This window comes from Phalacrocorax aristotelis, chromosome 1 (genome assembly GCF_949628215.1).
Source record: "Phalacrocorax aristotelis chromosome 1, bGulAri2.1, whole genome shotgun sequence".
Classification (NCBI taxonomy): domain Eukaryota; kingdom Metazoa; phylum Chordata; class Aves; order Suliformes; family Phalacrocoracidae; genus Phalacrocorax; species Phalacrocorax aristotelis.
Genome location: NC_134276.1, coordinates 121,717,767 through 121,789,855, shown reverse-complemented (window position 1 = coordinate 121,789,855; position 72,089 = coordinate 121,717,767). Strand labels below are relative to the sequence as shown.

The following is a 72,089-nucleotide window of genomic DNA, read 5'->3' as shown; positions in this document are numbered from 1 at the left end:
CATTTTAGTCCCAGGGTTGCCATGTGGAATTTGGATGCCAAGGAAGTTGTCTGTTTTTCCTAGTTAAATCAGTTAGAAACTACATCCATACAATGCAAGAGTATGAGTAACAACTGGCAGCTTTCTTCTGAAAAACTCTGAGACTATAGGAGGCAGGATGATTTTAAAAAACCTACATTTTGAAACATTAATGTCCTGGTTTCACGTGGGATAGAGTTAATTTTCTTCACATCAGCTAGTATGGGGCTATGTTTTGGATTTGTGCTAAAACCAGTGTTGAAAATGCAGAGATGTTTTAGTTGTTGCTAAGCAGTGCTTACACTAGTCAAGGGCTTTTTCAGCTTCCCATGCAATGCCAGGGGCACAAGAGGGAGGGGGCACAGCCGGGACAGCTGACCCCAAGTGACTCAAGGGATATCCCACACCATATGGTGTCATGCTCAGCATATAAAGCTGGGGGAAGAAGGAGGAAGGGGGGGGACATTCAGAGTGATGGCGTTTGTCTTCCCAAGTAACCGTTACACGTGAAGGAGCCCTGCTTTCCTGGAGGTGGCTGAGCACCTGCCTGCCCATGGGAAGAGTGAATGAATTCCTTGTTTTGCTTTGCTTGAGTGCACAGCTTTTGCTTTCCCTCTTAAACTGTCTTTATCTCGACCCACGAGTTTTCTCACTTTTACTCTTCCGATTTTCTCCCCCATCCCACTGAGGGGGAGTGAGTGAGTGGCTGTGGTGCTTACTTGCTGACTGGGGTAAAACCACATCAATTCCTTAGAGATAAGCAGAAATAACTATTCCAGAACTTCATCTCCATTGTTAGAAACAACTGTAATCTAAACAGTGAGTTAGATTACTCATTAGCTTTTAACTACTCATGGTCATATAACCTTATTATGCCTGGTTTCTAGAACTTGTTGTTAAATGAACCAGTATTTAAAATCAACCAGAAACAATTGATTATAGGCCTATGATTTAAAAGCAAACCCTTGGACTTCATCTGTTGTCAGCATCTAATCATCTTGAAGCCTCAAGTGCATTTAGAAAACCTTCCTGAATAAATGAAATAATTTGCTTCCTCTGAAACACAAGCAGGCTTTTCATTTACTGAATTGTGCCTGTAAGGTATTCATCAGATAATACCCTGAGTTGTGCAAAATACAGTTTCAAAAACATACAGTATTTTTCTTTGTGCTATTATCATTCACAGTACTTCAGAACAAAGCAGTTATCAGAGCTCAAGTGTGTATTATTATCTGTTCAGCTTGATAGGCATATAACACATTTTCCCCCTGCTCAGCAAACTCGGTACAGCTAACACATGCACACCTCTCCCTGCCCTGAAACTGGCAGAAGCTGGGGACTAATTTCAAAGAGCCAAACTCCAATGGCCTGATCCACTCGCTACTCGCATCAAAGTATAAATGTTAAGCTTTATTTACAACTTAGCTGATATTTGCATCAGATTTGATACAATGCACTGGATACTTCAGGAGCATGAATATTTTGATCTTCAGTAGGCAGAAGAGGTAAGGGCAGTTTACCATTTCTAACATACGGAGAAAGACCATTAATGGCAAGTGGCTTCTGATAACTGGGAGCAGTCAGCCTACTGGCCACATCAGACACCAGACTGTGATTCGCTGCCTCATCGCAAAATGCTACTACTGCAAGAAAGCACACTCCGTGGATGCTGTTTTTTAACTACAGAGTCAGCAGGAATGGTAGGTACTGATATCTGCTGTAGGTAACAAAGAGCTCCATTTCCCAGGAAAATCCACATGCCCATTGTCTTTCAAAGACTTTAATATGAAGAGCTGGCTTGCAAGAATACCTGGCCACCCCATTTTGGGAACTGCTTATTTTCAGCCTGCGTCAAACTTAAAGGTACCAGGACTTCGCATTATCTACTTGGCAGTGACATGAAACAACTGAGATATCAAATGACGAAGACAACTTTTTGATTACAAACCTATTTGGTTACTAAAAAAAGGTCACATGCTGTCTTAAAATTAAGTCAATAATTAAAGACACAGCAAAAGAAAACCAGAAAACACTTTTTAGACAGCTAAGGACTCCCCATTAAGACAGCTTGTAGCTCCTTCCCCGGAGAGGAATGAGCTGTGAACGAGACATTGTCATACCAGAACATTTCAATGCTATCCATATGTTAACTTGCAAAACACAACAGCAAAAATTGTGCACATTTTTTACCAGAGTCTCCAAACCAATGAAAGTTACCACTATGGCAGTCATTTGTAGGAAAGAAGTTTTAGGAAACTGTCTGTGTGGGACCATGCAGAAAAATATAGTATGCAACAATGTGAGCTTATGTTGACTCTTTTCTCACAAGCAGACGGCATTGATTTGAGTTTTCTTTCAACTATTGGATATCGAGGATAAATAGCCTTGTCCAGATAACTAACCTTCAATGGTTATTCTTTCCCTGGCTTAAGCACAATAGAGGGACTGGAAATTCAGGTGCCAGCCACACCTCAGTAATAAATGCTGCACATCAATTAATGCTTAAATCATGTTTTAATTACAGTTCTGCATATTTTAAGAAAATGAGTGAGTATCCCTTGCAAGCTTCTTCCCTCATTAGCTTCAAAGCAAAAGGTCATATACACTCACCTGTGTTACTTTTATTCTTGATCCTCTAACTGCATTGCTGTAGGTCAGCTTTCCATAGCACTAACTGTGCTACACAAGGGACTTGGAGAATTCAGAGCAAAAAGTGCTCTCTAGTGCTCTTTTGATTTCTCAGTTTGACTATCTATCTGAGAGAGCATGAGAGGCCCAGACTTAACTCTTACACGCGTGGTATTTAAAGGAAAAAGCAGTTTTTCAGGACATCAGTAAGACAGTGATTCTTTCTGCTAGATTTTCACCTCACTTCTTCTGCCAGAGGGTCCCAACATGCACTGATAAACCTAAAGGACAAGGCAAGTAATGAAATATCAATTTCGGAGAGAGGGCAATGCAGCAGTCAGAGAGGACTCTGTTACTTTGCACAATTTAGGCATGGTATAAGAAATGCCCTAAAACTAAACAAAAATGGAAGGAGAATTGTAGGAAGGGTATTTAGCTGGGAAATGAATCTGACTTGCAAACTGTGAGTAATCTCCTGCTTTTATAGAATTATCAAAAACTGCTGCATATTTTCCTTAAAGCAGGTTCTACTGAGTTTTTTTTTAATTAGTGAATTAAGAGCTAATACTGTTCTTTGGAACTCTGGCTGCTTCCTGACATGTGGTGGTGCTACTGCTTAAAGCAAATCAGATAGGCTTCTCTAAAGATCAATTTCACGCTTTATTTCTCTAAGAAATGCACAGTCATCTTAGAAACAATAAAAAGCAAACCCCCCAATGCTCATAATATTTTTTTTCTTCTCATAATGTACAAATGTCCTTTATTGTTCTAGGCATATTTTTCCTTTTATAATAAATGAGTCTATATGTACAGTATTCCATTAGTTTAAAGCAAATTCCCTGTAACCATGCAGTTCAGCACTTATATAACTATCTTACTTGGGGTCATGCCACATCCATTGTCCAAAAAGCATAGTAGAAATTTTCCTTTTAGCTCCACCTGCTGGAAAAAAAATGAACGTGTTTGGAAATTAATAGTCTTGGTTATAAGTTTTCCTTCACCCCCACATAAGAGAGCTGATAAAATATTCTGATATGCTATTCTAACTGCAGGTTTTTGCCATTTACTGCAGTTGTGTTCTACATATGGACACACTTCATTTTGTTCCAAGCTGTGCAGAAAGGAAACTTGTCATGGCATCTCTTTCAAAACCTGATGAGAGCTATGCAAATGCTGGCCTTCATTCAAGGCTGCATCTGATGCTCCTGGCAGCAAGAAAAGCAAATAACACACATGGAGGAAGAAGGGAGGAGCACAAGTGGTAGCTAGCTTCTGAGACATCACAGCATTATAAAACGATTTATTTTAGAAGTCTCCTGTGTAATAATAGATATGGTTGGATCTTTATTGTTGGATGCAGGTACTGTTAGGGGAATTAGGCCAGCTCAAGTCCAGCTCCTAGCAAGATCAACTGCCAGAATAAATTTGAGAAGGCTCAGCATGGGGCAGCAGATATTCCTCTTCTATCAATGACCGAGAATGGAAAGGTCAGTTGAAAACAGCTCACCTGGAAAAACAAAAACCCTTTTCTGCAAGGAAGCTGAACTGCCAGTACATTAACACGCTTACTGATGTCAGTAATGCCAAGAAATAGGCTTTTGCATCCAAATACAAAACACAGATTTGCATGCCTTCTATTTGAAGCATAAAGACAGGTTGGGGGGGGGGGGGGGGGGGGCAGGGGGAAGAAGGAAAAAAAAAACTTCCAAAAAGGCAAGATCCATTTGACTGTGGGATAATTTTCAAAGGGAAATGAAAATGTCATCACCTGACATTTCCAAAGCTGAGCTTCCGACTTCCGAGACAGTGTGCAGGCAGGAGTGTAAATAGAAGAACTGGTCACAGACCGGTACACTCCCTGGGGCAATTAGCGTCACTTCCCCTATCAAGGGGCTCACTGTGCTTACCAGTGAATACGTCAAGACTGGTTGTTCATGAGTCTTTGAAAATAAACGCTACAAAGCCACTGACAGAGCCTTTACGTTGAAAAATGAATCCTTCTAAGTAATACAGTCTCAAAAAAGAAAGTTTAATTGAACAGCCTTTTGAAGAGAGGACTCTACGCTGCCTTGTGACATTCCCAGAGAAGAGATGCAGAACATATGCAGCCAAAACCTGTCTCAAGCCAGCTTTTGGGCTGCTTTAATCTAGTTTTTCTCTCCCCTCCTTTCCTGTTGCACTGCCAGACTCATGCCACAGGGGCAGAAGCTCTCCCCTTCCTGCAAATGCATGGGCACCATGCCATAGAGGCCCACTCTGAGGAATCTGGAAACACCAATCCAATGCTGAGATGCCCCAAGCCAGAAGGATGCCAGGAACATGCCCTTTCCTCACTGCAGCCCCCAGAGTGCCTGAGGACCGCCTCAGGCTGCTTGGAGGAGCTGTTATCTAGTGCTGCAACAGATAAACACACTGGTATATGACCTCAAAGGTCTTAAAACTCTCAGCAATCCACAGAACTACTTTAAAATTTTTATTTAGAAATCCCTTTCTGACTTATGAAAAGCATCACCTCTGAGGAGTTGTGTAGACAGCAATACTGAAAAAAACATGTTAGCAAGGGGAGTCAGAGCTGAAGGCCTTTCCCACACGCAATCACAACAACCTTCCCCTCCCCTTCTCTCCCTCCTCCTGACATGCAAACAGTGGGGAAAAGAATGTTATTTCTTCCTTTGTAGCCCAATACTGATGACCGGGTCTCTCCCCTTTGAGGAAAAGGGAGGCAGCAGCAGAGACAGGTTGGGCTTCCCTCCAAGCGTGCCATCCTGGACCTGCCCTCAGTAAACTGATGGCACCGCTTATAGAAGTGGGGACTGGCCAAGCTTTGCCCAAGGGCAATGGCAGGAGGAAGCAGACTGAGCCTCAGCATGCACAGGACTATCTGGCACATCAAACCACCCGGGGAGGTGGTGCTGGCCCTATGGCACGGCACTGCCAACACCTGGTGGCTGCGGTCAGGGGCCAGCGTTGCCAGCCCACCCTGTGGCTGACTCTTGCAGTGGGGAAGGGATTCCTGAATAAAGGTCTTGGTTAAAAGAAGAAAAGTAAAAAGACAGAACAAAATAAAAAGGCAAAGTGCTTCAGTTTTCACTTTAGGAAGTTGTCTGCAGGAACAGAATAAATCCACTCTATGGAAGAGATGTAATTTAGATTTCAAAGACATTTGTACCCCTCTGTGGCAAGCTCAGCAATACTGACCACCCCACAGCAAATGTGAGTGACCAAGAGCAGTGAGACCTGTGTGTCCTTCACAAGCTTTATAGAATTAGTTGTCTTTCAGGCAATAGTTTGCTAGTCTTTCTTCTTTTTTTTTTTTTTTTAACTCTGGGTAGCAAGGTCTTAATGCAATATCTGTTTACTAAAATTCTCCAAGAGGCAAGATGTTCCTTGGCTTTTATCCAAACCATTTAGTTCACATACATATTGGAAAAAGCTGTCATGTCAGCAGCTAAGGTTGATATCAAGAGAGACAATAAGAGGATTAAGAGGTGGAAAGTTTTAGAAGGCAAGCTACTGAATATTTCAGAAGAAATGAAGCTGAGAGTGCTACTGATACAAGGGGAAGGTCAGAAAGCTTAAATGCCTCAGGGACAGTTAAGCAATAATAAAATAGCCATTAGGCATTCTAGATGTTTATATGCAGCTTTTAGGATCCTGGTATTTCAATCTGATTTTCATACCAAGGTGAGTGCTTTACTGAATATGTGTCAGTAACATACAGCACTTGCCAAGGCAATTTGCTGGGACACATCTACAGCATCCCAGGAATGATCTGACATTTGAGAGTGCCTCCAAGGGCTGATACTTTGTTGTTTTATTGCTCAGTTTTATTAACACCTGAATGCTACTGATGTGGACGGAGTTCTGCATCTCCAACTGTGAGGGTCTGGTGAGATCCAAACTGGTGAGAGATTTCACAAAGACCGACTCCTTGTCACAGTTATCCCTTACCTGATCCCGTAATGACATGGTTGAACAGATCTCTGTTATAACTCACCACCATCAAGACCATGTAGTCTGGGGTAAAAAGCAAACAGTAGAAGAATTTTACAAGACATTAGAAATATTTGGCAGCAAAGGGACCAGGCAGAGGTAAGCCCAGGCGTTTTCTGTAGCCTTGTCAATGACAAGAGGCAAGGCACAGCAGGAACCTCTCTGTAATTGCTTCATTCTACACTACGATAATCTCACCTATAAACTTCAAGATACAGCCTGCCAATGGGAAACTCAAAGAACATCAGTTTTTTGCAAAGTAGAGAGGGACTTAAGTATTACATGACCTTACATTACCCTTTAACTCACAAGGTACATCTGAAGTGACCCTTCCTTCCCTCCCCTGTCTCTAGCCTACCAGGAAGGCATTAAGAAACTTGAACAACATATTTTAATCTTTTTATCTTTGAGCTTATGGAGCACACTAATGAATTAACACCTTGTCAATATACTGTTTCTGTTATACCATGTTTTTGTGGCACGTTTTACTTAATGACTTTCTGGAAATACACAGACATAAGAAATTTCTCTCCCACCTCCTGTTTAATTACAGATATTCTACTGTGAAAGTTGAAAAATGCTCACCATTTCCTTTTATCCTGACATGCTATTTCAGTCTGGCATCCAGGAACCTTGCACTTTAAAAATACTTGAATTATAAAGAGTAATTTTCTAGCCCTTATGGCCTTACAAAAAATTGTTTTTCTTGGAAAAGGTAACAGCTTTTGATTAAAAAGAAAATTTCTAGAATTAAATTGGGAACAAGTTTTTGTTCATTTTTTACTTACATTAAAAATTATTACATTTAAAAATTACTATTTCCCCATGTACTACTTCTGAGCTATTATGTTTTCACATTATGAAGTAATTTTTGCTAGCAACTTGCCCACTGTGTGGTTTCTTTTTTATTCTTGGTGGTTATTTTGAAGTATTCATCCCATTAAATAACAAAATGGAAGACAATAAATCTGCATGCACAATAAAGGAATTTTAGAGGTGTATACTATTTGGTCATTAGAGATGGTAAATACACAGTCAACCACAACTCATTCTTTGAGGAACTGCGCTAAAAGGACAAGTTAAGTTAATATTAACTAGCAACTGAAAACTGGGTCTTCAGTACACTAGCTGAAATGACTGGTGGGAATTTTTTTGTGAATCAATTAATTGCAACAGATTAAAGATAATATGTCATTTTTTTTCCCAAAGTAACACACCAGTTTCACCCCAAGTTTTTGCACTTAGAAGTGTGAAGTGTTATCTAGACTAGATAACATGGTACATTGTTAACATGAGAAAGAAACCATAATTACTTACAATAAACAGGAACATGGAAATCAAGACACAAGTCTCAGAGATGTCAACCTATGTCTCCATTGTGCCAACACAGGTTTAGATAGCTTACCGGATTTAGTGCTGATAAAGTAAGGTATTTCTTTCAAGCAATCGGACAAGTCATCATAACATTGCAGCAGTTCCTTTTCCAAGGTCTGTTTTTCTATGAAATACAGTGAATGTCTCCAGTATTTTCTCGAGATGGAGTAGCCCCAGTCATCAACAATAGCAAAGAAAATGCAATCATGTAGGTTTGGCTCAATAAAATACTGTTTCCCATTAGCAAACAATGAAAAAAAAAACAAAACCCAAACCCCAAAACATTTGAATTGCATTACTTCATTCAGTCGAAGTGTCATTTGCCATTTTCTGTACCACTTTTGTAGAGCATGGCTGATTTTGTTGAAGCTTTTATCAACTAGCTGACAGAGAATACCTTCCTCACTCAGTCACTGATGATTCCACAAAAATGAAAAATATTTCATCCTTAAAAACATAATATTTGCTGGGCATTATCAAACATCTCTGCAGTCACTCTAAAAAGGAAGTAATGAGTAGAGCTAAAATAAGTAAATCTGAATGTTTTAAAGAATTAGAAGTAATCAGCAGTAATAAATAAGCAGTGCTAATGATCAGGAGCAGTACCCTCAGTTTCAGGCATAGAGAGTCAGGTAAAAGCAGCTTTGTCTGGTGATTCAAATACATGATTGTGAAGGGTTCTGTTAAGGATTTCTAAACAGCAAAGTGCTGACCAAGACATCTAACCCTCTTTCTCAAATATGTTTTAATCTTTTTTCGAGATTGTATTCTGTACATTCATTTACAACATTTTAAGTGGTGATGCAATTACCAGGGCTGTTCTCTACTGAGTTACAAGGCAAATATATAATTTTTAATCTAGTAGAAAAAAAAAATACCCTTTTGTGTTAGTGTGACAGAAATACCTATGAAGAGCTGGAGCTAATCAGACATGTATTTTTGTAATTAGAGAGATCAAACCTGGTTTCATACCTGTGAAGCTCCATTCCTAGTGCATCTATCCCTGTTTTACCACTATAAGGAGATTTAAAACCAGGCCTTATCTTCCAAGTGCACAGAAGGATCAGTTCATCCCACATTCAACAACAGCAGGTGTCAGGAGGATCGAAGCCAGATTAACAGACGGACTTCACAGAACAAGGATTTAACTTGACTGTGTTAAATACACCTGTGGCATAAGTCACACCAATAGCAGTTGATTCCCACTGCAGTCTGTGACAGCACTGAAAATACTCCTCATATTGCTCTAGTAGTAGAATTTTTCATATTTCGCACTGGGACACTAATTTTCCCAGTTTTATGACAAGACTAGAAGAACACAGGCTATGGTTTGATGCTCAGTCCTATACATCAAAGTCAATTCTTTTGGCTGTATGTTATTCAGCTTGTAAAAAGAAGTAATAAAAATTGACTTTACAACAAGCTAAAACATTTGTTTGTTTATAGATGTTAGAAATTGCTGCTTTACGTAAGTAAAAAGGGGGTGACAGCACAAGAGTCTCCCAACAGCTTTATTGTTTTAGCTGAGAAATGGCATCCACGTGCCCTCCCTCCAAGGGCTCATGTTAGAGGGAGCAGAATCATCAGGTCCTGCCCTGGATAGATCAGCCTGACTTCATAGACACTGCCCATAACTGTGCAGGGTCAGCAATATATAATAATTTCCAGAAGACAAGGGACTGAAGGAATTCTGCATTTAAAATTGCTTCGAGTTGCACTTACCACAGTTCCTACATCACTGCTGGCAGAAAGGCAACGAAAACATACAGAAGATTCTGGATGTGGCCTTATACTGCATCAAGAGGAACACAGTGTGGTTTTTTTTTCTCTGCAACCACAGTTGCTCTATAGTGGATCAGGAGTGATGGATTAGAACAGCTCCAAGAGCTGTCAGCTAGTATCTACACCGCAGCAAGATCAGACAGCAGCAACCTGTCTGGAATGCCGTGACAATTTCTGGCTGCCACCATGAGAATGGCAGGTCATGCTACCATAAGAGATTTTAAAGTAGAAACCTGAAGTTAAAAAAAAAAAAAAAAAAAAAAGAGCACTGAGACTGCATAATCTTCTACAGAATAGGAAGTAGCATTCAGAAGATACAGCACTGACAGACTCCTGGAGACTCTTCACATTGCTCCAGCTTCTTCTGCAGTCTGATGCCACCATATTTTCTCATTACACTGGGGCAGCTGCATTCAGGTGAATGGAGAACAAGGCCAGTGTCAGAGTTATCAGTGGGGCTGACTGAGCTGGCTTCTCAGTTACACCCTTGGACCCATACTTGAGCACAATGATTTAAAAAAGAAAAAAAACAAATCTAGACAATCCAGGTTCTTGTAGCTCCTCTAACTTCACTCTGCATTGAAGACACCCATTATCCCATGAAAACAGGATGGACACTCAATAGGTACAACATCAGACATAATATAAAGCACAATGAAGTTGATGAAAATGAAAAAAAAAACCACTGTACACACCATAGTAAATGCTCTGTGAAGGATGGTAGAAGTTTATTTATTTCAGTCTCAGCAACAAGAGATGTATTTCTTAGACATTACAGTCATGTATGAAGGTCATGACTTTGCAAACAAGATGACTATTCAAAGCAATGCTTGTCTAACTTTCTAGGCCATTTACCTGAACGTTGGCATCCTTTCTTAAACCCTGTACTGGTAAAAAGGAAGGAAACCACAGTCACTGGTTGTGCTGGTCACTCGCCACATGTTAAGAAAAGGACTACGAGATTTGAGCCTGTGGGTGGTGATTGTAGGGGACTTGAGGAGAATGGCTGGAGGCATGGAAGGAACAAACCTGCTGACTACTATCTACATGCCAGAAACCCAGCCAGAGGGAGGCAAACCAGGGTGGTGATTTTGCCCAAGACATGGCCAAGCTGCCCAAATATCAGGATGCAGGTGTCCACCCTGGTAGCATGCCAGTGCGGGTGCTCCCACTGCACCCAAACAGCAACAGAACTCTCACAGTACATGGCAAGGTGCCCTGACCACCAAAGGGAAATGGATGCCACGAGATTCTCTCAGACCCTGGCCCCAAGTCACTCACAAATTGAGAAGCTAAAACAGGTGGCTCCTGTCCCTGTTCCCAGCTGTTCCTCTTGCCCTGCAGGAGCTTCCCTGGAGAAACTCCCACTGCAGACAACAGCCCTGGGGTGCTGAGGGTGAGCTGAGGGCCACTTCCAGCCCCTGCTCCTGGAACTGGCAAACAGGAGTACATGTCATTGAAAGGTGGGAGTTTTACACAGTGCAATTCCAGGAAAACATGGTGAGTGAAAGCATTCATGCTGTCTCCTCCCATGAAGAGAGAGTTACTCATGCCCTTAGGAGTCATAAAAGTGAAGAGAACAAAAGTGCTCGAGCGCAAGAGCAGCAGGATGGGACAGGTGGTGTTGTTTGGCATGGGCAAACGTGGGCCTATCAAGAGCTGTAGCTGGTTGGAATAAAAAAAACTGACCTAAAGCATACCTCCAAGGCAGAAGGTGTAAAATGCACCATCCTGCTGTGCTAAATACTTCACTGTATGCCAATAAGCTTACTTCAAAACACAGTAGACATTTGAAGTAGTCGTCAATAAAAGACCTGTTAACTTGCTCACCTTAGACCTCCGTGTAGGTCTTAGCTCAATTCCACTGCATGCAGATTTACACAAATTGCCTTTACACCATCACCTTGGAAAAGAAGGGGATAACGAACTTCTATAAGGGGGAAAATAAAGGCAGGTTAGTCAACAGAATACACTTAACCACCCTAGGGTGCTGGTGGCGACTTTGGAGAGGCATCCTGTCCTGCACTGCTTTCAGCGGCTGGAACCAAAGTGCTGCCCCTAGGTCATGTGTGAATACACACCCTCAGTGCCAGGCTGATGGCAGGTGACTTCCAAGACTTGCACTACTTGGAGGCAGTGAGGCAGAATATAGAAATTAGTAACTGGAATCAATGACTGACCCAAACCATTGAAAATCCCCCAGTACTTTCCCAAAACTCCTGCCAAGGATCATCTTTTCTACTGAACTGCACTCACTGAACCCACATTGTGACCAGTCCCAACTTTAGCCTTCCTACCTTTCCACCAGGCAAGAAACAGCATGCAGAAATATGCGGCCAGGCTCCCACTATGATACAAATGTAACAGAAGAAATTTTGCTCAAATAATTGTCAGGTGCAGGGTTCAACACAGCACATACTTCAGCTATGGATTTTAAAACCGGTTACAAAACCAAGGTATTGAGAATCTATCAGGAAATCTTAAACACTAAGCTACTGCCTCTGACCTCAAGTCCTTAGCCACAACGTTCTGGTCGTACAGAAGGTATGCTGGTGGAAACAGCAATGGTCGCTGTTTTCTTAGCCCCCTCCCTAGACCTCTGCAGCTGGCCACAGCCAGGCATGGGACGCCAGGCTTCCAGTTTAACCCAGTACAACATGTCTTATGCTGTGCTCCTAAGGCATAACTGCTGGAAGAGGTGTGCTTCACTTGGGTGGCTTAAGTCTGCCTTTGCACTGCCTCCTTGCTCAGTTTAACTAGACTAAATCAGGCAGAGAATACCGAACATAACAAGACAAGGTAAAAGAAGCTCATGGACTCTTTATGCTGCTAATACACATCCTGTTTTGAGTCCTTATTGAATTCAACATAGCAGATTGTCCCCCTTGTACAGACTTTTGTGCATGTGCATGTTTTCTCTGTTTTGAGAGAGGTTTTCCACACCCCGCATATGTTTTATGTTCCTTTAAATATTACCTTGCACCTTCTCATCTCTACTCCAGAAAGATACCACAGTCACACACAAAGGCATTTTCAGACACACAAAAAAAAAGTTCAACACTGGTGTAGGCACATCTACTTAAGTCAAAGATGTCTTAGAGATGAACAAACAGAACTGGTAAATGTTAGAGAAGCTGAAACAAATGAGGAATTTGATATTAAATACACCAAAAGAAGATGACATTTTTCAACAGTTACATAGTGGTTTGCAAAGTCTGCGAGATTAGCGTTATACTTAGATGGCAAAATTGGACCAAAAGAATCAAGCTTCCTGCTGTGAGACATACGTGCAGGTGTGAAGCGGATGCCAAGGAAGAAAAAAAGTGGATTTCCAGCTCAAATTGTGCAACTTCGTTTTTCTTTTTGTTCCCTAACCCAGGCTACGTATATGATTTTCTACCTGTTTGCTCCTTCCCAATAACTTTATATATTAGCTGATTTCAGTGAACTTGAAGCAACAAGCAATCTCAAGGATATTCAGCTCCCCTACATCTCAGATATTTTACAAACTAGCTGTTTTATAACTACTTCACCAGTGAAAAATACATTGTCAAATTATTCAAGAAGACAGAGGCTTCACTGTATAGCCAGTGGTCATCATCTTTCCCAGGATGTTTTTAAGATGAGCCCAACCTCTTTTTTTCCTTTTCTCCCTAAAACTGTTTCAGCCATAATCAACCACAGTTTTGGGTTTTCCTGAAAGGGAAAAAAAAGAATTGATGCTAGTAGGGGAAGAACATAGATCTTTCCCCTGAAATGGTGATTTATTCTCTAAGATTATGAAATGCAGAAGAATGTTCTGATCTTTCCCTAACTTAGAGTTCTGCTGTTTGAAGCCTACTTTACACCTTATTGATAAGGCCGGTACAATTGAAGATTGCCTGAAATGTCCCTTCAAATAATCCTACTTTCACTTGCCTGTAACTCAGTTAAACTTTTATCATTTGGTCTGATTTTTTTTTTTACATGTCAGGTGTCTGCCTCAGGCTGAATTTTTTTTGAAGCATTTCAGCCAATATCTCAGCTATTTCTGCAAATGAGACAAGGATGTGCGGGGGGAAGTTTAACTTGCACTGAGTATTCTGATGACAACTCCTTTGAATAAGCTTTCCGTGCTTTAAAGTAGGGAATAGAAATTTGACAGGAGAGGGAGGGCATCATATGAAAATGATACAATGATTCACTCTTCCATATGAAAATTTGAGCCATTGGGCCAAGTTATAAATCTTCCAGAAAATTTCAGCCTGCATATCTGTTAGTGATTAACAGCTGAAATTCTACATTCAATGAACATATTCATGCTTTTCTTGGGTTTTTAGTGATATCCAGATTGCCTATATAATGCCCTCAAAGAACAGCTAAGAACACATCTGTCTCCTAAAAGTTTTTGTATGTGAGCCAGCTGGGCATATGCAGCTCCCAGGCTAAATATACATTACAGGGCTTCAGTAAGAACACTGGCTATTCTGAGTAGAGGTGAGACTGGGCAATAGCAGGACTGGGGTAGGAGGCAGGGAGGGGGTGAAGTGACAGCTACACACCCATGTGGATATAGGAAGCAGGACACGAGAGGAGGAAAGGGAAATTGCTCTGGGAAGCCATGCTCCTTGTAAGAGACTTATAAATTCTTCACATTAAAGAAGTTGGGTTTTATGGACATAGCATCGCTTTATGCGAAATTGCAGAGCATGCAACAAAAGGGAAGGCAAACCTTGGGGGAAGAAGGCAGAGTTGGGCAGGCTAGACAAGAAAGAGCAGGGCCAGGACCAAGACCAAAATCAGACAAAGAAGTGAGGGTGGCAGGATAGGGGATGAAACAAAGAAAATCAGGATGAGTGTTCAGGTGTCATGGATCTATAGGCCCAAAAGGACGTGCTGTCTAAAATTTACCTGCTTCCCAGGTTTTATATTGTCACCTAAGTTGGCTGATCACTGTCTCACTCTATAGCAGAATAAGCCATGCAGTCTCCTGAACTCATAGCCTAAGTGCAGGCATTGCAAGATCCCCACTGTGTTTTGTGACCCCACTAGAAGACTTTTTGTGCCTCTCTGTGAGGACTTTCCCTATGACAAAGTCAAGGCTTCAACAGTTAAGGGCAAGTCATATTATCCAGCATGTGACAGGTTTTATTTGGAAATTGCAGGAGCAAGGATGAGTTCTTAGGTTCTGGGAGCCCAGTCTTAGGATACTCATGGTCAGTTGGGATCTGTGGCCTCTGTTTTATAATTTTTTCAACTCCTGTTCCTAAGAAAAACTTTCTCATCTCATTCTCTTGCTTCCTAAGTTGAGATAGGAGGAGTAGGTGCCTTGGGTCTGTGTTGCCAGTCCAGCCTAACTCCCTGTGATCTGCTCCCAGGTAGCAGTGAAGTCTTACCGGCTGCTATAATCTCTTTTGGCCTAGGCCATATCACTAGCACTTTTCTTTATGAGCAGACTGCACATTAACGACAAGATAATAGCAATAAATATAAAATGACATGCCAACATGTACTTCCATACATTATACTAGCTGGGAGGAAAAACCTGTGGGAGGGAAACTGCAATAGAAAGGCAGGTCCATGTAAGCGGAAAGTGTGGAAGAGGCTGGAGAAGATGGCCCAGAAAAATTTGTGAGATAAAAGGATAACTTGCTTTCCTGGAACATGCTTTCCTGGAATTTATTTCTGGGGTATCTACGGTTCTTGAGAGCTTGTCTGTCACAGCCATATGTGTTACCCATTGGCAAATGCCCCAGGCCTTACACCTTTTATGCTAGCGCACAAAAATACTGGCATCTAACATTTAATTTAGTAGCTCAGAGATGGGGGAAACTGATTGTAAGTTTGGATAATTAATATCTGTTGTTAACATGGCACCAGAGTGCAGAGCACCTGCTTCCATGCATGACTTCCTAGGTGGGGTTGATTGATTCTTTCTTTTTTTTTTTTTTTAGAACAATGTTAAAATAATATTAAAGTTGTGAAGCAACCTACTGCAAGGTTAAGGATTCCACTGTTAGACCTGCTGTTCAGTAGTCTCCCCTCCCGCCCACTGAAGTGTAATGACAAAAACTATAAGGCTCTGTAATTACACAACCAAATGCTCTTTTACTTCCCAAAAATCCTTTGCTCCATCCACTGTCTAGACTGGATGGTTCTCACCGTGAAAGTAAGTGTGAAGTTCAACTGCCCATCAGCATGGAGTCTGGTCCCTGACCTGTAACATCAGCAAGGTCTAATTCACTGACGTAAAGACCTCTGAGTACACGCAAGCCTGTGCTGGTGAACTGCAGATCAACTCACCTTAATGTGTGATAAAGCGCAGCTTTTCTGTGGTCCGTTGTCATCAGAGTAGGTGAGCTTAAGAAGATAAACTGGTCTGCAGTAAGACAACTGTTACTGACAGTAAGCTCTATATAAAAAGGCAACATCTAACTGAAGAGGTGGGAAAGGTGACACAGTATGAACTCATAGAGTCACACACTACAGAGTCCTGACACCTGCAGAAGACAGTGAGAGACCCTGTCACCTATGCCTGGTTCAGGGCAGGAACCCAACTCCCTCCCTCCTTCCATGCCTTAGTGCTATCTTGGTCATTTTTATCATAGGGATGCTTTCTGCAACCCAAGCATTATACAGCTAAAATATACTGTATACTTAGGCACTGGTCTCAGAGCAGGTGCATTCAAACACTGTTTCCCACCATTCATATTTGCATCAGACTATAAACTGTTCATGCCCATTACCACAATGAGGGGAAAACAATCATGCAGAAGACTGACTTGCAGACACTTGCCTCTTCAGCACACTCAGAACAAGCCCAATGTGCTATTTTGCATTATAAACCTTATGGGGAAGTTAATATATCCACACAATAATGAGCCATTAGGGCTCATTAGAAGCTCAGCTTGCAAAGTCCAAAGTGTACAACCAAAGGTATATAGGACAAATCTGAACTAAGCACTGTACCCTGCCCTCTGCCTGCACGAACAATTTACAGGTATCTGGTAAATGATTTATAAACCTTAAGATAATAAAGTATAAAACCATATGATTGCCTCTGCTTTACAAAGGAAACACTTTCCGGACAATTTGCCCTGTCTCTGAAAATGTTTCAAATTTTGGTGTCTGCTCTGCTGTTTACAGGTAAGTGCCTGGCACCCTGTCTCATGTCGTTCCCTTCTGGCTTGTTAAATAGTGAGCTGGCAAAAAACCCCATGTTACCACTGGAACAGCACTGACGGAAGAGAATTAACTGGAAATCAGTGCAGCAGGGACATATGGGAGAGTGGGTGAGCACAAGACTGCATAGCAAATTCTGTGAAATACAGTCTCAGTTCTGCTCCCTGTGACTACTTTCGAACCTCTTACTGCTCAACCCCTCAAGTATGAGGAGCAAGGGTGCATTCCTGACCAAAAGGGGTTCTCACAGCCTGATTTTCTGAACTGTTAAAATTGCAGAAAGAGCTTAATGCTGTCATTTTGGAATCTTCCCTAAACATTATTTGGATCTCAACATTTACGTTTTGTAAGAAACAATTTTGCATGCATTTATAAGGACCTAAAATGATCTATTTCACAATTGATTTCTGAGATGTCAGATTTGAAAAGCTTAAGGAGACTAATTTTTAAGGCTCTCAGGCTGTCTGATCATCAAATCTTCACCGCACCCTACAACCAGGACATGTAAAAATCAAGACACACCCTGTAAAACTTGGACCAAAGTGAAAATGGATGGGGCAGGGCTGGAGCATCAGCAGGATGAAAGAATGCTCTTCCCAAAGGAGCACAGACTGGTACAGTCAATGGTCAGTGATGCACACACTGTGAGATTAATTTATTCCTCACTAAATTAGAACAAACCAGTCAGGTAGTGTCTGTTGACTTCTCAGGTGATTGCTTGCATCATAGAAAGATGCATCATCCACATGTGTGCATTAAAAACATTTCTTAGATCTGAGTGCTCTAACACTCATGCAGTAAATACATGATGTGAAGAGCTAAGGCAAAATGAAAAAGACAATTAGCCACTGCTTAATCATGAATTAATAAAGAAAGGTGCTTTGTGAATTGGGACCACAGTCAGGTGTACTCACTGTTATGGGCCAAATTCTCTTCCTTGTTTTATGACCATAAGCTTTAGCTGCAGTGAGGCTTCACAGGGAGGAAGAAGATAGAAAGGGCCTTTCTCTCTTCTGCAAGTTAGAGCTCACCTAGAAACTTTTCTTTCCCCTGATTTGCACTTCCTGATCTGCTCTGCACCTGACCTTGGACTATTCCTGGGTACTTGTCTGTCTTCCTGAACCTCACCTACTTTCCATTGAAGGCCATCATGACAGAAGCAGTGTCACCTGAAGCCAAGCTGCAAGCACAGCAGTCTGCTGCCCCTCCTTTACCTTTGCTTTCATCTCCCTATGTCTCTGTCTTTTCCTAACAGCCTGTTTGCCCTCTTTCCCAGGTTCCTTTCTTCAAAAGGCAGGAACAACTATATATTACTGATTTTTAATGAGCTCTTAAAAGTTTAATTGATCACAAACAGTTCAGTTTTTCATTAATTAATTTCATTAATTGTGAATCCTTTCAGCAGTGATTAAGGTGATGGTGAATTAAAACAGAGGCTGTAAGACTCACTAACGAGAACCTGACTCTTCATCACATCCTCAACTCAGCTGCTATAAATCACTCCCCATAATAAACCATCTTCACATCTCTGGAAATAGGCTTTTTAGGCTGTTTGCTGGACCTTTTCTTTAGCCTCTGCAGAGTGCAGTAGCAAGGAATGGGGTAAAAGAATGTGGTGTCCTGTTACTGGATTTAGGAAGGAAATTTTGCCAGGACCAATGCTTATTACTTTGCTGCAGGGGAAGCAGTTCCTTCCCTAGGATTATCTGGGATTTTTGCCAAATTGTCTTGCTATTTACCCATACCTGACAACTTTCCTGACCCCTGGCATCACACCGGCAATATGTTCAATAGCTAATTCTGCATTAAGTGTCTGTAACTTGTCTGCCTTTGCTGATGAGGGAATGAGGCTGATGCTGTAGCTTTAACAAGTGTTAATGGCTGAGCTCTCATCTCTTCAGTCAGACAGCTCTTGTGTCTTGTGCTGTAAAATTAAGAATTGTCAAAGACTAGAGACTACTGTACTTCAAGCTTTAAAAATAAACAGATGAGACCAAAATTTTGAAGCCTGGGTGATATAAATGGTGTTGAAGCACTTAAAAATCAGTGAGTTTAAATTTTGCTGTTGACAGGTATTAGCAAATCTAGAGCAATTTAAGTTGATTTTAAGCCTGTTATCATCCAAACACTTTGGGGTACATGGCCAATGTGCATATGCACATTTCTTTTTCACCATTTAAAAAAAGCAATGTGGAGGTGTTTGAATTTAATGTAATTGTACTTTTCAACCGAGAAAAGGTGACACGTGGCCCACAGAATCCAAAAGTCTATCCCTGCCACAATCCACCTGTGTACACAAAGTACTGACAGATAACCACATGTTGATTTCCATGGAGTGCCACGTAACCTAGATAAATACTTCAGCGATGAGAAAACCAGCTTCTTCCACAATTTTCTTTCAGCTCTTGCACTGTTGTGCTGTGGTATTCTGAATCCACAGATCAAGTCCTGGTGTCTGGCTTTGTAAATCTTTTCTGGATTTAGAAAGTTAGATAGCTGAAGCATGGGAGGGTACATTCTGGCTCATTTCTAACCTTAAGAAACACACCTCAGCTACAGCATTTGATTTACTTTTTCAAAGTTCCCAACACGTCAGCACCCACCACCTCAGCAAGGTTAGTGTCCAAGGCTGAAGTTTAGCTGTCCAAGTTTATCCTCTGTCCAAGCTCTGGCCTAAAGTCCTGATAAGACTGGCAGCCTTACCCCTGTGAGCTGACATTTTGACCAGATGGTCACCAAAGCTGATAATAAGAAGAGTTATTAGACTAAAAGGAAAGGAGCCAGAGCAATTGCCAACTTTTGACATTTAAATTCCACTATATAAATAACTTCAACAATAGGTTTTCAGGTTGTCAGAAACTTGCAATAGTCTTCAGAAACTAGGGAGAAAACCAAATAGCTCCAGTTTATAGGACAATATGTGCAGAGAGTGACTGAAGTGTTGCTAAGTGATTGTCAAATTTTTTGTAAATATCACAGCAAATCAGACATAAATGACTTTTCCCTGTGGTAGATGCACACCAGGGATAAATTCTGGTCCCGAGCCTTGAGATTGACTCTCACCACTTACACTGCTGATCTAGATAAAAAAGGCTCCAGGGGGAAGCATATCCTATATTATAGCAAGTTTAAAGTTTTGTCTTCTTATCACTTAACTCTGTCATTAGACAGGCAAATGGTGGCTTGCCTGCTTTCCCCAAAGACTGCTTAGAAACATACTGCTTAGCTTTTTTAAAAAAGAAAAAGCATATACATTAAATGGGTGGCTAAGCAGACAAAGGTGTCAAAATTTAATCCTATACTCACCTTTTTGACTGTGTGATGAAGTGGATCCTTGTACATTCAGCTGACAGAAAAAGATGTCTTCTGGGGAAGATTTTTCAATTGTACCCAGCTACATATCTTGCTTTCTAGAAATCTATCCTTGCACAGTAGAGTTAAGCTTCTATTTGAGACTAGTATGATGAGATTTTAATGAACAATAATTTAGGATCTATTCAGGTTGATTTTATATTTTAAGCACAGTTTTCTTGCTATACTGTAATACTTTTCTATTATTACCTTGACAGTCCAAGCTATTTGATGTGCCTTTTTCATAATCAGGGTGGTGGATTTTTTCGTTTGTTCAGTTTTGGTTGTTTGGTGGATTTTTTTATTATTTTTTTTTTATAGTCATTGCTGAATTAAGTACACATTTGCTATTTTGACCAAGATGACAAGGTTCTACCACCATCTCCCCTCTCTCAAATTTAGTCTTACACCAGTTCACACTAATCCAAAATTAGATGCTCAGGAGGCACCATAGCAGTAATGATTACTAATAGTTTTCCCTCTGGATAATCTGTTTAGGTGTACAAGATAGACAAAACTACCTGCTGAAAGTAATAATTACATGAGCTGAGCATCTGCTTGCTGAAACCAGCCAATTTTTTCTATAATTTGATTTTTATATGAGAACACTGACTGACTCTTCAAGAGATGATGAAGGGAAAAACTCTTAACTGGTAACAGCTGATACAGCCCCTGCAACAGTTCACTCCCACAAACATTCCTCCTCTTTTCCCTTTGGACCATTAATCCCTAAGTGTGCTTTTCAAATAACAAATGTATCTAAGAGAAAAGGGGTAAACCAGTATTGAATATAAACATCAATGTCCAATAGGTCTGACTGCTCTTCACAGTGAGTTAACTTTGTTTCACTACAATTTGAAATTCTTCATCTTTTTTTTGGCTCGACTTTATGCACCGAGAGCTATTTCATTAACATTAGTCACCTGCTCCTAACTCCCTCCAGCCTCATGCCCGAGTGCTCCGAAATGCCATTCTCCTCGTTTCACTGCTGGACTTCTGCAAGATGGAGAGCTGCAGTTCTCCAGGAATAGTCTGTGTTTATAAAGCACCTACCCAAGCAACAAACTCTTCCACAATCTTTTACTAAGCCATTCAAAAGGTGGGGAAAAATTACACCCAGTCTGAGAAAGTTAAATTGAGGCAAGATGTAGGTTATTTGCTGAACACTATACACTGTATTCAGGGGGGCTACTCAGATAGAGACATCTGGTCTGATGCCTCCAGCTCTATGTCAGAGCTTTAAGACCTTGCTTTCTCTGAACTCTGCCAAAGCACAAGCTCCTTCACCTGGATGTTCACAAGTCCATGGGGCCAGATGGGATCCACCTGAGGGTACTGAGGCAGCTGGCAGAGGAGCTTGCCAAGGCACTCTCCATCATTTATCAGCAGTCCTGGTCAACTGGGGAGGTCCCAGATGACTGGAAACTAGCAAATGTGTTGCCCCTCTACAAGAAGGGTTGGAAGGAGGATCAGGGGAACTACAGGCCTCTCAGCCTGACCTTGGTGCTGGGAAAGGTCATGGAGCAGATCATCTTGAATGCCATTACACGGCACGTGTGGGACAACCAGGGGATTGGGCTCAGCCAGCATGGGTTTAAGAAAGGGAGGTCCTGCTTCACTAACCTGGTCTCCTTCTACGATAAGGTGACCCGCTTAGTGGATGAGGGGAAGGCTGTGTATGGTGTCTACTTGGACTTTAGTAAGGCCTCTGACACTGTCTCCCACAGCATTCTCCTGGAGAAGCTGGCAGCTCACGGCTTGGACAAGTGCACTCTGCGCTGGGTTAACAACTGGCTGGATGGCCGAGCCCAGAGAGTGGTGGTGAATGGAGTCAGAGCCAGCTGGCGGCTGGTCACGAGTGGTGCTCCCCAGGGTTCAGTGTTGGGGCCGGTCCTGTTCAGTATCTTCATTGATGATCTGGATGAGGGGACTGAGTGCACCCTCAGTAAGTTTGCAGATGACACCAAGCTGGGTGGAAGTGTCAATCTGCTGGAGGGCAGGAAGGCCCTGCAGAGGGACCTGGACAGGCTGGATCATTGGGCCAGAGCCAACAGTATGAGATTCAACAAGGCTAAGCGCCGGGTCCTGCACTTGGGTCACAACAGCCCCATGCAACGCTACAGGCTTGGGGAGGAGTGGCTGGAGAGCTGCCTGGAGGAAACGACCTGGGGGTGCTGGCTGACAGCCGGCTGAACATGAGCCAGCGGTGTGCTCAGGTGGCCAAGAAGGCCAACGGCATCCCAGCTTCTATCAGGAATAGTGTGACCAGCAGGAGCAGGGAGGTGATTGTGCCCCAGTACTCGACACTGGTAGGCCGCACCTCGAGCACTGTGTTCAGTTTTGGGTCCCTCACTACAAGAAGGACATTGAGGTGCTGGAGCGTGTCCAGAGAAGGGCAACGAAGCTGGTGAAGGGTCTGGAGAACAAGTCTTATGAGGAGCGGCTGAGGGAGCTGGGGCTGTTTAGTCTGGAGAAGAGGAGGCTGAGGGGGGAGACCTTATTGCTCTCTACAACTACCTGAAAGGAGGTTGTAGTGAGGTGGGGGTTGGACCCTTCTCCCTAGTAACAAGCAATAGGATGAGAGGAAATGGCCTTAAGCTGCGCCAGGGGAAGTTTAGGTTGGATATTAGGAAAAACTTCTTCACCAAAAGAGTTGTCAAACATTGGAACAGGCTGCCCAGGGAGCTGGTGGAGTCTCCATCCCTGGAGGTATTTAAAAGAAGGGTAGAGGTGGTGCTTGAGGATATGGCTTAGTGGTGGATTGGGCAGTGGTAGGTTAGCGGTCGGACTCGATGATCTTAAGGGTCTTTTCCAACCTTAACGATTCTATGAATCTATGATTCTATCATGCAACCCTGCTTGTCTGTGTAGTCCCAGTGAGAGACCAACAGGACTATTTCTGTTTTCACTAGAAATGGTCTCACTAGAGTTCTTCTGGAAGTGAATGAAGTTTGCCCCATTCAGAGACGTATAGTGATCCTTACAGTATGATGAAGGGAAAATGAGCCTGAAGGATTTGTTTGAATATAAAGGCACTTACCTGATTTTCTTCTGCTACTTATACATCTTTGGAGTGTCCCAGCAGCCAGGGACAAGCCCTGTAGAGATGGTTTCCAGGTGCTAAAGGTGGTGGTGGAAGGATTTGAGGTAGCACCTAGAAAAGAACAAGAATTGGATGTCAACAATGACAGAAACAGCCAAGATTAGAGCTGACACCCCTGTCTCCCCTCAGAGCAGGCAAGTATACTTTAATCAAAATGAATATTCAGTATGGTTAGGGATGGCATTTCTCATTGGATACAGGTGCAGCCAGACCAGACTGTATATTAGAAATTGAAAGTTAATCCCCTTAAGGTGCTGCACTCTGCACCACAGTAGCCTAGACAACACCTCACCATCCCACCAGCAGAACATGCAGCTCATTTTTTGAAGATGCTGGCAGCAGGGAAAAGAAACACAAAAAGCAGAGCTGCTTAATGATCTTTTTTTCTAGCTTACCCTGAAGCTGGAAGGCCAGAGCACATATTGGTGATAAAATTTAATGTTTAATGGCCCTTACTAACTATATATACATGTTTAAACAAAAGTGAAGGCTGTTACTGAGCCAATTTCTGATCCCAGTTCAGTTATCTCAGTCCATAAATGTAATCATGAGCTTACAAAATATTTAATAAAAAAAAAAACCCCAAATTCACTAAAGAGAAGTTAACAGCTCATAGATTTTTTACCGGATAACAGTAAATTGCCAGAAAATAACAAAATTTGGCACGAGCTTAGTTTTATCTTGTGCAGTTCTGGAACAGAAGTGTAGAAGCTTAATAGACAAATACAATAAATATATTTTTTTCTTCCCCAGGCCAAAATCTTACTTGTTTTCTGAAGTACAGAAATAGCTGTTCCTCAGTTCCCTAAGGGAGAGAGCAGTTTACGCAAGAGTCTTCTCACCAAATGTCTGAAATTAGGTTTTTCCATGGAGTTGTTAATGTTTTTAAAGATGCATTCCTTGAAAACTCCCTACCCCAAGATTTCTGCCTCCAGTTTCTGATTATAGTAACTTGGAGCCTGAAGAGACTGAAGTAGGAAGGAACTACTGGGACTGTCATTGCTTGCTAAGTAAATTTTCTAAAGCACTATTTCATGTCTTTGTTAAGAGTGAAGATGACAACAACCTTCATTTTTTTGTTTGTTTTTTACTATATAATCAAGCATTTTTTCACCTTCTTTTTGAGCATTTTTTGGCTTTGAAAAGAAACAGAGTGAAAAGGAGCAGCACATAGTCCAGCTCACATATCTACTACCTATACATATTCAGTGTATGGTTTTTTTTCTATTTAAAAAACTGAAGAGCGACCATAATGCAGATGATCAGCAAAGCTAGTAATAATAGCAAAAGAACTTGATTCAGACGAGCATTGTGCATGAAAGCAAACATTTGACATTCTCAGATTTTCCCTCTAGAAATTCAAGAATAGGGGCACTGGAGTGCTATCAGTGAGGTGATAGCTTGCCCTGGTGAGCTCCCATTCTAGGACACAATAGACAAGCGTTCAAATTCTTGGCCCATCTGTACTAAATATGTGCAGGTCACCTTCATGTGTCCTTTAAACCCACTTCACTATATTGGAGCATGGCTGTTTACAGACACTGGCCTCGGCTTGGATGATGTATCTGAGTTTCAACTTAATCAGTGGTTCATTAAAAATTGTACAATTCAGACATGCTATTTCAGACCAGTTGAGCCCCAAATGAATTTATGTCTCAAACACTGGAGCCTGAAAGACTTTTGCTGTACCAGGGCCTTTCATATGAAGTTAATGAGGAATACAGCTCTGTTTTCTTGGGTGGAATGGTTATTTCAAGAAGATCTGCAAGAAGTACTTCTGCATCTGGCATGACCTCAAAAGCTGTCTAAAGCAATGTTACAAACAGATGAGAAAAGAAGATTAGAAGTGCAATATCTTTGGCTCATAGAGTAATTTCCATGCATGCAATTTCTATGCTGCTACTAATGAGAATGAATACTACATCTAAACTAGAAGGTTTAGAAAGTATAATTAAATTCATAGGTAGGTTTAGGGTTTTTTTAAAAAAACTTTTGGCTTCTCAGTATATCTGAGAGTAGTGCAATTCCAGTCTCAGTTTTTTTTTCAGTCACAAAATCTTGTATTAAATATAAATTCATGCCTTAATTTGATTGTAACTTTATTTACTTTGGATTCAACAGCAAAATAATGATTTATAGCAGCCGTTTTATTAACTTTGGGCTTAAAGAAATAAAGTTTTTCTCAAGATCTAAGGTAGGACCACCTTTGATTTCTGCTAAATAAACTACAGGCTCATTGGCTATAAGTATGTTTTTTGCAGTGCGCATCCTAAAATATTTTTCTGATGTTACAAATATTTCTTAGCTTCCATTTCGGGTGTCCTTGGAGCACCTTTTCTGAGAGAAGAATCAGCAAATCAATTTATACGACTTAAACGACACATACCATATTCTCAGAACTACTGGGATCCAAGCAGCAGCCAGAATGCATGGGGATACACTGTGGCTGAACAGGTATTTTATTCCATCATCTTGCAGCATTTACCGAAGAAAGAAAGTACAGGTCTGGGATTAACACGTAACAGCAATCCTCTGTGGCAAGGGAGGAAACCTGTCTGATTTAGCAATGCAGGCAAGGTTGCTGTATCGTCACACACTGTATTTATTCAATATCAAATCTCAGAAAATTTTTTTCTTTTTTTGATCTACTCCAGGTTAGTGAATCATGGACAGCCTTGAGAGACACAGCACAATACTATATGGACTTCGGTTCTTTTGCCTTTGATCCTTCAACTGCCAGGTATGATGGGGTTTCTCAACAGAGCATTTCACAGATTCAGAACATATGCGTGTACCTAAATAAGCAAAATTGACCAATATGAGTGCTGGTAATTGGGTTCTAGTGGCATAATTTGACATCTTAACAAAGCTGATTTTAAGAGACGTCTTGGAAAATTGAAGATCTGTTTTTACTGTCCAAGTTTTATAGTTATTTAAATGCAGTCATTTTATTGTGTCAAGTTCTTTTTTAAGTATGCTTTGGAAGAATTCATGAAATCTTAAGTAATATACATCTTTTTAAAAGTCCACAGAAGCTAAACTGCAGCAATATATCCTACATAGTTAATTTAAAAGCAGACAGAAAGCAATTCCTGAGGAGGAAAAGAAAAGATAAAACCCCCCATCTATTTCAGTAACAAAACTGTATTCAGTATAGAATAAAACCTCAGTGGAACAAAACAGAGAATGAGAGCACCGTTGGTAAAACCAGTATTTGTAGATCAGCACACAAGTACATGAAATGAAGTGTCTCAGATCGTCATAGAGGAATTGTTTAGGACTGTGCTAAAATGTACACATTTTTGGGACATAGTTTTGTCACATTTAGGGAACAATTGCTAAATGATTCATTTTGACAAGCACAATGCAATATACACACATTATTCCTGGAAAACGCTTTTCTTGTGAAGATACTGCAGTCCTTTGAAGCTGACAGGAGTGGGTAGAACTAGACTCATACAACTTCAAGTTTCAGTGCTTAAAATAGTTACTAAGACATCGCAACCTGATCAGTCTGACTGTAACCACCAATGGGAAAATGGGTAGACTTCTTGTCATAATACACTTTGAATTGAATATGCTTTGAATTTTACTGACTTAAAAGTAGCTTGCTTTCTGAAAGTAAGCACAAAGTTTCATTTTGAATTGCGGCTTTTGAAAAGCACTTTTTTTATAAGATAAGAATTTGATTTGGAGAGTCTCAGACTGAGCTTTCTAGCACTGTTTGACCTGAAACCTGATGCCAATTTCACTCTGAGCAGAAGCAAAGTAGAAGAAAGTACCTAAGAGGCATAACCTCCCTGCCCTCCTGCCAGCTTTCTTGACTAGCAGAAGTCACTTCTGCCTTATGGCAAATCTACAGTTACCCGAAGACACTTTACCTGGTTTTCTGGAAAAAAAAACCCACCCTGTCTTTTCCATTATAAAAAATATTCAGATAGAAAATGCCTAACTGCATCTAATTATTAGTTGTCCAATACATGTGTCTGAAGGCTGTGATCCTGACAGCTGCCAGGCATACTGCATGATGAGTTATGCCTCCAGAATGGTAATCCTTATGATTGTCATATGACAGGATTAAAGCCAGTTTACAGAAACACATTTCTAGGCACTCCCACTGAAGCATGTTTATGACTTCAGATCTAGGCTGGTTAACTCCCAGACTGAAATAAACTTCCCAATGCTAATATGACAAACTAACATCCAGAGTTTTTATGAAGGCATATAATAGAAAAGACATCAAGCTAGAAGTTACAAAAAAATTATGGATGAAGCAAAATAATGATTTTCAACCTTATTGTTCATAATCAGTGATATTTCTGAGATGGCCAAGAAAAGCAAGCCCATACAGCATATGCAGAAATCTGGTTCAGGGGCTGTACTTCCAGAAGAAAACATTTGCACAGGCTGCAGGTCTGAAGACTGGAGCTGCCGACAGGGTCTTTAAATTAATTTTGCAAAACTTTTCTAAAAGCAATTTATTCCATCTTTTCTAGTGACAAAATCAGATCTTACACGGACATGCTACAGCAGTCTGGGACTCACCTCCAGCAACAGACAAGGATGAGCTATTAAATCCTACACGTCTCGTATCTGGCCATGTTAGAATGTGGCATGTTATGTATTTGCCATTATGTATTTGATAAGATTACTTTATCTCATCCCACTGTCTAAAACCAAAATTAACATGTTAATTCTCTCAATACCGCTTATTTGACATTCATAAGTAGAAGTGAGATGTAAGTCATGGTAAATTGAATCAGAAGTTGAAGACAAGGCAGTGATTAACTTCTAGCAGATTAGGTTTAAAAAGTCCTGTGTTTTCAGATAAAACATGTTTTTGGCTACACAGTTGTTTTTAAATGTACATTCCTGCTTCTGTGACTGAAAACCACATTTTTATTTCTCAATATTTTAGTTTAGCTACATGTTTAAGAGGCTATTAAGAAATGGAAATCAGTCACTTTGGGTGGGTAAGAGAAGTAGAACACATTTCCTCTAGGTTTGGCTAGTAAGAAATGTATTCTTCTGTATGTCAAGCTCATTTCCATTTTTTCAAGTACTGGTGTCATATGTATATGTCCATATCATGTGCGTGCTTTGCTTTCTGCATTTAAACTTCTGTACTTGGTCTTGAACACCAAAACCAACTGAAGCCACAGCTACCACTGTGAGTTGCTTTTACTTACACCATGGGAAGTAAGAGCTGGTGGAAACACTTATTCATGGCTTCTTTTCTAATAAAAGCAATGATTACAAAATGTTTTTTATGCCAAGTTCTTGAGTCTGGAAGTTTCCCCATTCCTATCCATTAACCTATATTATTTCAGGACATCACTGAAGAAAGGATTGAGCTCCCACATTTCTTTTATGTGTTATAAAAAAGCAATTAAAAGCCTTTAAACCCTGGTCAAAAATAAATTTCTGCATGAACAAAGAGGACCTGTTGGAGAAACCAAAGTATATGGTAACCTTAAGGGCAGGGTAGGTGAAGGCAGGTAATTTTTGCTCACTTTTTGTCCCCAAAGAGCAGGTTCTATGTGTTGCACATTCAAGGTTCTTTGTGAAAATAGACTCTGTACTGACTGGAACAAATTCAAAGATAATGTTGGATCTTCTAAACAGAAAAGTGTATTGGCGTTTTAGTAATCACTACCATGCTTCTAGGTATGAAACTATCCTTAGGCCATTATTAATTTCCCTGCATAGGACAATGGGCCTGAAATTGCCATTATTCATTAGCTGAAGCTGAAAATTCATTAAACACTTGAAAGAGATAAATGAGGTGCAAGTTCAGTATTTGCCATGTAGAATTTCACATCTTCAGTCACACTACTTAATTATGAATGGTTCATTCAAAGATAAGGGGTGACAAGTGATGTATAGACTAAAAGACCTCACTAGTTAAACAGTCATGGCCTGTCCCTTCTGTCCCCCTTCCCTGTGCTGCTTGACCTTGGATAGGCAAGTGTTCCAGATCCTGAACCTTCCACTATTTTCCTCAGTAACAGTGCAGGCATGACAGAGTTACTGAAACTTTTCAATTCATAGCAAAAGGCAGGACTGTAAGAATAAGCATTGCCTTTTATTTTAAATTACTATAAAGTAAAAATCAAAGGATCTGCCTCCTCCAGCTGTGCACCTTGCTGGTCCCAGAGATATTGCTGCTCTGCAGGCAGCAATGCTCAAGCCACTCGCACATCAGTTCCTGAAGTGCTGCTGTTTTCAGCCCTGCCTCTCTAATCGATGCTATCGCTGCCAAGGCAGGGGTTTGGGATCTGCTTGAGAACTAGCTGCAGTTTTCATGCCTGCACGGTAAGTTAAACCAAAATGGGAGTTAGTTTAAGAGGTGATTTACAAACAGTCAACAGGCATCCCTGGAGCGTGGATGACAAAGTCTCCCAATGAAGTGGAAGGTAAAACGAAGTGTGTCTTACCTCATCTGCTATCAGCTGGTGAGGTAACTGCCCGACCTTTATGAGCCATTTTATGGTTGTCGGTAACACAAAACTAGAATAACCGCTGCCTTAAGTCTATTGCCATGAGGACAGTCTTGCATAAGGCTGGCTTTGCGACCAAATTATCAGACAAAGCCAGGGGATGCAATTTGGCAGTTCTGTTGTACTTAGACATGACTAATTCTTTTAAAGAAGTTGTTCTGAAAGCCAGAGCCTCAATCTGCAAAGCCATAGCTTCAAGCTAATGTCACTAATTCAGATAATTAGTCTTGCTGAATTAAATGGGAAGAATTGTACACGCATGAGTAGCAGTGGAGGATGAGGTGCTTATTTTGTGTTATCAAAATACATACTACTCATGACAATGAGCAAATGTCTTTCACAGGCATCTGAATGTTAAACTCTTTTGTCTGCATTTATTAATAACTAGGATAAATATTTACCTTGTGAATTTGCTCCTTTTATTTAGCTTCACATACCATTTCATCACTTTAACACAAGTAACTTTGGACCCTTTTTTACGGCCTTTTCCCACACATCTTCGTGTTGCCACCTACAGGTTTTACCTCCTTGCTTTTTCCACACAGCACAGATAGATACACATGCAGTGCCTTATCGATGACAAATCCAAAGAAAAGGGCTAAACTAAAGAGAATTTCAAGTACAGCTCTGCTGGTCATGAGGGTAGACATACAGGCCTCAGGACACAGAGTCTTTGCTTCTAGCACAACAGAGAACAGTTCCTCTAACTAGTTTCTGAATACTGCAACTTTTTTGAGGAAAAAAACCCCTAAACCACACAAACACAAAGCTCCCTGAGGCAAGAGACAGCATTGGTCCTGGGGGAGAGCAGGAATAGGTGGAGATGAAGAGGGGTCACAGAAAGCTGAAGTCAGATTTGCCTCCATATAGAGATAAATTGGATGGATGCAGGAGAACATCTGCCAGACAGTCCTGAGTTTCCACCTCTTTTCTGAGTGATATGAGCAGGACAACTGTCTAAGATCAGCAGAATGACAGAGATCAGGATCCCAAGTATCTCATGGTTCACCACTAGCTCCAGCTGAAGCTCTTCCCCAGGCAAGGCACTTACAGGGTCTCCCTCCCATGGGGGTTATCCAGTGCTGAGTCAGATCTGAATTACGCTGTGGCTCCTTCCTCAGTCAGAGCACTTGCCTATTCCCTCAGCTTCTCGGATCCCTAATTTTGCAAACCTTAGGAGAACCAAATTACCTTTGCAATCTCTGCTACTCTGTCAAGTTGAACCGAAAACAGCCCACAGGTTAAAAAATTACTGCAGCTAGACACAGGGGATAAACCTGTGCCTACCCAATCAACACGATTGCAGGAGCCTTGCTTTGTTAGAGAACCAGATGAAAGATTCAAGTGTAGTCTGACATGACAGAAGATGAAAATCCATCTCTCCAATAATAATTAACGAAAAAGATTAATACCCTACAGGCTTTCTTTAAATCAGAAAAACAAGTCATTCCAAACACAGCAAATAAGGGAAGGTGTAGAACCCAAGTAACCTATATGTAACCTACATTACAAATGCTGAATGTGGGATAAGCACCAAGATACACTGTTTTCTATAAGCTCAGCAGAACAGGCGAGTATATGGATGTAACAAGAAAGAACCATTTATTTTATGATCTGAAAAGGTTTCTACAAGCAGCACAGTGGCACCTGATTTTCAATGAAAGATCTACACACTACTTTATTACTATGGTAGTTCATATGATTGAACCTGGTCTTATATGATTTTAATGCATAGACCTTTTGGGCTTGCATCACACTATTGTTATGCACTTGATCTTCTGTTGTCTTAATTTAAACTGAAACAGCTGAGACAAAATATTAATCTAATCTATACCAGCTGCTGTAATCCTCAATGTCAGCAAAAGTGAGCTGTGTTCAAAGGAATTTTATGTTGGCTGATTAAATATACAAACCACGCACCTGAGGCAGGTGCATTGCCATAACCACTCCATGTAGAGTGGAAAATAAACTACTAGTGTTTTGCGTCATCCATAAGAAGCAATAAGATTAGTAGTTAGAATATAAAGACAGAAAATTATCCGAAATTGAAAAGTTCACTCAGGAAAAGAAATTGGCATTCTTTGTATGTGATTATTATCTTAAGTAAACAAACATCAATAATTACTTTTCTGCCCCAAAGACTTTTGAAGAGATATGTATTTTAAAACAATATGACACCAAACTGCGGAGTCTACTTTCCACTAGCTGGAAAAAGAGTAACAACTGTCTTTACAAGAGGTGAGTGGTATCAAGCTGGTATCAATCTGTAAAGGTGATCGACATGTGGTGACACAGCAAATGTCTGTTCCCTTTGAGCCCAGACCTAAGTCACATCCTACCACAGTACTAGGCAGGCTGAGTGCTGCAGCTGGCTGTCTTAGAGATGAAATAAATATTCAGTGAACCCCTTAATGTGAATTTAACCGTCACCTCCCTAAGGGAGCAAGCTTTCCCTCTGTCAGTGTCAGTCCAGGCAGGGGTAGGGGAGGAAGAAGGGACAGACTGGTGAACTTCAGCCTTCTAGAATCAGCCCATAAAAGCTTCTTTCTCCATAAGGAGTTACAGAATAGTCAGCTTGGAGTGACACTTCTTATTCAGCTACTTACTCCCGGTCATACAACCACTGCTAAGGTGATTTCATGCCAGCCACTGCCTCCTTGGCAGGACTGAATAAGCATGTGAGATCCTGTCTGAATAATTCAACTATGTCCTGGTTGTGATTGAAAGCTGCTGCACGGCAGGGAGCTAATTCACAAAAGCCTTAAAAAACCTCCTTACAATTGCTGTCAATATTATTATCGTAAATCCAAGGCCCGATTGTACAAGGTGCCATGAGAAAGCAGTTAGTCTGGCATCCTCAAAATGCAGGTAGAACTGTCTAAGGATGAGAAGACAACTACAGGAATAAGTGACTAAAAAGACAACCATGGGTCTTGGTGGTGGCTGCTCAGCACTGAAAAAAAACTGATTAGGTAGTTATTCAGAAGAATGAGTTAAAAAGATTGTTGTCTGCAATTTCAAATGTGCTTTGGATGAACGTTGCACAGAGAACTATACAGTGCTGCTTCTTCTCAATGTCTGTGCTCAAGTATCTATGGTGTTACCTTTGCTGTGGAGTTCAGGTAGGAGGCTCAGTGCTGAGAGATCTATCACAAGCTTTCTGATGGGATGAAACCTATACTTCTCCATGTTATATCATGGGCAGGATGCAGTCTGATTTTTGCTATAGTACCTCAGAAGGCAGCTACCATTGCATTGTACCAAAGCTACCTGTACTGACTTTTTGTTTTTAATTTAGGAGTGCTTACAGAAATGAAGAAGAGTCTATAAACATTTACCGTAGTGAACCTAAGGTAAAAAAAAAAAACCCATGCTTTTACTCATATGTCATTTGGGACAATTACCTTTTGCTAAGCGTACTAACAATCCAGTCAGAGTCACTATACTTTGTGGACTATGGAAATAATTTTCCTACAAATAAGAAAATAATCTCCCCTTTTGTTACTTAAGTTTATACAGTTCCTTACTCCCTTCTCATCCTCTCTGCCCCAGGCTAAGGTCTATTTTCATTCCCTATATAACTGCCAAGGGATTTGATCTAGCCAAAGTATATCCACAGGTATGATTTATAGCAACCACTGATTACTCTGTGCCTCACTACAATGTTCAGGCTGCCTTGATCTATCAGGATCTATCAGGATCAATTGTGTCAGGAACACAGTTCCTTTCCTTGAAATGATGGACTTTGGCATTAAACATGCTAGTCTAAAACGAGGAATGGACACTGAAGGATTTTCAGAGCATTGCTTGTCTGCCAGCTCCCTCTTTCGCACAGGGAAATCTTTGAAGCTACACTATTAGTGGGAGCAGTGACATCGGAGGACAGGAATTATCTGAGGTGGGCAAGGCCCTCCTTAAAATTGCATGCCTGGAAATGAAGAGGCAGCCAGTACACATGCTGAAAACTCTAGGCACACCCTCCTAAAATCAGCTTCTTGAAGAACACTTAATGAGTAAGTAGAGATTAACACACAAAAACGCTACATCATCTGCATCTTAACCAGTTCATTAGAAGAAATGAGTCCCAGGAGAACCAGGAATAGATAACTGGATTTGTCTCAGAAGCTGACTGGATAGCCTGGGCCAGCCAAGTTTTCTCTGAATCTTTTTCAAGTTGAACCAATCTGCCCTGAAATCTGCTAACTCAAAACTGCTGCTACTATTCATCGGGAAAGGGAACTCTGAGAGAAATGCTTTGAAATTGTCAGTTTTGGTTCTGAGCAAAACCTGAAAGTAGCTCATCTATGCCAACAAGTTGGCTGGCTAAGGACTGGATCTGTCCTTTGCATTTGACCCTGATACAAACGATATGTCTTCTCTTACAAATCCTGCAGCATCAGGACGCAATCAAATTGAAGAGCTGATTTCACCATCCTCTAAAATTGGACATCCTGAAGTGTGTATGTTTATACAAAAAATGGCTCACAGCTGAAAAGTACAGACGTGAATTCATCATCTTTCTAGTACAAGATCATACAATGTGTAACAGCACTACCAATCATTATGTCCAATGAAAATAATGGATTGTAAGTGTTTCTGTCTCATTATCTTGTGACAGGATTGTTATTAACTTGTGACTACACAACAGTTTTATGGAAAGGCTCCTTGAGGACAGGCTATATATATGCCTGATTAATTTCCTTTTTTTCTATTGCTTAGACTGCATAGCAAGCAAGTGTTCTAGATGAAAGGAACCACTTAGTGATTGCTAAACTATGGGCTTTATAGTTCTCCAAACTTGCATTAAAACAAGTGAATATATACCACAGAATTTTTCTGGAACCCCAAACAGTTCGCTGTTAAGGTGGCATAATAGTTCACAGCGAGAACATGGTTTTCCAGAAAAAGGTTGGAAAGTGTCATCAAATTACAAGGTGGTAATGAGATCTTCAGCATGTATGGATGTCCTGCTAATCCGAAATGCCAATGCCAGACTGTGCCTTCAGAATTAATAGAAGTTCCACAGGTACTTCATCAGTAGAAACATTGGAGAGTGATGAATCCATGCAAAGATTGCACAGGTAGAATAGAAAGATCATTATATCAGATAGATACATGAATATGCTAGCAGTGTATTCTTGGTGGGTGAAGCTCAGTTTTTCAGCTTCTTCTTTTTCCTGGGCTCAGTGTCAGTGAAGAAGGTTTGAATATTTTCAAGGAAATCAGAGTTATGATTTTGTCAGTTTTAATGTATTTTTTTTTTAATTTTACAGCTTTTATAACTTTCAATATTACAGCTTTTAGAAATCTCAGAATCTTATTTTAGTTTAGAGTGTCTAGCTGCAATTTTTTCTGCCAATCATATTGTGTTGCCTTTGTTCCTAACTGGAATGAACACAGCTCCAACTGGGTATTCACTTCATTGACCAGCAGAAAAACAATTAAAATTCTCAGCCCACAAATATTTATGGTAAGACACTCATGTCACTTGAACTCCAGCTGAAAGTTGAGAATGAAGATGGGGTACTTGAATTTTTACTTACATATGCATAAATGCCCACCTGAATTATCTGAATTTCCTTACATGTTCTAGCAGAGCTACTTTTTAGCAGTAGCCCACAGCCTTGTGGACACACTTGGCCCACTTACAAAGTAAATCCTTTCTTTGAGCACTTTCAGAGGAGATCAAGTTAGTCAAAAGGCTATGAAATTAATTTAAATTTGCAAAATTACTTAATGAAACAGCCTTGTAAAAAGGCCATCCACCACCTGTGGTTCTCTAGGCTACAAAGGCTTCTGGACAGAGTTTCATTTTGTCCTATAAAGCTCCAGCTTGTTTGAATTAACTGCACAACTGCCTTTTTCTTCCTCTGCACAGTATTTTCATAGCTGTGAAAAAGAAAGATCTTTCCCAGAAGAGCCTCAAGTTTTAAAAACCACATGGGAAGACTCAAGAGTTTCTTCTTTCAAGATGATGTCAATCGTGAAAATCATTCTTCTGCACATCATCCGATAAAACCTGAGTCTCAATCCTAACAACTTCTGTAAAGCCCAAGATCACCTCTCAAAAGTAAGTATCAGTCAACAGTCAGCCTAAGTCAGTTGATTACCATCGTGCCTAGTCTCAAGAGTTAGTAATGAGCTGCATGTATTTTTCTGATTTAGAGGATTAGACAAGAATTGTGGTCAATTTTTGAACTGGTATCCAGTGGAAAATTCAGCAGGGATATTTCACACTGAAAGGTTAATGCTGATACACCTGGTAAGACAGAGGAGGATAACCAAGGTGTTATTCCTTGGTAGCTCAGAAATAGTTAAATAAGCTAGTGAAATACCAGATATGGGATATAACACACTACATGACTACTCTCTGAGCTTCTCCTGCAAAAATGAGAGTCTTTATTTAGGGGAAACACATCCTCCTGAACACATCAGAAAGAAATACGGTTTGTGATGGTAAAAACTAAATCAAAAAATAAGCCTGTCTCTCCTTCCAGGAGAGCAGATTGGCCATGGGAATGAGTGTGTTTGGAAGAGAAGAGCTCATCTCCGGCAGATGTAGCCTGGAGCCCAGAGCACATATGAGCACAGAACCACTGAGGAGGGAAAGCATCTGTATGAGGCAGCTGGAAATGGGAAAGTGGAGGGTGACCTTTTAGATTTAGTTTCAATAGATTTGCAGCAATTTCCTTGCATTTCCTCAGAACTGACTTTTATGAACATTTGTGCTGGTGTTCTCCCTTCTGGATGCTGCAGATAAATCCTTTCATTCAGAGCTCACTTGAAACTGGTTTGTGTGGAAAGTGATTGCTAGTTAGCAGGTGAGCATCCAGGTATCTCACACAAAAGTGCATGGAGCGTGGGAGGACAGGGAGAATAAAAGATGAAACATGGTGTGTGCAATTGGAGGGAAATGGGGATCACAGGAAAGGCTGTGATTCTGGTCCTGTTTTCTGGGATCTGGAAACCCACAGAGCTCTGAGATGGATATCTCAGGAAAGGAAGTAGCCTTTCCACAGCTGGGAAAGGTTCAAACAGCACCCAGGAGCAAAGGAGAGGGTGACCAAGGGGGCTGCTGAGGAAGGCCTTAAAAAATTAAAATAAAAAAGCTGTTTAAGGTGCAGTACTGTGTAAGGTGTTAAAAACTGGAAAGTTATAGCTTAAGCAGTGAATGACCACACTAGCTGCTGTTCAGGGAAAGTAATAAAAAAGAAAAAAAAAAAGTCCTGCCTATCATGAGAATATAGGCTCAATAACATCTCTAACATCTGGGCTCAAGGCTGAGAAGAATGAACTAATTCCAGCTTTCTTGCTTTCCCTGACACAGATTCACACACCTACATACATCTGCTTGTTTTTACTCACCTCTGTCTTCACCCCAGTAAAACCAGGTGAACAGTGTTTACCTTTGAGCTACCGGCATTACCAAGTTCAGGTGTTACAGCATCAACCATGCAGGTGAACAACTCACCCCCAGTGTTTGCGTGCCTGGGGTTGCACTACAGCGTAAATTAAACAAACACCTTTCACTTTGCAACAATAGAAGGGCAGCAAATTGCCAAAGATAAGCCCTTCCCAGGGTACTAATTCAGTTGAAGTCCAAGAGTGTGTAGACAGATGTTATTCTCCAACTCTCTGCTTTGATTCCAAAGTAAATGGCTGACAGATCCAGGTTAACTCTGATTCTATCTCCTTAGACCAATTCTTAGCTTGCATGGTTTGCAAAGTAAAATTAAAAAAAGAAAAATCACACACACAAAAAGCCCCAATGCCCCCCCCGCCGATACCTTAATGGTCTATTATTGTACTGTCATTTGACAGTGAGCAAACAGAAGAAACTCAATAGGAAAAATGACCAGATTAAAAGGCTTGGAAAAAATGTCTCTCAAAAAAAATGCCTGGACTTTTGACTAATGCCTTTTTCATCACATCTGTTTCATAAATAGCAGGCTTTCTTGCACTCATATTCCCCTTCATTTATTCTTCTTTAAGGTAGTGAAACAGGCCTGGCCTTTGGCTTTTAATTTCACACTAGCTGGAAGCAAGACTCAAAATTTCCTTTCCTTTCACTGCAGCCCTGCTGCAACCTGCCACAATTCAACAGCTCCTCGGCAGCAGGGTTGTGACCGTGCCCTTTAAAACCTTCACAGTTTAAAGATCTTACACACAGAGCACGTTTTCCAGGAAATTGGTTTGCATCCTGCCCCTCCAAAAGCTTTCTTTCCTCCTGCCTCTTGTGACTTGCATTAGTCTTTTTTTTTTTTTTTTTTTGCCTCAAGGCTAACATGGGGAAGGCTGAGCAATTTAGCCACCCAGCAGAGCGCTTACCATTACACAAACAATGATAACAATGTGTCACTGTGCTGCTTCCTACCTTAAGTAGGATTAATGAAAGGAGGCAAGCCTGCTGAAAAGAGATCACAGAGGAGACTCCAGCCTCTATCCAAAAAGGGCTCTGGCTGTGCTCTGTGTTACGCACCTGGCTGTGGCCGCTGCTCTAAATCTCTGCCTTCCTGGCAGGAGGAAGCTAGAAGAAAAGTAAAGTGGCATCACCCCATGCTAAAGCATCACTTGCTGATGAAACCAGGAAGGGTTATAGAGCTTTGCTTACTTGCAGGCCTGAAATGGAGTGGAAACACTCCTCAAGTAAGCTTGGACAGAGGAGACTCGGGTAGGGTCAGCTCGGGGTGTGTGTTTTTTAAAAAAGGGGTGGTGTGTTTGTGATCTCCCGGTTTGTGTTACCACAAGCTGGGAGAGGAGAGGGGAGAAGCCAGCCAGCACTCTGCAAAGGCAGCTCAGCCTGTGGCTGGGGAGACGGTCCACCCTTTGTTTGATCTTGCAGGATTTGTGTAGAGTCCTGTTTCCAAAGAAACCTAGCTCACCAGGGATTTTAGGTATCATCATGGAGGAGAAATCTGTACTGGGGGCATCACTCTTCCTTTCTGTTCCTAGCTTTTCTGCTGTCCCTCACCCAAAGGGCTCCAAGGACCATGCACAAGCCGGGAAAGCCCCCCTGAAGGCATCCAAGGTGCTGGACTTTGGTCCCAGGAGGCTGGAGGGTAGAAGAGGGGTCATACCCAGCGCACAAGTCTGTCCCCACCAGGCTGTTGCTCAGGTAGTAAAAATAATAAATAATTTTTTTTTTTAAAAAAGGCCATTTTATAACTCTAGCAATTCCCTCCTTAGGAAATCTCTGACAGCTCCCATTGCTTAGCTCTCAGAAAACAGCTCCACCTCAAAAATCACTACTTGAAGGAACAGTAATGGCAAAAAGCAAACTCCCTATTTCTTCTTCTTACACTTCCCACACAGAAATGTCAGAAAGGTACTGCCAAAACATTTTCTATGATGACTGGCAACTTGCTTGCATGCCAAGAGACAGAAACTTGTAAGAACATGCAAAAGTGTAATCTTGCTATTCCCTGCCTTTAAAAATTTTTAAAAAGACGGTAACTACTTTTAATTGAGTTTGAAGACGAGAGCTATGCTATATTGGTTCTATTTTTTAATTTTAACCTTAAGCAACTCACCCATGTCTAGTCTTCTACCTACAACATGAATAAGAGTTAGAATATACCGTGCATGGGTAACATTTAATTAGCTAACACTTGCTTATTATCCTAGACTGCCATTTGCATTCCCCTTGCCCTGTTTAGGAAATGATGGTGTTTCTTCTGCAGTTCAAGCGTTATTTATATACAGTCCTATCATCACTTTGTCAAAAAATAAATGTCTGAGGTGAAGAAAGAAGCCTGCCCCGCACTAATTGTTCATTGGTACCCTTGTCAGGCTTACAAGACTTTTTTAAAAACAGTTATAAAAGATACCATAGACCAGTGTCTCTATCCTACAAAAGCCATTTTAACTATTTACTCCTGTTGATAAGCAGGTTTCTCACACACAGGAGAAAGTGAAGCTGATATCCAAGCCTATCTGAGGGAATAACTGTATTTCTTTAAATCATGTGCAGAGATAGGAAAGGTCTGTGATTTGGGAGTGATGGCAAAGTCAATGAGTCTTATGTCAACATCCTTTGTCCAAATCTAATTTGATAGTGATAAAAAGGTGTCAGTTAGCAATCTCTCTCCCTGAAATGAATTTATGGTAAGATACTTGATGGGCAGGTGCTTAAAATAGAAAGGCTTGCTTATACCTGTGGCATCTTGAACTGCACTTTTTCTGTAGATAAATAGAATACCAGTGATATCAGTTCAGACAAATAAATCAGCCCATAGAATTTTAAAGGGATCAATTAATCAAAGGGGGGAAAAAACCCCAACCCAAACTCCAAGAACTTCTTCCCCCCACCCTGCCTCTCTCTATCATAGTAGAAAATTCTTATACATAATTGCTCCAACAAACCACATTTCCTTCCCACAAAAGCAGCAAGCCCCCTTCACACCACCTCACAGAAAGATGGTTTCAAGCAGTAGCAAAGGAACCTATAGTAAACTAACCTCAAATTATTCACTTTCCAGACTTTAATTCATGGTGGTTTGTTGCTTCTGAAAAGTCACTTCACCCTTGACCTCCCATCCAGCCCTTACATCTGTTCCCCAGCTCTGAGGATCTTTGCAGGAACAGGCACAAGTCCACTCCAGGCAGGAAGAGGCATTTCATAGAATCATAGAATCATTAAGTTTGGAAAAGACCCTTAATATCATCAAGTCCAACCACTAACCTATCACTGCCAAGTCTGCCACTAAACCATATCCTCAAGCACCATGTCTACCCTTCTTTTAAATACCTCCAGGGATGGAGACTCCACCACCTCCCTGGGCAGCCTGTTCCAATGCCTGACAACCTTTTTGGTGAAGAATTTTTTCCTAATATCCAACCTATATCCCAGAACCATGACTTATCAGAGCTATAACTTCAGTTACACCTGTTTAGGCACACCTATATAATAAAGCTATAGGTGAAGAAAGTGAAACAATACTGTTCTTCGTGCAGGCTTATCCTTGGCTTTGGAGAAGTTAAGGAAGATGCTTTGGCACAGCTGAAGAGCATGAGATGAAAGCAGGAAAGAGGCAATGGAAATGAATCACCACCTGGTCTTGATTTGCAGTCCCTCCAGCCTTGCCTAATTCTCTTACAATGGACACATTGGAGCATATGAAAAGAGAATTAACCCTCTGAGTAGAATTCCTCATCCTGTTCTATGCAAATACTACCTCTAGACTTACAGAAACCAGTGAAACTGAAAAAAGCTTGAAATTGAGGTATACTGAAGCTACTGGTGCTGCATTGATAGCTTAAAAATCCAAACAACAAGAGAAAAATCTGATAATAAGCCACTGGACTCAAGCACTGTCTTCATGACCCTTTTGTCTTTTCTGGTCAGGGACATTCTTTTTAAAGCTGATTAATAATTAATATTGAAGGAAGAGCTCCAGGATATTAGTCAATCCATGCTACCTCTCAAATGTTGGAGAAGAAAAAATACATATCATCCTTCCATACACATCCAGCTGTGCTCATGTTGTGTAGCTCTTCTTCCTGGTCCCTTACCCTGAATTCTGTTGGAGAGTAGGCACATGTGGAGGGCAGGCCTGACTGAAACTCAGGAAATCCACAGGAAACATCAGCTGTTCAAGTATACAAATAACTGGCAAGCTATTTCTCTGATAGTGAATGCTCTATGTTTGTTTTGTCTTCCCTAAAGGATTTAACTTTTAAATCGTTTATTTTCAGGTTTGGCTTATATGCCTATCTGTAACCAGAGAATTCCAGCTCACAATTTTTTACATATGCTTAGTATTTTTACACTTTTCCACATAAGGCATCTCGTGGATACAGAGAAAAAAGGGGAAAAATTATTTCAAGTATGTTGCCTCTCTGAAGAGCTGTTTAAGATTGTTGTTTTTACTGTGCAGATCCACACCCTGTTAACCATCATAGTAGCAGACTGCCATGACTAGAAATTTCTCCCTTATTTTTTTCTGGATCGCCAGTTAACTGAGGCCACATTGTAGAGGGAAGGATTCTGTTGCTCCTTGCCTACCCATTGCCCTAAGTAAGTATCAGGAGAAAACCAGTCCTACCCAAACTCCACTGCCAAGTGTCTTTGTACAGATGTCACCAATTAGGGCAGAATTTGGCCTGTAGAAAATGTCCCGCCATACATGTTAGAGAAAACTGATGGGCTGGTTTGGGGATCTCACAGGGGTGTTTGTAAGGCTATCTGCAGATAGGCTCAGGGTCAGGGGGAATGAGCAATTTATTCCTTTTCTTTGTCAACTGAACATCCCTGCTGTGTGTACTGGGACTAGCTGGGATGGAGTTAATTTTTGTCATAGCAGCTCATATAGTGCTGTGGTTTGGATTTGTGACAATATCTCTTTTTCAAGATCTCATTTAACCCTTTGCCCCTGCCCCATCCCCTTTCCCAGAAGCAGCGCATCATAGAGCTGTATCTCATGTCTGTCCTACCTGTGTGAGAGCTTCTCTTCACCACAGCATTTCAGAGGAAATGAATGAGGGCATCAACTCATTTGTGGCAACTTTTTATAAACAGTGAGGAATGTGTGGCCATATGGAGTGGTGCACTGAGCTAACAGACTGGTGTGAATCCTCTTCTGGGAAGCTAATCTCTCTGTCAAGAAAAAGCAAAACAAAGGAACTCAGCAAACATGCACCCAGGATTCTCCAGATGATAAAAGCTCAAAATAAGTGGCACTACCTCACATATGCTGTGTGTAAGCACAAGTACAGTTACTTCAGTGTAGCTGGCATAGAATAACTTGAAGCATGATAACCCACTACGCTGCAGTTTGCTCCCTCCATTTCAAAGATGGATTTCAGCTATGGAGAGCTTTCCTGGGGTTTTGAGGAGAGACTGTAGCTCTCAACTGTGGGCAGCCTTGCTCATTTCAAGGAGCTCTACCTCATGTGCCATCAGCGATGCTTTAGATAGTATTCTAAGTCTTTTCCCTTTTCTAGTGCTTATCAAAGGACTAAAAGGTGACCGTGAAGATCTACAGGGGCACTTGATTAACAGAGGAGAGGAAGACAAACGATGCATAAATCAAGGAGAAAAAGTCTTTAATGACAGGATGAGACTGTAAAGTTACATGCTCACATGAAAGGAGATGCCAATAGTTAACATTTCATTGAAGGAGCTCTGGCTTTAAAAGTTTGGAGGGCAGTGTGGAAAGTGTTTCTAATATTTCAAAACCAGCTACTACAATTTAACCTAATAATATCAAAGAACACACTGAAAGAAAGGACTTTTAGGTAAAGACACTCTTACCAGCAACTATCCAACCTGTTTGAGTCGTACCTCATGGTAAACCATCTAACAACACCAAAATCTGCAACTTCCATTTGTTATCTCTTTTTTTTTCTCAACTGTGCCATTTCTACATTGACCTGCAAATTATTTGTATGCCCCAGATTGTGACCATAAAGAGCTGTACAAATGCTTTTTAAAATAAATATTTGAGCAAATCACTTAACCTATTAGTTATTTATGGTAAATGCTAAATCATCTTCATTTTTGTTATTTTGTTAATAATTGCACTACAGTTAGCAAGTAATGACATCTTCAGTTGCATAAATCCAATTTTCCAGCATTCTGTTGTTGGCCATACAATTCCTAACTTCTCCCTCTGATAAAACACTTCCCTTTATTCAGCAGACAAAAAGTAAATCTTACAAGTTTCCATATAAAAATTACAATGTATTTGACTTTTACAATTAGGAGAAGTATTTCTTGGATTTTTTTCAACTGTCTGAATAGGATCTAAAACTCAGGGTTCAAAGGAAAAAACATGAAGGGATGCATGTATGAGTTCAACCTAGCATTTTCTCACTTTTGTATCAACATCCCAAAAGCTTGTTCATTCCTCACAGTGCACAAGTGCAGCTTCTTAAGGTCATAAACGTGATTGTCTCATAAGGCACTTATATTTTCATGCATAGAAAACACAAGTGGACATCTTCACTAAAAATTCTACACTTATTGGTAGGAGTCACTCCCAGGTACTTTAAGACACTTGTGCCGTATTTTGGCATGAATACCAGGACCCAAATCTATCAGCTTCCAAAATCAGAAGCCTTCTCATCTTCATGCTCTGTGGTTCGTTTCCCGTAGCTGCTCCTTTTTTAACGTCAGCCTAATAAATCTTTATCCAGGCCAGGTGAACAACAGAAAAATATAATTTAAAGAACAATACTGCCTTGACCAACAAAGAAGAGGAAGAGCAACAGATCTTAATGACCCTTTTCTGTGTCTGATTCCAAGTGCTGTGAAGTTATAATGCAAACATTGAACTGTCCTGAACTGAATGAAATCAAGATAATTCAAGGACAAAAACTTGTTTGCAGCCAATATAGATGTTTGAAATCTTCTCAGCAGTTCTTTAAAAATCTCATTACAAGCTGAAATGGGTATTATTTCTTGCAGTGCTCCTACAATCCCTGAACTTCTTCATTGTTTCATTATGTGTGTTCTGAATACAGAGACAGGATCTCCCACAGATAAACTACAGAACTGTGTGGGATACAAGATATCCATAAATAATTATTTGGTTAATTTGTTCACTAAAATCCCTGCCTGAAATATTTAAATCTGGATATCACCCCAAGCCAGGAACAGTACGCAAAAGTCTTCAGTGAGTTCTGTAGCATTACTAGAAGACTGTTGCTACTTCTAATTCAAACCTAGTGTTAGCACTTGACAGTTCAATTTTTTTTGAAGATGATAGGTAAGCTAGAATATATGGTATGTGAACTCTCTCTTCTTTTTTTCACCCCTTATTATAGCTACAAATATCTCACTAAGAAGCTAAGTATCGAAGCTCCACTTTGAAATAAATTGTGGGGCTTCATATTATGCATCTAAACAAACAAACAAAAAAAACCCAGCCCAAAAAATCTCCAAACCAACAACAAACCAACAAAAACCAACCCAAAAAAGTATCTGGTAAGTAATTGAAAGCATAGTTTTGGATTAGAAAATGATCTTGTCTTGCAATCTATTTACAGCAGGATTGCTTTAAAACAAAAAAGGTGACTAATTTTCTGCTTACCACATATGCATTCAGAACTTGTTATTATTGGTGTACTAAGGGAGGGGTTTTATGTTTCCTTTGGCCACATTGCTAAAGGGAAAACTGTGGTTCAATTGAGAAAAATGGCTGTGACTTGGGAGCCCAGTGGAGGAGAATGGGGAATCTTCTGCCCTGCAGAAGACCGGCTTTTGTATATCAGCTCTTAACGGGGACAGAATATTCTCTAGCAATCATTGCAAATTGCATGAAATTATTAATACAAATGTTCTGCAAAGATAATGGCCAGTCCTGCTTATCTGCCATAGTAATTAAAATGCTCTAATAAAATAATATTGAGATAAATTTCAATGCTTTGCATGGTAGTGCTTTTCACAGAAAACTCATTTTTTACAACTTTAGTTTCAACTTGTTACTCATTTTTGAAAGCTAATGCCATGCTAAATTTTAATAATATAGCTAGCGCAAATTTCTGTGCTGCATTAATTATACTTTTACAACTCCCACCTACAAAGAGGGCAAACACAGGAAATACCATCGGTAACCCGAGCCAGATTAAAACAGTGCCTATCACAAGAGCAGCATTTGCATTAGATATAACTATTCTTGTCCAGCATTTGTATGCATTAAATTATTGTCATGCTTCCTCAGCTCTCCTCCTTCCCGAGAGAGGTCCATGGATCTAGCTGACGCTCTTGTAGGACTTACCACTTCTACATAATGCTAAACAAAGATCTACCTAAATAAATTCATTCCCTTGGCATCCTAATTAGAACAATATGAAGTTCTACGTTTTCAAGTCATAAAGTCTAAAGTCAGTGAAGAACCAGAATAAAGTTTGCTACATTCACATAGTTACTTTTCCTTTTTTCTTACATGGCTTTCTTATTCTATATCAGATTTAGTGCAAAACCCTGCCATAACCAAATTTGTACAAAGGTCTCTATAATCAGACAGGAAGATTTTTGCTGGTAACAGAGGACTATTTTGATACACAGTCGCCTTTGCCTAGGAGATTCCCGTTGCCAGAAAGCCTGGAAGCTTTAATTTTGCTTGGCTGGTTCATGAGCAGAGTTGTGGCAGGAAACAGAAAGGGGCATTAGGATACCCAGGGAGGGGGGAAGAAAAGATAATCTCAATGCCAGCAAGAACAAACTGCTGATACGGCTGATCTTAAATCTTCTTCCTAGGTGGGAGACTATAACAGCAAACAGCTGAGATTTTCACCTTGGAAAATGCTAGTGAACTAGAAAGGATATTAGAAAAAGTTGGAACACTAGAAAAATAATGCTGATTGTACTTTGCTGATATGGAAATATGCAATAACAGCAATTAAATTAATGTGTGTCTTTCCTGAAGTAGCTAAATTTTTTTTTCTTCACTTGTAATATATTACCTAACCAGAGATATCATGGTTAAGGAGAGGAAGGACATTTTAAAGAAAATTATATTTGGCCAGGGACCATCTACTAGATAGGTTATTGACCTAATTCCTGGTGTGAACCTATACACAGATGCAGTTTGCCATCCTCAGGTTTGATTTAGGTATTAATGCCAACCGAACTCTGTTTTCCATGAATCAGATCTGTTCTTTGGATTAGGTCAAAAATACAGAATGTTGAATGAAGAACTCAGATGTTTCTGTGGAACTTATTTATGATCTTGCAGTGAGCTATACTCGTAAGAGACACCAGAAAAGTTCAAAATGTTGAGAACACAACTCCTAAATTTTTTGAAGGTGTGAAGTAAGCTAGTTCCACAGTTCCAAAATTAGGGTATATTAAATACCATGACACTAGAAAAACTACTTAATTCATAAACAAGTTTTTCAATTGAAAATAATGTTGCAGTGCCGTGCTGTAAGCAGTGGGAGGATTTTAGGTCAGGAAAGAGCAGCTGGAGTTTTCTTCCCAACAACATTTTTTTCATCCTCAAATATTTTTAAGCTGCAGAGGGCTTTTAATTCATATGAACTGAAGACTTTGGATAGCTTTTCAGTTTGATGGGGGGCATTAAGACAGATGGGCATTAAGAGGGATGAGCATTATGTGTATCCACAGCTCAGAATAGTCTGTATGCAGGGCCTGGGCCCATCACTAGCAATATGGAGAACAGAGAGTAAAGCCCTTCTCTACCAAACTTAGTTAAAGTCTGTTGATTTCCCAGGCTACATCTACTATTGTGGCTGTCTCTTTTTCAAGTGAAAATTCCATTATGGACTGATAATTCATTACCAATAACACTAATACTGGAGTATTCAGGGGAAAAAAAATTCAATGAGGTTTTAAAAAAAACTTTTATCAGCCATTTAAAAAAATTGAAAAGCTGAGAAGTTTCTGACCAGCCCTAGTTATAGTGACAAATTGCATATACAATAACCATCCTCTGGGAAATGGAAAACGTGAAGATCAATCTGCATATGGAGATAGTGGATTATGGGCTTTCTTTGACTCATATGGACCTGGAATGGACCTCCTGGATCATGAAATCCAGTTCCCAGGCATTCACGTGAAAGCACTGACAATTTACTGAGGTTCAGTGTGTAGATGTGAAGGCCACTCACAAAAGTGAACAGAAGGCTCTATGTTCCACCATCAACCCCTTCATACGAAAATGGACAAGAACTCAGAGTTCAGACAAAACACAAAATCTCACTTCGATGCTGAGTAACAGATATAACTCAGCTCTTAACTGACTTAATTTTCGTTGGCTATATTTTTTTTTGTAGTGCAGATAGGCCTTCAGTGCATTACAAGGTGAATACATTCTTCAATTTCTACCATCATTCACCTCTTGTAATTCTGCCTACTGCCTGAAGTGTACCTTTGCAAAGTCTAATTGGTGTAAAGATTCAATAATAACTTACCATACCAAACTTCCATACATTCCTTCTCCTGACACTCCATCTCCATGCAATCTTACTGCAATTCTTCCCCAAGGTACATTAGTACTATACATACATAAAAACACGATCTACAAGTGAAGAAACTGCTGATTTTGTATGTTTTTTGTATTTCAGACTAGCCTTGCACTCTTTATGTATTTACCCAGAGGTGTATTTTACTGGCTGGCTGTGTTCTTCTCTACATCCCCAGCATTAGAAGACTAATCACATTAGATAAAATGGATGCACTCTCTTCCACTTTGTCATTATTCTGCTGGCAGATAACAGTGAACAATAGCTGAGAGATCCTCAAATGCTTCCATTAAGCGCTGATCAAATGCTGGCCTCATTTTTCACATAGATGAGTGTATTTGTGGTAAATAAGAAATAGAAGTAACACAAACTGAATATGGATAAGCTGGAGATATTTCCTGATACGATCATACCGAGCTGTGTTTAAAAGGAAAGAAAGCAGGCCTTATCAGCTTTGATTTTGAGATGGAGGAAAAATGTTCATCTGCGTATCTCGGGAAGTTCATTAACCATACCATAGGGTTATGGTCACAAGTCCCCATGCTTGGACTTGAAAGGGCACGCATACTCAACCTTTTGAAATACGTACACTAATGTGTAAGTAATGAAATATGTACACATCTGTTGCCAAGTTGGCTGCATCACTATCCTCTTTGAAAGCCGTCACAGCACAATTGACAGTTGCTGCCTGACTTCAGCATAATGGTCTGGGCTTGGTTTTATGTGTGGACCCCTCCTGCTCCAGCACTTTGGGAGCTTTGGAGAAGAAGGTTTGAACAGAGTGTCCCTTGTCAGACAGTGACTTAAAGGGCAAGCAGTACCTTTAGGCACCTGTGGAACAAGGTTTACTGATATCCTGTTTAAAGGACTGACAAATTGCTCAGGGCGACTAAAGAGCAAAGCCAAGAAGAAAATAAAAGCGAGTATAGCAGAAGAAGCATGGATTATTTTCAGACTATTAAACTACAAAACAAAATACATGGGTCCTGACTGCTCTGCATTTGGAACCCAGGATAAATGTATTTAAAAAGTAAGGGGCAATGATGTGGAACAAAATTGCTCTCTTTTGGGCTCCCATTGTGTGAAACGGGTCCCAGTGCTCCAATCACACTTGAAAGACTCGGAGCTTTCCTTTCCTCCAGAACATCTGGGACAGGCGCATTGGTTTAAGAAACACATCATTATTGCCACTTTTAGTTGAAATGTATTTTGCTTCTAATCCCCATTGGTATGAGGAAGGAGGTAGGTGCACAGAGACAGGTTTGTGATGGAAAATTAAAAGAAAGTAATATCGGAAGGGCAGGAAAGAGGAAGACATTTCATGAAGAATACTCCAGGAATAGCTCCACATAAGACTCCTTCTTGAGATTAATGAATTTGTTGTACATGCCCATAATTATTTCCATTCGAATGGAACAGGTCCAGCTGCTTCAGCATCCACAAATGAAAAGCAGAAGGAAGCAGAAGAGAAAACAACCATATTTTGTTATGTCCAACAGTTAAAATCACTGGATAGCAAATAAATTGTGCTAAGCGCAATTAAACACAGAATTAACAGTAATCATTTGTAACATAACACAACAAGAAGCTGAGATAAATGAGAAAGGGCGTGCGTCGTATCATATTGAGAAACTGAATGATACGTTGCCAAGATACATGTTTACAGAAGTATGAACCTGAGGTCAAATAACTGATTGGCTTCTAGCGGTACATGTATTCATCTACGCCTTGTTTGTGGCTGTTTCTAATCCCTTCCTCTGGTTTTGTGTGCACTAGAAAAACTCCTACTCTTGTAATAACTACTATTTTAGCGTTACTAGGGGCAGGAATGCTAGTGCAAACCTGGGCTCAGGGGGCTGATGATTAGTTATTACTGAGTCGGTTAGACTTGCCCTGTGCTGGGTGAGAGATGGCATGGTGAAAAATAGCAGCTGCCGCTCTGCTTTATATCGCTCTGACCTTTAGAGTGCTGCTAATGAGAGCAAAACAAGAGGGAAATATTTCCCCAGAGTAAATTCAGCCAGGGCATGCCTGCCCAGTACCTCATGGGCAGATGCAAGCTTGGTCTGCTCGTGCTCCAGCGCGTTGTGCAAAACAACCTTAATCTAAGAGCTGCATGTCCTGATTAAAGCAGCCCACAGGCTGGGCTGATATATGCTTGGCTCCTCAACAGGTCTTAAAAGCTTGGGCCTGTGACGACAGTAATAGAAGCATTCAGCTTTGGTCAGCTTGAAGTGCAAGCACAGCAAACGCACATAAGCCTGAAAGGTACAATTTAGACTTTCTCACAGTTACAGCTACATTAGCTTTCTAAGGTTCAGGTGCTTACACTCATTAAAAAAAAGCCTCCATCAGCTGTTGCTATAACAACTCTCTTGCCTTTCTACTCAGCAACAGCACTGGCCCAGACTTTAGTCTTGATATTTCTTTTATTGCATTCTGCTCTTTCAAAGATATTTTAACTTGCCATGGTGGAAAAGCAAACTATCACCTTTCATTGGACAATCATAAGTCTCAGTTGCGGAAGAGGACCAGAGCATGCCCCAGCTCCCTTGCAAGAACTGGGCCCAGGTTTCCTTGTATGGTGGGGATGATTTCCCAAAAAGCTACTGAGCTGGGTTACTGCCATAGCGTGCATCCAAATCTAGAAGCTGAGGAGTACTACTGGGAGCTACAATAAGTAGACACAGAGTCTGTGCACCTAACATGCCAAAAAGATAATATGGATAACCTCTAACATCAATGTGTTTAAAAGCTAGCCAGCATGATACTTTTGCTTTGCCTTCTTAAGTTGCAGTCATTTCTGCTCAATGCAAGAAAAAAGGCACCAGCTTTCAGCACGAAGCTCTTGAATATGATCATGCCATGGGCAATCCCTGAGGACATAATAGAGAATCTCTGGGTTAGGAGGAGATAGGGAATCTGAGACCAATTACATCCACACCAGACCCACTGCTGGCAGCCTGTGGGATGTTCCTCTGAGGGTGAAACAACATGCAGAGGAACCACATTCCAGTTTTACTGCTTCATTAAGCCTCCACCAAGGAGCTGTTGTTCCTATAGCAAATAGAAGCACTCTTTAGGCTCCAGCTTTCAGCAGCATTTTACTTTCTATCTCAGAGACATAGAAGTATGCTCTCTGTTTCAAAATACACCTATGCCACAGACTTTCCTTAGTCTTTGAAGGATGGGCCAAATTTTAAAAATTGATTTCTAGTTCCCGATATGAAAAGACAGGCAGAAAATTTCCACAATATATGAGTGGATGAAACAGCAGATCTGAAGGAGATGAGACAAGCAGGAGCACAACTTTATTGTCTCCATAAGGATGCGGATTTGACTCCTGCCTATAGATTTCACTGGTTCAAAACAAGGAAGCCTAAATCTATTTGGTTTCTCCCTGCTCTCTTTTCTCCTAAAGAGTAGCTGATAGGTGGAGACTAAGCCAAGAGAATACAATGCCTGCATTAACCATTAATGGAGACAAACGCCAGGTGTAGATGTCAACTGCAATTTTTCATTCCCTGCTGATAGCAGAAGGTTCCACAGAGCAATGCCAAAGTGTTAAGGTCGAAAATGCACTCATGGCTCCCCCAGTCCTTTTGTGACATTTTAAAAAGCTCTTTGTTTTCAAAAAGTGATTTCTCTCTAGTACTTCCATTACTCCATGTAGCTTTGTCACAGTTGATCTTCATTAAAGCTGAAGACACTACAAAAGAAGGCACAATTTTATAGTAAAGGTAATTGTTCTGCAATCTGATCCATTGCAAGCGCCAGCATGCAAAATATTGTTGTGCGCTCACACATGCTGTGTAGCATTAGACATTGACACAAACAGCAGTGTATTTCCCAGTTTGTTTTGATTTAGGAATTACAGTGAAATCACCTTCTTCTAGAGGCATTTTCCTACAAAACACACATGAGCAGAGTCACAGCTAGAACCAAGACTTCAATTCACACAGAGGAGAGTGTGGAAATCTTTCAGGGCTTAGCATGAAGATGGGACCAGTGTTTCATTTTCATAGAATGGTTTAGGTTGGAAGGGACCTTTAGTGATCACCTAGTCCAATCCCCCTGCAGTGAGCAGGGACATCTTCAACTAGATCAGGTTGCTCAGAGCCCCGTCCAACCTGACCTTGAATGTTTCCAGGGATGGGGCATCTACCACCTCACTGGGCAACCTGTGCCAGTGTTTCACCACCCTCATAGTTGACTTCTTCAAGAGCACGGTTTGCTGGAATGATCTTTTTAATTTTTTTTTTTAATTTTTATTTATGGAGTCAATATGATTCCACTTTTGTGGACTGAAGGGGACCCTGAAGTTGTGGGCATTTCTGCCTCAGCTGTCAAATGGGACATTGCATTAATAACCTCTATAACTGTGTAAATCTGACAAGGTTGCTGTCATGTTCCAATTCTGTATTTTGCCCCATCTCCTAATGAAAGGAATACAGAGCAATTTAAGACCACCAATGTTCTTTCAACAGTTGTCTTTTGGCATTATAACTCCTTCTGCATGAAAGCCTCAGTTATGGTTTCCCTCAGCTGTAAGTTTGTCTGCCTGAAACCCACTGACTGTAATTCTAAAATGGCTGATTAACAGAGTATCTGTTCTAAATCAACAATAAGTAATGGAAGGCATGCGCTCATTCAGTGGGTATTGTTTGCCTGGAGTATGTCTGTCCATTCAGTAGCTGATAAAAAACCACAGTATTTGATGGCCTGAGACATTTCACAGCAAAATGTACTTTCTGTGAGGCTGTAAGAGCGGGGGAGCCAGGGGAAGGTATTATGCCCTTAATGAATTTAATAGAGGCAGTCATGTTTAGGAGATAGCACCTGATCTGTCAAAAGTTATATTAGTCTTTCCAAAGGGGATAGATGTTTGGTAGTAGTGTCCTGGAAAAAATGGCTAGATTCTGTCTTTATTGGGTTAGTGTAATGGGGAAGAAAAGGAGAGACAGATTTGAATGAAAATGGAAACCCAAAAGACTCAAAGGAACTAGGTACAAAGTCTAATGAAATTGACTTGGAAGGTACTGCGCCCACTGGTACTCATGAGCACACGGGGGGAAATAATGCCTTACTGAGCATTTGAGCCAAAAAGCAGTGTGAACGGGTTGCTAATATAGAAGGGGACTTTTGTGTCACACTAGTGTTTCATTTTAGTGTGAACAGATTAACAAAACAGCTTCCTTTTTACTCCATATACCTTTTTTTTTGGTCAATATTTTAAACGATGCTGTCTATTCTGGACATTGTAAGCAAAATCCTATTTGCATCCATCCAAGCTTGACTTGAGTTAAGGGTGACTCCTGGGTACTTGTTTAACAGCAAGGCACTCCTCCTAGCATTGTGATGATCCTTTAAATGGGAACACCTGAACACTAGCAAGCAAACAGTTTCTTGAGGACCTCCAGTAGGTAACAAGCTGTGCCTCCCCTGAACTTGTGCAGGTTGCTCTTTGCACAGATATTACCATATTCTTGTTGAGGGTGGAGAGGAGGACAAATAATGAGCATTCTAGCAGAGCACTACCAAAGGTTATTATTAACAGATCATGTGCAATGACTATGAAGAAGGAAGGTCAGGGAAATTATGTTGATTCTTCATCCAGCTCTGCTTTTAGTAAATTCACTAGGCCCACAAACTAACACGTTAACTCTTCCAGCTCTGCTATTGAAAACTTTGGTCAGGAAAGGAATACTATAGCTGTGGATTCTATAGGCAACATTAAGCTAAAAATAACCTAAGTTTGGCAGACAATTTGTCACAGATGTGTACCAAACAGAAACGACACAAATGTTGTTAGTAAACAGCGTTAGCTCAGCTTCTGAGAAGAAATCACCCCCACATACATATCTGCTTTTAAAGACCATAGTCATTTAGAATAATCTGTTTATAATCCTTGAGTTGAAGAAGTATGCATGAGAAGGAGGAAGGAAAAGATACAGTTTTTTTCTCATGAGAGATAAGCTTGGATTACAACTTCCAGGAGTGAAAAAGGATTAAGATCTTCAATATCATTGTCTTCATTTTGTAAAAACAAATATTTACAAAACTAGTTAAGCAATGAGGTAGCCTAGGATTTTATGATGGCATTATGTCCTTGACTAACACAATTTCAATTTATTTAAAACTGTAGCTGCCTATGTGAAAAGATTAATTTAGCTCTAGTATTGATGTAATAGTTTGAGGTGACCAAATTAAATTTACACTCAAAATACATAGTTCCTTATGTATGTTTGGTGAGCAAGGACAGCTTAGTTACCAGTCTGAATAATAATAGTTACACCTTGCCCACAGACAGCTCGTTGTCTCCAAAGCACTGCAGATTTGAAATATTGTGCTTTGTACATCAGAATTCAGAATGGTTACCAAGTATCCACCCAAGAGTTACAGATACAGTCCATAAGTGACAGGTCAATTAAGAAGGCAGCATGAATTCCTAGAAATGGTGGAGAACAAGGGGTGGAGAGAATATATTACAAAGAAATTGTGGAAGTGACTTAGTTTTTGAAACAGAAAATCAGAACGGAGGACAAAGAGGTAGAAAAGCACAGAAAAATAAAGATCAAGCTATACTGCCTTCATTAAATACTTACCTCCTACTGGAGCTGAAGACCTGTCAAATTCAGAAAAAAAAATGAAAGCCAGGAGAAAAGTATGTTAGCTGGTAGCAGCATCTAAAAGTTAAGCATCATCTGGTTTTGTGCAGGGAGAGAGGATTTATTAAGTTACCGTGATGGGACCATAAGAAAACAGAAAGCACAGGGCTGTGAAGAATCTACTGAACAGCTTGAAAGAAACAGCACAGATGGATCTAGAGATCACTTCCATCCAGATGACAGCCTCAGAAGAAGGTGGTACACTGGCTGTAGAAATTGGCTGTTGCCCTTCCGTCACAGAGAATGCACTATTACTATCACTTTTTTCATCCCTGGTATCAAAAGAGGCAAAGTAATTTGCTTACTGGGTTCAGACAGAGCCAAAGAAAGATTATGCAGACTCATGTAAGTTGAGCTGAGTGAAGTATTTCTGGCAAATAAAACCTTCCAAAATATGCAATTTTGAGCGGACCAAAACACTGCATGAATTTAACTAAATTCCAAAGACTATTTTCCAAAAAGGATAAGTGGGGGGAGAAAAATTAAGAAAAAACCCCAAACTATTTAAAAAACCATTGTTTTGAATGAAGTGTTATGGTTGATAATTTTGTGTTTAGAAATAAGATTTTTCAATTTTGTTACTGAGGTCAAATAATATTTTTGGAAAACAGGATAAACAACATAAACCTTAGAAATTTAATACCAAGTGAAACACTGTTTCTAGTAAAACAATATGTTTGGACTTGTTTGAATAATTCAGCTTCACTTTGATTTTGCACTTCTAAACCAAATTTAGTTGTGAAATACTGTGATTTAAGAAAACTGAAACAAAATTAACTCGAATGATCTTCAGAGTCATAGCCCTTGTGTAGCTCCAAGTCTGAGTGAGGAAAGGCAGGCTCCAGAGTTTCAGCAGCCCTTGGGAAAACTCTGCAAGCAGAAATAAGGTGACTGCTTATGTACCTCTCCAAAACTGACGTACAGGGATAACCCGTGCAGTATAGCAGTGCTCTCTGCACCTTCATCAGCCTGAGGAGAGAATCAGACCTGGTGAAGTTCTGCCACTGCCTCGAACTGCGAGTAACTTACCTGACACACACAGTGAGGACACCTGCTATGCATGCCCAACATTTAAGTAGGGTTAAGTAAAATCAAAAGCTGTCTTGATTTATTTGTTCTGTAGCATCAAGACTGGTCTGAAGCCACAGATCAAGACCTGGTAAGAATCCATGGGCCACCTCAGAAATACAGGATTGTAATTTTTCACTTTTCAGTCTATAAAATGGAAACAAAACCACTTGAGTTTTATCAAAGCAACATGCAGTCTTAATTTCAAGGCACTCAAAGGCACTACAGTAACTGTATAAGGCACTATAGTAACCACAGGCACTGTAATAACCATATAAATACCAAGACATGAGTAAATATAAAGGTACCAAGTTGGCCAGAGTATGCCTTTTCTGCTACATGGAAGAAAAGAAATGTTTTTAACATGGGCATAACTAATGCACTGTTGAATTATTAACCTGCATGAATGTGCCAAAGTGATTAGTTCATTATTAGGGTTTCCATCCTTGCAAAATTTTATGAAATAGTTCAGTAAAATAATTTTGTACTTTTATTTTGTACTAGCTTATTAAGGAATAGGTTATAACAGTATTTATGTAGCAATGGGAGAATAATTAGGTACACTCACAAAAAATATGGACTAAAGGAACAAGAAATGCTCCTTGTGTGGCATTCTTATCACAAGCTCAGCTTCCTGTGGAACAGAACAGTAAGAGCCTGCTTGAAAATATTTGCAAATCTAGGGTGGAAGTATCTTTACCAGCCTCAGTTACACTGTCTACACAGAGTAATGTTGTTCAATTAATGTATCACAGTCTCTTATTTAGGAATATAAACTTTGTCAAAATAATCCTATTTGGCAAAAGGCAGACCAAGAATAGTATACTTTTGCAATAAATAAAGGTAATAACAAAATCAAAACATCCAAAGCAATGCAACACCTTTGAGATTGTTTAATTAAACTGGATCCAACTGGGATTAATTTGTTCCCTGTCATCAACTCAGGTAGGAGCTCCAAAGAAAGACAATACGTCAGACCTAATTGTGCCTTATTTAAAGTGAAAGTGGCAATAGACTCTCTAGGGGCCACCAGAGTGGTAAAACAGCCTTTTAATTACTTCAGTAGTCTCATTTCACCATTGCTTGGGGAAACACCCTACTCCTTGGCTGATGTCTCAGTATAACACCTGTCCTGCACAGCAATGACAGACCCACACTGAAATCTCTACCCTCAGAATTTTATGCATCCCTCTGAAACACCCTGCATTGGCTGCTGTCAAAGAGAAGATGTTAAAGGTGAGTACACCTTCTTGAATAATAGTACAGGCCAAGAAGATTCCTAGGGAGAGAGGAAAAGATGAAATAAGGGAATTGTGCTCCCACCTTCCTGACAGCTCAACCCTGAAGGAGTGCTGGTGAGGGAAAGGTATCCAGATCTTCCACTAACTGGCACCCAACCATAATGTCGTAATTTGAGGTTATTCATGTGACATCACAGGCATCAGGTGCCATGGCTCAGTATCTCCCACTGTTCATTGCGTGTATGGGGCCAAAAAAGATGAGGTGACAACAGAGCTGCCACCATAGCAATGGGGCTTCTGGAAGGGAGAAGAGCACAGGGCTCAGCTGAGCAGCAGAAAATCCCATTTATTGGCATTTCTGCAGGCTTAAGGAGTCAAGATTAGTGGGAAGCAAGCGAGACGGACGCAGGACGAGCAGAATGAGAAAACTCTAGGTTTGTTGCGTATGGCTGCAACTGCAAGATGATTTCAGGAGGTTGAGAAGTCCTTATTCTTATCAAAACATTATTTTCAGAGCAGGGAGAGCACGCCAGGACATTTCACTTCTGGGTCAGGATGTGTGCTGTAGGACTCGCCTGCCCACTTGTGATGTACTGTCACACTGTAGTAGATTGACTCAGGTTTTAAGAACATATGGGAATTTCAGACCAAGTCCATGAAAACTAAATATAGACTTCAGGATCTGAACATAGCAGCAATAGCACTTAGGTACAGCTATCTCACAGATGAAAGGAACATGTCAGTAGACTTAGCAAGAGTAAATCCTGTTTAAAAAGATACATTACACTATTTGCTGTAGCACAGACAAAAGCAAATATATATCTGACCTCAAAAATCCCTTCCAATCTCAAAAGTTCATCCTGTGGGAGTCAGCATGGCACCCTCAAAGGACTAGGACTGCTGAATGAAATATTTCTGAGATTCAGCTCTGTGATAGACTCTCGACATAAATCTAATATCCCCATTTTATACAAAGAACACTTTTCACAGCCACGCCACCTCTGATCTCTCAGTCCTGATCTTTAAAGATCTCCAAACCTCCTTCCAAAGACAAGCCTGGAAGTAACATTTTAAACTCTGCTGGTCACTAAAAAACAGAAATACAACAGAGATATTGATTTCATGGCACAACATAATCTCCTTTCCCCTCCACTAACCTTTCCATGTTCCATAGGCCATAAATTATTTTTTCCTTTCTTTCCCTTAGAGACATAACTGCCCTACCAACTATCTGTACTCTACACATACCAGCTACCTTTTCTTTCAGAGGCAGTTTACCTGGTTTATAACTGAGCAATGGCTCTCATTTTGTGTTTAGCTCTGAAGTCTGCTAATTCTGTTTCAGACCTGAGGAAGGCTGGTGTGCCTGGAAATTTGTCTACCTTTCCCAGTTATGCCAGCTGATTAAATTAAAGATGATACCTCAACGTGCACACCTGGTTTTACCTCTTGTCTTTACAATTTTGTTGTTAAAGCAACACGACCCCATCTCCTTTATAACTATTTCTGAAATTGGCCAATTAAGAGAACACAGTAAGTAAAGCACACCAAGGTAAAGAAAATCTGAGGCATGATGAGACCTTATTCAAATAAACAACAAAGTGGATCAACATGTAGTGGTGGAATTGTAAATAATCAATATGAAGAGTACTTACCATGGACTATGTCTAAACATCTCCCTTTTTTTTCTCCCCACCCCGCCCCTGCCCAAATATGCACAGAAGATTCTGGTAGCAATTTGCTGTCTCTGGGCAGCTTCATATTAAAGCAAAAAAGTGATAGCACTGTCATCTTCGAAAGTACTGTCCAACACACTGCACTGAGACCGAAAAGAGGGCTTTCTTCTAAAAATAGTGTATAGATAGCGTACCCTGTGGCCATTCCACCCGCTGATTCAGGAAAGCATGTATTTTTTTCAGAACACTAGTATTTATTTTTCCTCTTAATACCTTTTTCAGCTAATCAGTAATATAAAATTATTCCATATATCTTCATTAACAGCATTAATAGCTTCACCATAGCCCTCATGAACTTTCACTATATTTTGACCCTTCGAAACAAGTGAACATTTATAAATAAAATACAAACAGAAAATAAGATAATAATATATAATTATTCCATATTTTTTGATGGACAGTATTATTTCATACATAGGACAGTTCCAATTTACTACATGAAGAATAACACTACTATCTCATAACACATTGTGACATGGTTGTGATAAAATAAAGCTTAGAGCCAGCCTTGATAATATTTCCAGAATTCAAAGCATTAGAACTACTAGTGGGAGACACTTCCCCATTTAAATTTGTTAGATACTCTAAGTCCCTCCTTTTTCTGCAAGTATTATTTTTGCTGTGTCATTTTTTTTTTTATCCTTCAGGAGTTATTCACAGAAAGAGAACACCAGAAGCAATGGCTGTGTTAAATTAAATCTTACGAATACAGGAAGCTAGCTTTAATATTACCTGGTCAGCACAGACAAATGGGAAAGTTAAAAAATGTTTAGCACTGTGTTTTGCTATCAGGCAAATGTGTATTTTTAAAGACAGCAGTTACTGATGGACACTATTTACTCTTCTTTTAAAAAAAAAAAGATTCATTTGAAATCCATAAACTTAAGTAAAAATTTATGTCCTGTGACTATAAGCTATTATTACATTCTTTTTCAGGTTAGTAAAAAAAGAGACACTGCATATAAAGTGATTATTTGTTATGATATTACTATGGCTTTTATTATTATTTTATATATCCCTAAAAAGAGTCAGTGAAAGGACTAATTGCTGGAGTTGTTGACCAGCCCATCAGAAAACAATTGAATAGAACAAGAAAATGGAGGAGAAAATCTAGCACCTGTCAGAATTAGTCTCCTAGTGCTTTGAAAAGGTGCCAATTACAAACAAACAAAGAAGGCTTTGGTAGTCCATGGCTATGAATCCATATCACAGAATATCGTGGGCTCATGGACTACACAAGAAAAGAATAAAAATCATAACCTTTCCTCCCCGCCACTCATGATGTAGATAAAAGGCCAGGTGCTTTATTAGTATGAGTGCAACATTAATTGGCAATGAAGCAAAGACTCACCTCTGCTGTTGCCTTGTGTTACAGTCAGTGACCAAGAGACTGGTTTGCACAACATTTTCCTGTCTTCTGTGTCACCTGGGAGCAGTTCCCCACAAGTCAGGGTGGTGCTTGGAAGTTTAGGAGTTAAACTACAAATATTAGAATTCATAATAAAATCTTATTCCTTAAAAAATCAAATATGCTACACTTAGTTTCAACGCTCATTAAGAAACTTTATGAAAGGATTTTTGGGCCCTGAAAAGATCCTACACTCCTAGGAACATCTAGGAAATCGGTTGGAAGCACAACTTATTTAAACATCGAGGTACAATCAGGAGTGACTGCAAGACTGCACGCCAGCACATGCCTAATTCCCGGTGTCAGGACATCCACACAGAATTTCAAAGTTTGTAATTTACTTGTTATCTGGTATACATCGTACCTCACTGATTCATCTGCTTATCATTCATTACATGGAAACAAACTGAGGGGAATAATCTCTTTACTTAGCATCCTAGATGTCAGCTGAAAACCACCCTTGTCTGTCCATCCATTAATAGTGTAGGAGTGAGATGCATAATTGATCTGACTTTTCTTTCACATTGTTGAAAAATAGAAAATAACCCTTCTGACATCAACAAGCTATTCAACTTCTCAGACTCGAATGACAGACACTGATGCAGCTTCATCTTTCTTGCACATGATGGCCTAAAACGAACCCAAATTTTAAAGCAAACAAGCATCAAAATCACAGGGTAGCACAGATAAGAAGGTTGGTCATGTCTATGCAAACTGAGATGCACAATTTTGGCAAAACTCCACCATAAACGTTAGAAAATTGAGACTACAGGCCTACTCCCTGTAAACTGAATGTAACACTCTTGCTTTCTGCTGGCAGCTCTGAGAAAAAAAATACTCCCTCAGCGGTGAGTGATTGGACTCAGCTGAATGTATTGCATTACTCTACTTTCTCACAAGAAAATCACCTCCATCTCCATCTCCTGGCTTGGCTGGTCACCATGGAGAGCATGTACAGAGGAGAAAAGAGGAACAGCTCTGGAAATTGGTCCGCTACACCTACACCAGTAGCTCTGGTACACAGGGCTGGGCAATATGAAGGCTAAGCAGATTTCTATGTCCAACATTTTGCTTTCCCCCTTGCTGGTATTCACCACTTCCCTAGCACAGACAGAGAGCAGGATCCTCTGCCAAACCAAGCCTGGAAATTAAACTGATTGCACACACACACATCTAGGCTTTAATGTCAAGCTGCCAACCACTAACACCCTCCCCCCACCAACCTCACTGTCCTGAAGGGAAAAGATTCAGTTAACATCAGCAGATGCTGTTAGGTCCTTCAGAAAACCCTTCCTAATGTCACTTTCCTTCAATAAAAGAACTGTATTTCCAGAAAAGGGAGCAATATAAAACCTAGAACAATCATCAATATCTTATCTACTGCTGAGGCTGCAAGGGTAGAGCTCAGATTGCATCTGTAAAAGCACTAACACCTCGAGGTTTGCTTCTCCTAACCTCTTTGACTCTTTTTTCCTCCCTGGTCTGTCAGTTTGCTTGGGAATGAAGCTTCCAGCAACAGGAATTTATGTGGCTTTTTTCATGGTCACAGTCATGTGTTGATAGTTTAAATGCAGGTACGCAGGTCAGGACTCTGCTTCTAAAAGCTTCTTCCTGAGCCTGACTTACCAGTCAGCAGCTTCAGTACAAAAGCTAGGTTCTGTTCTTCCATAGAGTGAGCCAGGCATGAAAAAAACAGGCAGGATGCTTCACTCCGCACACAGAAATCCCAAGGCTAAGGCAGGTGGGAGCTCTGGTCTACAGCGACAGAAGAGTGGGTCAATAGCACATTGGGTGAGAAAGGTCAAACAGCAGAACAAAACAGTGATGATAAATAAGAAAACTAACATTTTTTAAAACACTTCTTTTTTTTTCCCTGGGTCAATGAACAGAGCTCTTGTTTAATAAGTGAATTTTGTACCATTACTCAGCTTCTTGTTTTGACTTTTGCATGATTTGCATCCAAAAGTAATCCAAAGGGCTGTGTTTGTGATCCAGGAATAGAAGCTTTCATACATAGATTGATCATTATCTCTTCTCAGAGGCAGACATCCTAGTTTCTTTTAAACCTATTTTCCCTCCCCAAGAGCTTTTCTAGAACTGGAAGAGCAACCAAATGATATCTATACTGTAATTTTATTTCAACATTGACCCTGCAAACTGTGTAAAAATCTTGGATAGATATTGCCACCCTTCCCTAAAGCGCAAGTGAAAATAACTTCATTTACCTGGCATTATGCAGGGCAAAATGACCTCATGTACACCATGACACCTCAGAAGGCTGTGAGGATCTGACTGCAATGAGAAGAAGGAAAGCAGAATTTGTGCCCACTATTGCCACAGCTTATAAGAATTTATCTAACACATAAGAACAACTGACACAAATCGAGGGAGGTGATAAGGAGGCTGGGCTGTTTTGGGGATGGTAAAGGACAGAGGGCTGTCTAGTTCCAGAAGGAATTGTTTAACTTCATTCAAAAAAGGAAAAGATGAAGATATAGCAGCACCAGTCCAGCCACACAAAGCATATGTCAGGCCCACAACATTACATATGCAGTAACTTTAAGCACAAAGGAACACGTTTTTCTAATATGTGTATGCATACACACATATATACGTTTGTATATAGATATTTTTTATATATTCACATATATATACACACACACGCATATATGCAGGCTTGAGGCCAGGCAGTAAGCAAAAGGGTCTAGCAATGTTCACATATGAGGAAAAAATCTGATTAAAATTAACTAAAAGTTGCTGGAATTATGGGAAGATTAAAATGAATGGCTCACACATGCTACACAATGCGAGGGAAGGGTCTTGGTCTTTTACCTGTTACAGCATCTTCATTTCTTTTAACTCCCTGCCTGCCACAATGAGGATGTTATTTTTGCAGCTGCGATGCTTTCTTGTGTGCCAGGGAACGAACTATGCAACCTCCCCTGCCGGCCTTTGGCATACCATGCTACGAGCCTTCCCCTGGTTCTTGAAATATGTCAAGGAAACACATTCCAGCTTCTGGGATGCCCAAATTCATCTGGGACTGCTGACATCCTGATGGGTTTGTTTGCAACTCTAATTTATATGAATCCATTGTTTTGAAGAAAATAGGGGGCCCTTGTGCTTGTTAGGCTTCATTCTGAGATACTTAAAAATGTAAAGCAAGTTAATCTCAGCAAAGCAAAGGGGTTAGGCTGGAAACAGTTACACATAAAAAAAAGCAAAGAAGTAATAAGGATTAGGTTATCCTTAACTTCTGCCTGCTACCAAGGTTTAGAGAGCTGTAGCATGCTGAAGGCAGCCAAGACTGGCGCCACAGAGGCATTTATGAGATACAGACCTCCATATCAGACCAGGGTCAGGCTAAAGGGACCATTTCTCCAGCAACATCTGAGTATGACCAGACTATCAACACATATAAATTAGTTTTCAAGCACACTCCCCTTACTTTTCTCCACTATTTAATTTTAGGGAAATATAATACCAGTTGTGATGAGCCTCATCTGTGAATATGTAAAAGCAGATACTGTTCATCTAGAGGTTACACAAAGACTTGACATACTGATTTCTCATGCTACAGTGGAGAGAGGACTGAAGTGGAATTTTCCTGACTTTCCATGTCCCAGGCACTAGACTTTCATTGTTGCATTTTTCACAGCTTGATTACGATTTATAAATATGTCAGAGAAACCATTATCATTAAGATCCTGTGTTTCCACAGAGGCCACACACTTAAAAATAAACCAACAATACATATTACTAAGTTGGCACATGGTATTTCCATTTTTCAATGCAACTTTGTGAGCTGGCACCCACCATGCTTAGCATTTATCTGCTTAATTTGAATCAGATTAATAAATTTAAAATGTTCAATTAAAGGTGCACCTGATTAAAAGAAAATTAAGAGATGGATGAACTTTATTCCAGATGATAAAATCCCACCAGAAAACTAAACAAACTATTCCCTAAACTTCAGATTGCAATGTGCAGAATGAACAAGTCATGGCTGATTTTAATCTGAAGAATTTTTGCTGCACATGTCAAAAATCTAGAAATAAATTTTTGAGTTTGAAACAAAGAAACAGGAAAAAAAAGGAACAGCCAAATTTCTTACTAAACGGTCCTGTTTTGTTTAATGTAAGGTAACTCAACACTGAATTTCACCTTAATGGACAAAAAAGAAGGAAGCCTTAACTAAAATTGGTCCTCTCCCATGAAAGAAAATCACAGTCAGACCCGGAATGCAAAATCACCCATAGTGTATATCCTAAGGAAAAATTTAAAAAGCCATTTCTTCCTCATCTTAGAATGGTTGCTAGCAGAACTACTAAAAATTTTCAGCAGCTATAAACTTGGAAGGTGAGGGGAGAGCCGGGGGGTAGGGTGGGGGCGGGTAAAGGGCGTTGGTGGAAAGTGTTGCCGGTAAAAAAATCCTGCTGAAAAGGAGACCTAGTTACAAGAACACATTGGAAATGAATATTTAAAGAAAGGAAAAAATGAAGAAGTAGTTAAAAGGTGTAAGCAACCTGTACAGCAATTTAAGAACTCAGTGAACTCTCAAAAGGCAAAATAATTAAGGACAATAAGATCAATTTTTTCATATGAAAAAGAAGTGCCTGACCAAGGATTAAATAAGTTTAAAGACAGAGAGAGAAATCATAAGTAACACCAGAGAAAAGTTAAAATGTTCAGTAGATATTTACATTTTGTAATCAGACTTATAAAATAAGAACGCATCTATTCAATATAATATGAAACATTGCAGAAAAGGTTAAAAAGGCCACATCTGCCAAGATTAAATGTGGACATAAATCAACAAATCTGGTTAACTTACCTGCACCCCTACGAAGCCTAAAACTGCTTAGCTGAAGGGTTCTTCAATTCATTAGTGTTTATAAATTATTTTTGTTATAATAAATGGTGGAAAACGGGAACAATTCCAACATATGGGAGTACTGCCAAGAAAAAGAAAATCCTGGGGCTGGAAAAGAAAGCCCTGCAACATGCGGCTTCAAAAACTCATATCATCTCAATTTATTGAAGATTGACTCAAAAAATGTTGATCACTGTGCAAAAATGATCTGACAGTAGACAGCTTTTTATTCTGTAGCAATTTCTAGCAGGAAGATAAACACCGGAATAGCTAACTATACAGCTGAAGGATACTCACAGAATCACAAAATCTCAGGTTGGAAGGGACCTCAGGGACCATCTAGTCCAACATTTCTAGGAAGAAACAAGACGGCCCAGCACCCTGTCCAGCCAAATCTTCAACGTGTCCAATGTGGCCAAGCCAACAACTTCCCTGTGGAGATTATTCCATTGGGTGACTGTCCTCACTGTGAAAAATTTCCTCTCGTGTCCAATCGGAATCTCCCCCAGAGCAACTGGTGTCCATTCCCCCTTGTCCTCTCCATGTGACTCCTTGTAAAAAGGGAGTCTCCATCTTCTTTGTAGCTACCCCTTAAGTACTGGTACATGGTGATGAGATCACTTCTAAGCCTCCTTTTCTCAGGGCTGAACAAACCCAGCTCTCCCAGCCTATCTTCATATGGCAGGCTTCCCAGTCCTTTGATCATCTTGGTGGCCCTTCTCTGGACCCCTTCCAGCCTGTCCACATCCTTTTTGTATAGCTCAGGATGAGCTTTTCTAGATAGATTTTTTTTCCAAACCATATTCCTTACTGCAGCTTCTTAGGCTGGGAGTCTTTGCAGTCAAACCCTCCAGCTAGGTGGCAAGTCCCTCTGACCTCAGATTTTGTGTAAAGGGCCCCTTGCACCTTCAAAAGCCTTTGGTGCTGTTGTGCTGATGGGCAGAAGTATGCAGTCGTCACTCAAACAATCACCACAGTCACCAGGAGGATGAAAGAAGGATTCAGCCCATGGAGAATAAATGAGTGTTTGCAGATTCTTGTGATATGTCTCAGAATGATTGGAAAATCTGAAAATTAATTAAAAGCACAGATTCACAGCTGAGACCTTGAACATGACATTTCATCTGGAGGTAATGTTTATGAGAAGTTACACTCTCCCCACCTCAGCAAAAGGCTATAAATTTGCAATTAATAATTGTGCTGGTATTAATCTTTGAATGAAGTGGAACATAGCCATTAAATGGAGAAAGCCTTCTAAACATAGATGCGCACGAATGAGTACAGAATCCTTTCAGGGGGTGAAATGGGAAAAGTGGCAAGAAATGCTTTTAAAGGCTTGTTGCTAAAATGATCCTATTCTGGTCATGAACAAACACTTGAGGCTCCCCCAAATGAAGCCCCTCAGAGTAAGCTGCAGCAGTAGCTAAGACTGCTCCTGCACCGTCCTTCTGGAGCCACATTTGCTTTTCAGTTATAGCAGATCAGAGCTCACTGTCATTATTCCGTGTCCCCATCAGCAGTTCAAGCTCAATCCTCTGGCATTTCCATGAGCAGGTCATGAGGTATGGCATGTTCCTGTTTCCACTTGTTGCAGCTCAGGGTAGACATGGGCAATAGCACGTGTAGTCTACAGCTAAATCCAGCACAACAGTCCATCTGGGATCTTAGATCTTCCCTTACACTGCTTTTTGTCCAGTGATAAGGAAGTCTGAAGCCAGGGTGAAGGATCATTATGGAAACAGGCTCAGTTCTCACCACCAAGGTGGGCAGTGAAGAGCCGTTTCCCAGAGACATTCTTCCTAGATTATTTCCTTTCTCTGTATTTTGCCATTGTCTGCCACCACCAAAACCAAAGAAGCATGAGGCCCTTGCCCACAACTTGCTCTGGAAGCCCTTGTAATAGCTAGGGGCTCACTAGAGGCCCTCCTGACAGCTCTGGTGCCAAGCATCAAACCCAGTCTTTCCTGGTATGATCTTTTTCTCCCTTTTAAAGTAACCCTCCTGAATATCATCTTCATTGAACTTCCTTCAGAGAAGTAATGGGCTAGGAAGAAGGAATTTTCTACCTTAGCTTTGATTTTAACTAAAAACCCCATGATCCTCAAACATCCCAAAAGCCTTCTGAGTTAATTTTACAGGCCCTGTTAGAACCAAGTTCCTTGTTCAGTGTGAAGAAGAAGCAGCAATTTTATCTACTTATTATCCTAACTGATGCATGATGTGAGGAAAACACACTGACTTCTTTAAACAACATGTACATGAGAAATTAAAAGCAGCAAATGACGAAGTTTAACCCTCCATAAGCCTTCGATTTGACTCCATATTTGGAACCATGTAAGTAAAGCAAGAGTCTAATCAGGTGCCATACTGCTGCAAACCTTAATGGGGAGCAACCAAGTGGAAGTGAGTTCATTAAGTGGTGCAAAGGGAAGTGAAGTTGAAAATATTTATCAATCACTTTCTTGAAGATCACAGAGTAATGGACAGCTTTCCTGAGTTTGATAGGCATTTATTTTCAAAAGGCAATTTATTACCTAGAAATGTGTGTTTCTACTGAAGAAAGCATTCTTGGCATTTAATGACATCAGTATTAGTCACAGCATATTGACATCAGTGTAATTACTACACTGCGAAAGATAGAATCTCCAAGTTCATGAAGTATCAATAACTTCCATGTTTCAGAGCCTAGAAAGTCCCTGATAGTACCAGGAGAAAATCTTTTAACATAATGTGTAAAATGTTTTAGTCATACCCCAGTGAAAGTCACAAGTTATCCAAGAAATATCTGATGGAGGAAATGAATGAGGAACCTACATCAGGACCATTAGAATGTAAAATTTTAGTTTTGGTTAATTTTGTTGGGTAATACGAGTGTTTTTCTTGTTATAGAATGTGTTATTGATTCCACCACTCTTGAGGCATCTTGACAGGATTTAGAGAACAACGCATCTGTGGCTATAACATTATCATTTCTTCAGAGGAAGACTCTCTCTTTGTTCATGCTATATCTGCATGGCTGCAACCATTTCTCACTCCTATAGTAAAACTTGTAACAGAGTAGGCAAAGACTAAGATATGCCTCTATGGAGGATTCAATTAAATCATCCTACCCAATCCTTCTATGGAAATATTATAACACTTCAGCAAACTGATTTTCCACACCTTCACATAAGGACTTTTCTCATCCTCTTTCAAAAATCTCATCAGCTGAAACAAGTGCATTCGGCCTTTACATACTCATTCCTTAACATGCATTTGTAGGCAGTTAATAGTTATTAGGCTGCATTGAGCAATTTAGAACTTTAAAAGGACGGCTGCATAGTGCTAATAAAAAAGTAAGGCTGTTAGATTTCTCATCTCATTTGTTAAATATAATAGATTATTATGAAGATTGATGGAGATGATCCCCAGCTTAATTGTTATAACCAAATGATCATTGCACACTGATGCATAAAATACAAGGTGTATCATGTCAGAAAGTATGCACAGATTTTGCAAGGCCAGAGTAAATCATATTAACTGTGGAGAAGCAATTGATTATTTTCACTGACCGGACTTTTCATAAGACTCAATTTTCACTTACATACAGCCACACAATGACCAGAAATTTTTAAATTCCTATCCTGACTGGACTCCTATAGCCAAAGTAGTTAAGTGGAAGACAAAGAAGGGGAAAAGCAAGTTAAAAACAGCAGAAAGCTGGTCAGTAAATAATACATCAGGTCCCTGAGGAAAACTGGGCAAACACAGTTAATCTCTAATATATCCTGCTGACAACTGCAAGCAGAGTAGCCCAATAGCATCGAGGTGCAGAGAAGAGCAATGAAGTTGGTGAAGGGTCTAGAGAACAAGTCTTATGAGGAGCGGCTGAGGGAGCCGGGGTTGTTTAGTCTGGAGAAGAGGAGGCTGAGGGGAGACCTTATCACTCTCTACAACTACCTGAAAGGAGGTTGTAGCAAGGTGGGGGTCAGTCTCTTCACCCTAGTAACAAGTAATAGGATGAGAGGAAATGGCCTCAAGCTGCGCCAGGGGAAGTTTAGGTTGGATATTAGGAAAAACTTCTTCACCAAAAGGGTTGTCAGGCATTGGAACAAGCTGCCCAGGGAGGTGGTGGAGTCTCCATCCCTGGAGGTATTTAAAAGAAGGGTAGAGGTGGTGTTTGAGGATATGGTTTAGTGGTGGACTTGGCAGTGATAGGTTAGCAGTTGGACTTGATGATCTTAAGGGTCTTTTCCAACCTTAACGATTCTATGATTCTTTGACATAAAGAGAGAAACAGCTGGTGCTAAGGACTCAGAATTCAGATTATACATGTTTTGGTGAGGTTTTAGTTTGCTCTAGTTTGCTCCTGTGGACTAACCACCCACTAGCTGCTGGAGTGCATCTTCCAGTTAAGTTTCAGCTGACAGGAGTCTAGCTCATGTGCTGTCACACCGCTTGGCAAGGGGAAGCAAAACCTTCTAGGAAGGAATGATAGAGTCATTCACCTTAAAGTGATCTCCTGATCCAAACCAAAATGCTAATGTGGATGTTCCCAGTCTTTTGATATACAGAGCCACCACAGACAATGTAGCAGAACAACAATAATACTGCACTTATAGTCATTGATGTGCTACTTTACTGTGGTTTCTGCAATAATGGTGACAGTACTATCTGTCCTGAATGCTTTACGTTTTCTTTTACCCTGCTAGCACATGGGTATTATCACTGCACAGCATTTCTCTTCCAGAAGAGGGGACAAGGGGTTGCTTGAGATGCACCAAGTTCTTCTCACTTTTCCTTTCTGTGTCCCTATCAAGTACCCGCAAGTAAAGCATGCTGGCTTCGTGCTGCCACAACACAGCTGCTGCTCGGGAGAGCCAGATGAGCTCTTGAAGGGAACCACCACCTGTGAGGAAGTCCCATACTTGAAGGGCCCATGAAGGAAGATTATCCAGCTTCTACTACCTGTGAAAGCAAGCAGACAGATCTCTCCTCTTGCCCCAACCTCTCTCTCCACCGAGGCTCCACAGACCCCAGCCAGCCCAGCAAAACATCCACCAGAACAGCATCATGGTGATCTGTGGTCTTGTAGTCGGTGGGAGAGACAGGAGTGTCACTGTCACGGAAGACTGCAGTGGCGCTCTCCATCCCTAGGGGGACAGTCAGTCTTCTCCAAGCAAGACAGACAACTCATGTGAACGAAGCAAAAGGACTTAGTTTCCATTGAGCAAGGTGACTTTCTTACCTAGAAAAGAAACATTTTTTTCACATGGGCTAATCTGGAGCAAGTACCATTTTTATCTAAGCCATATGTTACATGCTGCCTAATGTAGCTAATATAGCTGGTTTCCCCAGTGCACTTTTCTGCAGAGCATTTAAGTAACTAGTTGCGAGAAACAGGGAAGTAAAATTTAATGCAGAGTCATTCAAAACTCACTATCCATTCTCCTTGATGTGCATACCTTCATCTAGGTAGAGAATGGGAGGAGGGCTTAAAAGCCATTTTATTAGGGATGAGTGCCTTTTTATTCCCACCTTTGTCTCTGAGATTTCCTCTTGCTCTTAACGGACCACAGCCACGGATGGGGACTGCTACCCATGAGGCCTGGGACACTGCCACATCAGTCTTACCTAGCCTTCTTACAGAGTTCTCCTGGAATGGCATTCCCTGGATATACACCCTGATGAACTAACCTCCTCCACCTTCTAAAGACTCTGTAAGTCCATAGAAACTGAGGTATATCTGCCCTATTTTTAGTTATAGCATCCTTCTTCTGAAACAGAGACCAAAGAAGTCAACAAACAGCACTCCGTCAGGGTGGGCAGTGGACTCTGGGTTTCTAAATGACAGCCCACATAGAGAAAAAATAAAGGTGCAGTACACAGGATCAAAAGAATCAAAAGAATATATCAAAAGAACACGTGTCCTATGTACTAATGTTATACTCCCTGATTCTGGTCACATGGGTGATTATGTTTTTCATCAGCAATACATCCTGTGAATAGCTAAATGAATTGGCAAATGTGGATCAAATTTCCATGGGAACAAAATACAGTAAACTATTCAGCTTAAAAAGTCACCTAGTTGAAAATGGAAGCTTTATTCAGCTACCCACAGTAAGCAGACTTGTACCAGGTATTGCAAATAATGTTCATTTCTTCATAATTTAAAAGGTACTACCTCACCAATTTACCACTTAAGTTTACAGTTCACTAACCTTGATGCAGATATAAAAGCTGTATCTGATAGAATCATCTACTGAATAAAATTAATGAAATTACTTTCACACACAGCCTGGCACTGCTTTAGCTTTAAAATTTAATGCGAAATCCCACATAAGAACTCTTTCTACATTCATTTAATTGTCGTATATGATAAAAAAAAAAGTCCCTCTGAAGGCTTTTGGAAAGCAGAATCTTCAAAATCAGTTACAGTTCTCATGAAAGGCTCTGCAGTAACTGATGGGGAGTCTGAAAGTCTTTTCTCACCTCCCCTTCAAAAATCAAGTACAGCGTGGGGGCATGAGAGCACCAGCTCCCTGTGCACAGCTTTCACAATATTCTTTCCCAATATCTCTGCTCATCATCTGGAGTACCACATCTAGGCATGGGAAAATAGCTGACTTCGTCTCCATGCACATTCCTGCCCTCTTTGCTTGTAAAGCCAAGGAGGTTATAAATAGCGATGGGGAGTACGTGACATGGACACCTGTGGGGTTAAGACCTCAGAGTACTGCACAGGCTGCTGAACAGGTGCCTAAAATATCCTTTCTGCCTCCCATTCCTTTTTCTCACTCACTCCCTCAGAAATTTACACAGAAGCGATGAGCTTAAGCCAGCAATCTAGAAGAGATCCGAATCTTAATAAGCAAGAAGCAGCATTGCTTTTCCTTAAGTAGTTCAATCTATGAAGACAAGATTTTTCTCTCTGGTTGGGAAAGCATATGGAGAAAGCTGCCACATCGGTTAAGGGCTGAAGGAAAAGCATGCTTCACAAACAGCATATTTAGCTTATCGCAACGGCGATGCTGCCAAGGGCAAAGAAATGTTCAGTGAAATCAGTGTCTGTGGAAGCTGGTACTGGCCCCATTCTTGAAAGCAGACTCTCCCTTGCAAGAGGGTGCATCATGGCTGTGGTTTAATCTATTTTCCCCAAAGCTCCTAAAAGCCTCCAAGGACCCCTATGTAGCAACCTGTTCTCAGTGGCCCCACCAATGTGTCACATTATTCACCCTACAGCATGTCTCTTGGGCTGAGGCTGGGAGCAGTGTATAA

At 40.5% G+C, this 72,089-nt stretch overlaps 1 protein-coding gene across 3 annotated transcripts; it reads left to right on the top strand.

Annotated features, from left to right (window-relative positions):
• Positions 1-15,731: 15,731 nt before the first annotated feature.
• Positions 15,732-43,362, top strand: C1H3orf85 (chromosome 1 C3orf85 homolog). Of its 3 annotated transcripts, none has more exons than XR_012662364.1 (6): positions 15,732-16,920; positions 25,716-25,864; positions 26,065-26,150; positions 35,800-35,980; positions 38,863-39,025; positions 42,853-43,362. XR_012662364.1 is itself a non-coding variant. In XM_075103997.1 (4 exons), the coding sequence occupies exons 1-4, from the start codon at positions 16,884-16,886 to the stop codon at positions 27,983-27,985; spliced, it is 351 nt and encodes a 116-aa protein (XP_074960098.1). In that variant the 5' UTR covers positions 15,732-16,883; the 3' UTR covers positions 27,986-29,191. The 3 variants fall into 3 exon arrangements, 1 of the variants encoding a protein (XP_074960098.1); XR_012662363.1 differs by having other exon boundaries at positions 42,303-43,362; XM_075103997.1 differs by lacking the exons at positions 35,800-35,980; positions 38,863-39,025; positions 42,853-43,362 and adding an exon at positions 27,907-29,191.
• Positions 43,363-72,089: the final 28,727 nt, after the last annotated feature.

Coding starts and splice junctions, on each gene's coding strand:
- C1H3orf85 (XM_075103997.1), top strand. CDS start 16,884: ATGTTTCAAATTTTGGTGTCTGCTCTGCTGTTTACAG. Junction 16,921..25,715: donor GTCTGCTCTGCTGTTTACAG/GTAAGTGCCTGG, acceptor AATATTTCTTAG/CTTCCATTTCGGGTGTCCTT. Junction 26,151..27,906: donor TTTGATCCTTCAACTGCCAG/GTATGATGGGGT, acceptor CATCTTTTCTAG/TGACAAAATCAGATCTTACA.